The 71,513-nt window shown below is 38.6% G+C and overlaps 1 protein-coding gene and 1 long non-coding RNA gene across 2 annotated transcripts; both read right to left on the bottom strand.

Annotated features, from left to right (window-relative positions):
- Positions 1–21,958: 21,958 nt before the first annotated feature.
- LOC131256411 (uncharacterized) lies at positions 21,959–22,394 on the bottom strand. Its single transcript, XR_009176797.1, has 3 exons — positions 22,257–22,394; positions 22,085–22,128; positions 21,959–22,013 (listed from the first exon to the last, which is right to left on the bottom strand). It is a non-coding gene; the product is annotated as an uncharacterized LOC131256411 (long non-coding RNA).
- A 16,404-nt stretch (positions 22,395–38,798) lies between these two features.
- On the bottom strand, positions 38,799–39,486 carry LOC131255063 (protein FAR1-RELATED SEQUENCE 5-like). Its single transcript, XM_058255761.1, has 3 exons — positions 39,219–39,486; positions 38,913–39,050; positions 38,799–38,821 (listed from the first exon to the last, which is right to left on the bottom strand). Exons 1-3 carry the CDS (start codon positions 39,484–39,486, stop codon positions 38,799–38,801), a joined length of 429 nt encoding a protein of 142 aa, XP_058111744.1.
- Positions 39,487–71,513: the final 32,027 nt, after the last annotated feature.

Below are 71,513 nucleotides of genomic sequence, written 5' to 3'. Positions count from 1 at the left end.
ATTTACACATGTTTTTCATGGATTTTAATTTTAATTTAATTTAATTTAATTAATTAATTTATTTTTTGTGGTTATCTGCTACTTAACTTTTCTCTGTTTTCTTCTGGCAACAAATAAGCTTCCAATGGTAAAGAAACTCAAGCCAAGAGGGAGAAATCAAGGGAGAAGGTATTTAAATGCCTATCTTTCATTTTATTTATTTGCTTATGGGCAGAATACTTCAAATGTGTTTGTTGCCCAACAACAACAATTATGTTATTTATATTAAAAATTCTCAAACTTGATTGTTTTTATAGGGTCAGTTGACACTCTCCACTGCTGAACCTCCTAATCCTACAAGTGATCCTGAACATGAACAGAGAGCAGACTAGCATACAAGCATCTGCATCAAGTGTGACATCTAATAAAGATGAAGATGCCCCATCTGAAAATGCTGTTGTCGTGTCCTGTAATTCTACAGGTCAGAAAAGTATAGATGTTTTTGGCGAGTTGTGGAAATTGAAACCATTGTAAAGAGAAGGAAGTGCCATTATCAGTCGTCAAATTTGACGCCACTCGTGTAGGATTTTAATCAATTGTGCCTAAATTTAGGCCTACAAGCACTTCAGCCTTTTGACAGCACTCCTGTTAGGAGTAGACCAAATAGAGGATTTGTTATTTATTTATTTATATTCAGGACCATTTTCAATTTATTTTAATAAATATTATATAATTTTTTAATTGTGTAGTAATATAAATTTTGTTTAATATTAGTTTTAATTGTATTGCATCATTTTTATGTTTTAAATATTAAAAAAATACAGGTTTCAATTGAATTATATATAATAATTAAAAATTACTGGCCTGCACTGGTGTCACGCCCCAGACTCGGTAACCGGATTCACAAGGAACCCGATGGCCGGTTCTGGCCGCAACAGCCTCCGTAGTACCCCATTCTCGGCTCTTGAGGCAGGTTTCGATCCTGGGATCCTACAAGGAGGATTTTCATAACAGTATAACCATTTTCAATACGAGCATACCCAAGATTATAGTAAGTAAATCTGAGAATAACAAAGACACACATCACAAAATCTACTATGAATTTGAACTTTTACAAGCTTACATAAGGTCCAAAAGGACATACATAAGATAATAAAAGAAAGAAAAGAAGTCTGTAATACTGGGTCCTCAAGCTCAGCTCTAATCCAAACTCTGCCACTACGACGCCTGCCTAAGATCTCCTGCACGCATCAATTGTGCATAAGCTTATAGAAAGCTTAGAAGGTGGTGAAAGTGTGTGACAATGGTGCACAGAAGAATAGTAGAAAATGCAAGAAGGGAAACATGCTCAATGAGAATATCACTAGCCTTACCAACGCTTATCATGAATATGATGCAATGAGTATTGGACACCATACAAAGGCAATGCATGAAGGGGCTTACATAACCAATACTAATGCGATGCAAGTAATGCCAGTGCTCATAACCAAACCGTATGTCAAGTATATTTCTAATCATAAGGAAATCACCAGGGTCCATTACACTGCTGGATGACTGTCGCTCTACAGACCCTGCACAGTCAAACGAGCGTAAGAGACCTCATTACTCGCCTATGGACAACCAATCACTAGCAAGGCTTGATGGTAGTGGACCCATTCACGAGTTGGTTAGACTCAGCCTAGCAATGCCCTCTTACATCAGGCGAGTAAGGCCACACCCTTATCCAACCGACTACACGACAGTGGGAGTCGCGGCCTAATGGTATAAGGCCCCGTGCGCTTATATATTCCACTTGGTCATGGCGTTGGAGCAGATCCTTGGTACCATGGAAGTTTTAGAAATTTCACCCATGGGCATCCTATGCACCCGGTATGCTCGAGTAACATTTTCGATGTCCAAACATAGCCATCCACGATGTATCTGTAGAGGGTACAACCCTGATGAAGCAAGGGCGATAATGCTCATATGTTATGCAATGCTAGATGCATAAATCACACAATCAACCATGCGTCAATTCCAAGCATCCAACGTGCTCAAGAGGGAATACTATGTCCCTTAGAGAAGGTAACATGCAATGCCTAATAACACAATATGACCATACATACAGTGTCAACCAAGCATACAATCATGTACATAGCTATGAGGATGAATTTAATCATACTATAAGGCGATATACAACGTATATTACATTCCTCCTATCCAAGAAGGAACCAAGACTAGGTACTTAGACAACATCCTTAAGGAATCCAACTTCTAGTGGGGGCCCATTTACCTGGGGTAGCCCACAAGATTAAGTATATAAGTTAAGGGTCTAAGTAATGTAGAAATGAGTCTAGCAAGAGTCTAAGATAAGTATCCAATCACCCTTAAATACAATCGGACCTAGAGGGGTCCATAATGGGGACATTTAACCACCATTCCCCAAAAAGGCATATCAACCATGAACTATATGGATAAAAGGCGCAAGGCCTACATTTAAGATAAAAATAAAAGTAACCACATACATATATTCCTCATAATAGGCCATAAAAAGATATAATACCACTTTTAACAACATGGGCTCTAAGAGGGGAATTAAGGCCCAAGGCCTAATTCCTAATGGCCATAGAATCCTTGCATTAAGTTGGACTTGGTGGGCAGCCCGCGTACACAATATACGGCCCAAAAAAGTAGGTTTAAGTTTGGATGAAATGGGCCCCACTACATCAGCCCAATAACTAGCAATTTAAGTGGGCAACCGAGGGCCCAATACTATCCTTACCTCAGCCCACAAGTCCATCAACATGGTGGAAGTCGGCCTATTGTATGGTTGGACCAATCTGGGATGTCCCTGTCCAATCTGGGCTCACTGGTTATCCCAAAAATCTGATCTTAAGATAGGGTCCTCATAAGATCACTAAAAGTGACCCAAAAGAATGCACTGACTAAGCCCAAAGATTAAAAGAAAGCATAAGCATGTAACATGTACACAAGTTCTCAATATGGTGGGCCCCACAGCCAAATAAAGTTTTGACCATCAAATTGTACATCTAAGGCCATTTGATAAACTTTTGGCCCGTTTGACTTCCTGGGCCTGCTAAGGCCCAGAAATTAGTTGAGTATGTGGAAATAATCTCATGAAGGCCAACTATACTCACTGGGGGACCCCACCAGATGGAGAGTGTGTATATATCATGAAAAAATCAAGTGGGCCTGCTACTGGATTGTGAGTCCAGCAGCAACCCAAGGCAGAGAGTGCTTCTACAATCGGGCGATCCAAGGCTTGGACGGCCTGGACCAAACATGCGTTAAGGTAGGTTCCACATACATGCACATTGAGCCTTAAATAAATGGCCTAAGGTCTATGGTGGGCCTTTAACCACCCATAGAGAAACCTATGGGCTTACCTTAGGATCACCCAGGAGGACATCCAACCTCAACTGGTTTCCAAGAGGTAGCTCGCCACTACCCATATAATGAAAGATCTAAGGCCTAAGCAATGTGTGGACTAGTGGGCCATACACCAAGCCCAACTCATAGGCCATATAGTAGGCCCTCAAATAAGGTTTAGGCCCAACCACAAAGGTCATAATTCCACATATTGTGGTGGGCTTCATGGGCAGCCCAATAATTCATTTACATGGGCAAGTTTCACATTTAACACAAGTGAGTTGGGCCTGGTTAGTTTAGTGGGCAGCCAAGGGCCCGACTTCTTGTGTATTATTGCCCCTAAGCCCATCACAATAGATAGGAGAGTATAGGCCCAAGATCAATGGGCCTATCTAAAAGAACTGAGTCCACAAGGCCTACTTGCTAACACAAACATGCATATACTATATCACATAATGGGCCCTAAAGAAATGGCCCCAAACAAAAGCCATCCAATTCATACATTATGGTGGACTTGAGGGCAACCCATAAACCCAAGAATACACATAGGCAAGGCCTATACTGACAGTGTGGGCCTTGCCACATCAGCCCAAAGACTTAGTAAGGCCCTCCACAATATACATTTATGTGGGCCCCGCAAGTCAGCCCATAATTAAGCATTTCATGAGGGCATCACGGCTAATAAACACACACGGTCAGCCTGTAAACGGCCCGTTGGGCCCATGAAACAATAAGGTCAGGCCCTGCACGATCTTGGGCTCAAGAAATAGGTTTCCAGCCCATTGGGCCTATAAACTACCAAAAATCTGGTTAAGGCTAACCCCCAACACCACCACAAAGGTGGGCCTTAAGAGGAACTAATTATGCCCAAAAATGTCTAAGGAAATAAGGTAAGGAGTGTGTGCAATACTCTCTTAAATTTGGTGGGCCACAATAGCTCCAAAACAATCAACTATGGAGCAAATTTGGGCCCCTTGCTGGAATTCCAGCCCACCCACTTCCTGGGCCTGCTGGAATCCAAAAATTTATGTAATTCAGATGGGTTACTAGCCCATGGTGACCCACACATATCACAGTGGGTCCCACCGGATGAGAGGGGAATGCACAACACACATTAGAAGTGGGCCATGGCGCTGGAATACAGGCCAAGCAACAGCCCAAGGTAGGGGCGTCCAGTGGTGGTAGTCCTATGGTCCTGGGTATCTGGCCCAAAACTGACCCAAGTTTACAAGCCACACCACGGTCAGTAAAGGGGCCCGATGGCCATGAAAATTTACAAAATAGTCCTCCCACAGGTGGACCATGAATCCTCAAAATTTTGTGATTTTTGGCCGGTCAGAAGTATTTTAATTAATTTAAATAATACAGACTATCAAGAAAATCTTGTTAATCTGGACGTCTAAACGTGGTGAGCTAGTCCGGCCCTTACCACAGTGTTCATAGGGCTCCATTGGCTCCAAAAATTTTTAGGTGAGTCTCACCATGGGTGGACCACCTCTCTGTAAATTTTTATAATTTTAGGATACTCAAAAGTATTTAAATTAATTTAAAGAATACAATCTATCCAGGGTGAAATATTGCTGCAATATAACTGTCCTGAATTTGGGCCATCCAATGGGTGGGTTCTGGGCCTCCAAAATTTTTAAAATTTGGACCCAATGTCCCTCATCAAGCCTACAACAAGGTGAGATCTAGAAATATGGCCCACCTTCTTAAAAATTATTTTTTAAAATATTATTTTTATGGGACTATGCTGCTGGACTGCATAACAGAGATTTTTGGCAGTCTAGTATGTTGGCCCACCCTTTTGGATGCCCAAATAGGATTCCTTGGCCCTGAAATTGTGTGAATAGGTCCTACCATGGGTGGGACACCTCCCTACAAAAATTTAGGATTTTTGGGATAGTAAAAATATTTTATTTAACTCATGCAATTTATGGACAGCAAGGTCCAGATTTTTATTTTCTTGCTGCAGCAATGCTATTGTCCCTGACTTTAGCACCCCATTTGAGTGGGCCCATGTCTATGAAAATTTGGAAAAATGCAAGGCCAACCTTCCTATACAAGTATACAGTAAGTTGGGGTCCACAAAGGTGGTCCACTATTTCAAAATCAGGCTGATATTTATGATTTTCCAGCAAACAGTGTGGCTGGACAGTCCAGAAAAATCTGGACCGTCCACCCTCCTTGGCCCACCTTTTTGGGTGATCAAATAGGGACATTTGAAGGTGAGGTTTAGCATACTTTTAGGTGGGGTCCACACCTCAAAGGAAAGTCTAAGAAATCAAGGAAAAAGAGACCACAAATAAGGCCTACAACCCATACATTACAACATAAAAATAAATAAAATTCCAGCAATCTGGACAGCAACATGTTGCTGTCTAGATCAACCCAAAAAAGATTTAATAAATGGGAAATAAATCATAGATTCCACAAGGTGGAGTCCACCCTGATGTGTCACACAACTCTTAGGCCCAGCCCCTCCCCAAGAAAATTCATAAAATCAGGCCCAAAGGCCTTCCAAATCAAGTAGCAAATCTAGGCAGCACAGTTGGGCCTGAGTGTCCAGCAACTTAGGCCTGGATGTCCCAAAAATTTCAAAATCCTAGTTGCATGGCACATCAGGTGGGCCACATAATCATTACATCCAAACTACAGAAAGGAGAGAAGAGAAGAATAAAGGAAATCTCATCAAGATGGGGTCCATGGAGAATGGCCCCATCAAGATTGCATGCATGCAAGTGATGGCTAAAAACCTTATCCAAGGAGTGGTGGACCTTCACCATTGATGTGGTGAGTCCTACACTCTCCATATGAAGCAACAAAAGATTTATGAAAATAAGAACTATGCAATCTATCCTACATGCTCACCACTTATTGGATCTTCAAGATTCTTCAACCACCATGCTTCTCAAGCTTCAAGGAAGGAGGTTCAATGGTGATGATGGATCTTTGATGGTTGGATTTAGGGGGAAAGAAGAGGAAAGAGGGCTGGAAAAGTTTAGCAATGGAGGACATTGGAGGCCATTTGCAAAGAGGAGAAGAGAGAAATGAAGAAAGAGAGGGAGATGAGAGAGTTTCTAAAGTTGAAATGATTACTTTCTTAGAAAAAGATGAGTTTTTGAAAAGAGAAAACAATCATTGCTCACGGGATAGGGTGGCTCATCATTGCCTAGAGAAGTTAATCTCATCATGGTTTTCTTGAGAAAAGAAGCCATCATTCCCAGGCTAAAGGTGGCTTACATGGGAAATAGTGCACATGGGGAAATGTGCATTCAGGTGGGTCCCACCAAAAATGCAATCAATGGTCTAAATAATGCGTGGCCCATAACTTTTGATGGACACACCGGATTTACGCATGAGACGCGGTGCTGGAACCGTGGCGACGATGCGGTCGCAATGGCATAGGTCTTGGGTCAATCCGAGTCGGGTCTACGTGACCAAACTCAAGGGTGACCGCAATCACTATCCGAAGGTCGCAGGTCGTCGAAATTTGACCGGTAAGACCGCGGGGCCAAAATATATGAAATGCATACTCACACACACACATACACACATGCAAACTCGGGTCAGGTCTCACAACTGGGCCCTTTCAAATCTATACAAAGACTTTTACCGGCGCTTGTATAGACTTTTTTCCACGCTTTTTCGTAAGTAAAAGTGTCTGGAAACCATGCTTTTGCCGGCACTTGGATAGACTTTCGTTGGCACTTTTTTCACTTTTGCCAGCGCTTCTGTTAGAAATACAAGCAGCCAGCAAAAGCGTCGGGCCATGATTAGGCCAGAATTACAGGAATTGCTAGGCTTGACTTCTATAATTTAATGAATATACAAAAGGCTATATGCATGGCCGAAACTGCCTTCCATCAATATTAGTTTTTATGAAGGACAAAGCTAACATATTTTCTGGTGCTTTTTTCGGAAGTTAACAATTGTGAAAATGCTATTCGTGTGTGGCAATAAAATTCACAATGGAATTTATATAATATTAATGGAATTTATATAATATTATCCGTTAAATTTTAAATATGTAAAATAAAAAAAATGCAGGTTATAATCAAATATTATAAACATTGGCTTGCACATATACAGACCTTTTACCAGCACTTCCGCATGCCTTTACTGGCTGTTCCATTAGTGCCTTTACTGGCACTTATAAAAGTGGAGTCTAGATCCTTCGTTATTTAGTAAACAGGGATTCCCTAATTGCCTAGTCCTGATTGGTCCACGTCACCACTCAAAAAAAAAAACTAAAAGAAAACTACAGACTCCAAACCATTATAAAAAAAAAACAACCAGAAAAAGAAAACAGGAAGGGAGGGAAAAGAACAAGAAGAGGGTGAGAGTCTCATCCCCTCTCTCTCTCTCTCTCTCTTCTGTTGGGTCATTTTCCTTTCTATCTAAAAGGTGAGAGTTATAGAAATTGTAGAAGATTTACAAGGTTGGTATTTGAATTTTCATATATTTTAGTTGAGTTTTCCTTTAAACTTAGACTCCACATTCTTTAAAAAGATTCACTACTTTAGAGAAAAGCGACGACTACTTCCATTGGCAAGCTGTTGAATTCTTCTTTGTCCTTTCAACGCCCTACCATAAAGATCACATTGCACAAAAATCAGGCCCTGAGTCAAACCGTAGATCGTTCATTGACTCCATCAATGTCGCCCATCTTATTAGAGGGCCAGCCAGATTTTTGTGTAAACCGATTTTCATGCTGCGGCCTACCGTTTTTAATGTTACAAATTTCCTGCGGCCAGCAAAAAGCAACGTCCTTACGGCTCTAGCTCATCAGTTACTCTGTATGATGGTCCTACGGCCAAGGATTTGCATACTATTGCTAAGGATTTTTTGTGTAAATAAGGCCCACTGATTGAAATCCCTACCGTTGGAATGATGGGCCTCGCCATGGATGGTGGACAAGTTGAGTTATGCAAGTGATTGAAATCACATCACACTATTGTCTCAACCATGTCATGCGCTCAAGTGCAACCTAATCACATAGTCTATCAACCATATCATATCTTCAAGTATAACCACATCATATTATCATACAACCATATCATATCCTTAAGTGCAAACTCATCACACTATCCATCAATCGTATCACATTAGTAAGTGGATATATACCACATCCTTAAGTACAACTCCATCACGTTGTCCATCAACTGTATCACATTCTCAAGTTGACACATCACACTCACACAACCACGTATCATATCCTCAAGTGTAACCTCATTGTATAGTCCTTCAATTTCTTTCATTCGTAAGTGTAACATCATTACATTGTTGCACTATACTATCATATCCTCAAGTGTAACCTCATCACATAGTCCATCAATTATATCATATTTTCTAAGTGTAACATGATCACACTGTCATACAACTTTGGATTATCCAATATCATGACATAGTCCATCAACCATATCACATTCCCAAGTGGAGATCATTTATCACACTATAACACAATCATATCATATTTTCAAGCGCAAATAGTCAATCAACCATATCACATTCTTTAATTTGGAACCACTTCACGCTGTCACATATACAACCTATCACATAGTATATCAACTATATCATATTCTCAAATGTAACCACATTATACTATCACACAACCATATCATATCTTTCAGTGCAACCTCATCACATAGTATGATAACTATATCACATTCTTAAGTAGAACCATATCACACTGTCACACAACCATATCATATCCTTAAGCACAACCTCATCATATAGTTTATCAACCATATCATATCCTCAAGTAGAACCACTTCACACTATCACACAACTACATCATATCCGTAAGTATAATCTCATCACATAGTCCATCAACTGTATCACTTCCACATATGCATGTACCCATTCTGATATAGATTGTACTCTCTTACATAGTTTCTACTACTTCTTTCATTTATATTGGGACGCCCTTTAATAATCCAAGTCATCAATCTCAACTAGTTATTAGTTCCAGTACACATTTCATGGGTTGCCATGCAAATATCATACATCTTATTCCTACAAACACAAGACTAGGCCTTTCGGAAGTGAATTTCTTTTTCTTGCTATGGAGCATTCCCTTAGAATTATAATAGTAGTGCATGGGTAAGGGAGAGTGAGTTAAAAGTAGATCAGTTTAAATAGCCAAGAATATTGATAAATATGATAAAATTACTCACCCTATAATGCCCTCTACAAGTTAACTTGGAAAAATAGAAGTTTCTATGTACATTTCAAATCCATTTAGCATATTCAAAATTTCAATTTTAGCCCAATTCAGAAATCATTCACCAATTATTAAGGCACTCGGTAAAATGAGTCACTACAAGAAAACTGGCCTTTATCGATAGTTAAAATCGCCAGCAAAGGCCTAGAAACGGCGGGTAAAGCCTTTCCCGACGATCAGGCAAGCGCCGGTAAAAGTGTCATCGGTAAAAGCTTTATTGGCGATCAAAGACTTTTATCGACGGTTGTGGTGGACACCCCTAAAGTAAGACTTACCATCACTTTTATAAACGCCAGTAAAGGCGCTTATGGAACAGTCGGTAAAGGTATGTGAAAGTGCCGGTAAAAGGTCTATATATGTGTAGGCCAATGTTTATAATATTTGATTGTAACTTGTATTTTTTTTTTACATATTTAAAATTTAAAAGATAATATTATATAAATTACACATTTTCATGAGTGTGTAATGTGATGAGATTACACTTGAGAATGTGAAACAGTTGATAGTGTGATATGGTTACACTTGAGGATATGATGTGGTTGAGTGATAGTGTGATATGGTTACACTGAAGAATATGATATGGTTAATGGATTATGTGATGAGGTTGTACTTAAAGATATGATATGATTATGTAGAAGTGTGTAGTGGTTCCAAATTGAATAATATCATATGATTGAAGGACTATATGATGATGATGTTAAACTTGAGGATATGATAATGTGAAGTGGTTCCACTTGAGAATGTGATACGGTTGATGGACTATGTGATGAGATTGTACTTGAGGATTTATGATATGGTTGTGTGAGAGTGATGAGGCTCCACTTGAGAATGTAATACTGTTGGTGAACTATATGAAGAGGTTACACTTGAGGATATGATATGGTTGAGTGATAGTGTGATATGGTTGATGGATTATGTGATGGGGTTATACTTAAGGATATGATAGGGTTGTGTGGCAATGTGTAGTGCTTCCAAATTGAATAATGTCATATGATTGAAGGACTATATAATGATGATGTTAAACTTGAGGATATGATATGATTGTATGACAATGTGAAGTGGTTCCACTTGAGAATGTGATACGGTTGATGGACTACGTGATGAGATTGTACTTGAGGATTTATGATATGGTTGTATGAGAGTGATGTGGCTCCACTTGAGAATGTGATACGGTTGATGAACTATATGAAGAGGTTACACTTGAGGATATGATATGGTTGATGGATTATGTGATGAGGTTGTACTTAAGGATATGATATGGTTGTGTGGCAGTGTGTAGTGGTTCCAAATTGAATAATGTCATATAATTGAAGGACTATATGATGATGTTAAACTTGAGAATATGATATGATTGTATGAAAATGTGAAGTGGTTCCACTTGAGAATGTGATATGGTTGATGGATTATGTGATGAGATTGTACTTGAGGATTTTTGATATGGTTGTGTGAGAGTGATGTGGCTCCACTTGAGAATGTGATACAGTTGATGAACTATATGAAGATGTTACACTTGAGGATATGATATGGTTGAGTGATAGTGTGATATGGTTACACTTGAGAATATGATATGGTTGATGGATTATGTGATGAGGTTGTACTTAAAGATATGATATGGTTATGTGGCAGTGTGTAGTGGTTCCAAATTGAATAATGTCATATTATTGAAGGACTATATGATGATGTTAAACTTGAGAATATGATACGATTGTATGATAACGTGAAGTGGTTCCACTTGAAAATGTGATACGATTGATGGACTATGTGATGAGATTGTACCACTCAAAAATTTGTAATCGGATTGAACCAATTGATCATGTGGCCCACTTAACAATTTGTTGGGTAGCCCAATTGATAATTGGATTGAGCCAACGGACTAGTCTAATCTAGATTTCAAGCCCAGGCCCAGCCCCTCTGTTAATATAATGATTAAATTATCTGATTTTCAAGTGGATTGTACGATGTCACGTGTTCCAATTCTTCCAATTGAGCTTTCTAGTTTATCTCCTTTATCCGCATCCAAGACCTACCAAACAATGAAAATAAAAGGAATTGGACAGTAAGAATACAAGTATATATCCAGTGCAAGTTGGCAGGGAAATGAATTTGCAGGCACAGTAAGAATACACCAGACATTGCCTATTCAATCTCTCACACAAAGTCGCTACAAAGATTGAACTATGCCAAGTCAAAAGAAATGTGCATGTTTCTTTTTACATTATATTATTATTATTATTATTATTATTATTATTATTTTAGTTTTTGCTATTTTTTTAATGTAATTTCTTTTGAGGGTTTTAAATGAATGAAGATTGAAAACTGGAAATAGAAAAATAAATTATAATCTTCACCAAAATAAACAACCATCACATTTCTAAGTGAAATCACTTCACACTCACACAACCATATCATATCCTCAAGTGCAACCTCATCATATAGTCTATCAATCATATCACATTCTCAAGTGGATCCACCACACCAACTGTTAAACAACCATATCATATCCTTAAGTGCAACCTCATCACACAGTCTATAAAGTGTTTCACATTCTCAAGTGAAACCACATCACACTATCACACAATCATATCATATGCATCCTCAAGTGCAACCTCATCATATAGTTCATTAACTGTATCATATTCTCAAGTAGAATCACATCACACTATCGTCTCAACCATGTCATGCGCTCAAGTGCAACCTAATCACATAGTCCATCAACCATATCATATCCTTAAGTGTAACCACATCACATTATCATACAACCATATCATATCCTCAGGTGCAAACTCATCACGATGTCCATCAATCGTATCACATTCTCAAGTGGATATATACCTCATCACACTATCACACTACCATACCACATCCTCAAGTGCAACTCTATCACATTGTCCATCAACCATATCACATTCCTAAGTGGACACATCACACTCACACAACCACATATCAACCACATATTATATCCTCAAGTGTAACCTCATCACATAGTCCTTCTATTTCTTTCATTCTCAAGTGTAACCTCATCACTCTCTATCCAATCTGCTCATGAGGTCACAAAGACCTGAATGAAGAGGAAAAACAAATTTCATATTGATCCAAAACTTCTGTGACCCTAAAAAGGGTTTCAATGGTAGACGTTCAATCCCCCACTGCTTTTTGCAGTGTGATCCACTTGATAGTTAGATCTGTCTTACTTTTCATCTCAAGCCTTAAGACGAGCTCGCCAAATGGATGGACGGTTTGGATATAACATATACCTCATGATCAAACCCACAGAACTTGTTAGGTAGCTTTTTCATTGGGAAGTATATCTACTTGATACGATGGGTCATTTCTTATATGCCTGTGTCTGGGCTATATGATAGGTGAGGAACTTTTTGTTTGTAGTGCCCACCTGAATATTTGTACAGTTTTTTCCTTACATTTTTAGATTTTTATAGATGGTGTACTCCCACTTGACAAAAAAAAGGTACGATTTAACGTGTTTGTACATTGGAATGACCTAGATTATTAGAAGGCGTCCCAATGCAGGTAAGATAAATAATTTTTTTTTGTGTTTTTTTAGAGTTGAAAATTTTTCAAATATAAATGAAAGAAGTGGCAGACACCATGTAAGAGAGTACAATCTATATCAGAATAGGTACATGCATCTGTGGAAGTGATACGGTTGATGGACTATGTGATAAGATTATATTTAAGGCGTTGATATAATATTGTCCCAGTATAATGGGGTTACACTCGAGAATGTGATATAGTTGATGGACTAAGTGATGAGGTTACCCTTAAGGATATAATGTGGTTGTGTGATAGTGTGAAGTGGTTCTACTTGAGAATATGATATGGTTGATAGACTATATGATGAGGTTGTGCTTGAGGATATGATATGGTTATCGTACTATGTGATGAGGTTGCACTGGAGGATATGATATGGTTGTGTGATACTATGATTTGGTTACATTTGATAATATGATATAGTTGATATACCATGTGATTAGGTTGCACATATGCATATGATATGATTATGTGACAGTGTGAAGTGGTTCCAGATTGAAGAATGTGATACGGTTGATGGACTATTTGCGCTTGAGAATATAATATGATTGTCTAGTGTGATAAATGATCTCCACTTGGGAATGTGATATGGTTGATGAACTATGTCATGACGTTGGATAATCCAAAGTTGTGTGATAGTGTGATCATGTTACACTTGAAAATATGATATAATTAATGGACTATGTGATGATGTTGCGTTGAGGATATGATATTATAGTGCGACAATGTAATGAAGTTACACTTAAGAATAAAAAAAATTGAAGGACTATGCGATGGGGTTACACTTGAGGATATGATATGTGGTTATGTGAGTGTGATGTGTCCATTGAGAATATGATACAGTTGATGGACAACGTGATGGAGTTGTACTTAAGGATGTAGTATGGTAGTGTGATAGTGTGATGAGGTATATATCCACTTGAGAATGTGATATGATTGATGGACAACGTGATTAGTTTGCACCTGAGGATATGATATGGTTGTATGATAATGTGATGTGGTTACACTTGAGGATATGATATGGTTGATGGACTACGTAATTAGATTACACTTGAGCACATGATATGGTTGAGACGATAGTGTGATGTGATTCCACTTGGGATTATGATACAATTGATGGACTATATGATGAGGTTACACTTAAGGATGCATATCATATGGTTGTGTGATAGTGTGATGTGGTTCCACTTGAGAATGTGAAACACTTTATGGACTGTATGATGAGGTTGCACTTGAGGAAATGATATGATTGTTCAACAGTTGGTGTAGTGGATCCACTTGAAAATGTAATACAATTGATAGACTATATGATAAGTTTACACTTAAGGATATGATATGGTTGTGTGAGTGTGAAGTGATTTCACTTAGAAATGTGATATGGTTGTTTATTTTAGCGAAGATTATAGGATTTTGTTTATATTTTTAGTTTTCAATCTTCATTCGTTTAAAACTCTCAAAAGAAATAACAAAAAAATAATAATAGCGAAAAGTAAAAAAAAAAAAATAATAATAATAATCTTAGGTGTTAAAGTAAGAGGAATCACTACCAGAAAAGGGATAAAGGCTACGGATAAAAACCGTAGCTAAATAACTCTGGCTACGGTGTTTAGATCTAAGGCTACGGCTATTAGCCGTAGCTAATACTAAAAAGGGGCAAAGGCTACGGCCAAAATCCGTAGCTAAAGATATTTTGCTACGGATCTAGTCCGTAGCATGGCCGTCACTATTGGTGGGGTAGCTAAAGGTCAAAAACCAATTGCTACGGATAGAGAGCATTCGCTACATACAAAAGCCGTAGCTACAATTTCTGTAGCGAAATGTGCCTATCCCTACAGATTAAATCCGTAGCAATAGATATCACTAGCTACGAAAAAAGCAGTAGCTATAATTTCTGCAGCGAAATGTACCTACAGCTACGAATAATATCAGTAGCTAAAAGTGGAATGAAATCCGTAGCAATATGCTGATGTTAGAAGTTGCTACGATTTTCAGAATAAGAGCTACGGCCAAAATCCGTAGCTATTGTTAATTTTTTTTTATAATTAAAATAATGGTGCCTATTTCCATTGCAAGAACCTGCTGTGATTGATAACTCATCTGAGCTTAATGCTGATAGGAATAGTACATAAAATGCAATTAGGAAAAAAATAATACATTTATTACAAATAGCAATCAAATCATACAATGCATCCCACATTCACATTTCTAAATAAACAATACTTCACTTTGCTCAACCTATCATAAGAATTACAAAAAAAGAATATGTTCGAACTTTAGCTTCGACTCCATCTCCAAATACTTCCTACGAAGTTCTTCCATATTCCACTGCACATGAATGAGATGGGAAATAAGAATTATGACAAGAAATCATCTTTGGGAAAATTATAGAAAAATAGCAATCAAAGTAGTTTAAAATTGATCATATGCCATTACTTACTCCTGCAACCTCAAAAACATAGCTTCCATCACAGAGTTACAATCTGTGAAGCATTAAATTATAAACACATGCACGAGTGCGTGCACAAACACATGCATTGATTTGCCATCTGATGTGGTTCATATTTGGCAGCGAGCTGGACAAACTAAATATGTGCGCAGTAGGAGACAGCGAGAGATGAACAACGGAACTGCAGTTCCATCTCCAGCTTCTAACTCTGTTGGAGCAGGAGCCTCATAGGGGACGGAGATGTTTAGCATGCTTGCGGCTGCACCTCCTCACCACCAAAAGCAGATACTTGGAGAGCGTCTCTTCCCCCTTGTCAAGAAACACAAGGTTTTGTCATGTGGGTTTTTTTCTCAAGAAGATTTTGTATATGCACCTACAAATGCAATGCTGACAAGAATTAAGATTGACAAAGCTAGATTTTGAATGAAATTTTCATCACAATGTATATACACCTACAAATGCAATGCTGAAAATTTTCTGTATCAACAAGTTCTCGATCGTACTGTCTGGCGTATGAAGAGAAAATCTTGGGTACTCTTGCAGGGTGTGATAGTTGATATGCAGGGAATATGAAATTGATACGCATCTCAAACAGTCATTATATCATACTTGGACATAACAACAATTCGAATGTCATCACGCCCATGCTAAAATACTTCCCTTTACCTCACTTCCTACCAAAAAAAGACTAACAGAAAATCCACAAAAGTAAATACATGTATGAACTTTAATGCGGTATCTTTGGTATCGTTTGAGGTTCATCCATAGTCAAGCACTCAAGCTGATCTCTTTCATTACTGGTGTAGGCATTCCTTTCTGAAGTATCAGATGTCTCCTCAACAGAAGTATAAGTTGGCTACATGCATTCCTTTCTGAATGCCCTCTTTCTTTGTTCCGTTGATTGTTGAAGTTTGAATATTTAATGAATTCATGTATTTGTTTCATACTCCCAACTTTTATGGTTGAAGATACACTGCATTTTACATCCAGTGATTCAGGTACCTGAGAACAAATCTAAGAGGCCTGTAACTGATCTTGTAATACATTGTGGCTTTCAAGCACTTTGTTTGCAGGTTCTCCAAGTTCTAAAATAGAGCTGATGATGGCGACCAAATTTGTTACAAAATGCTCCTGGTAATGCTCTTTGCATTTGCTGAATAGCTGTTACATTGCTCTCAATCCAGTTCGACTGTCTGATACATTCTAATTTCTGGGTTTAAAAACCAAAGTTATGACCATCATTTTTTTCTTATAAATTTTTTACAAATTTAGCACATGGAAGAAGTCAACAAGCAAATCCATACAGAGCCTCTTAGTGCCCTTTAACAACTAGCACCATGGATTGGGTAGAGTTCCTAATTGGTGCACATACACATCAAAGCCAGTTGTTAAATGGAACCTTATGGCCGGTGAACAAAATCTTTATGTCTAACCGTGGACTTTGTCCATGCAATTGGCTTTCGAAATCTCATAGAAATCTCAAGAGAACAAACTCCTCATCATTTCAAGCCAATCCGAACAAGCATATATAATTTATTATTAAACCTGTGTCAGGACGATCCTAGCAAACAGATGATGCGTGAAGGGAAGGGAGTTAAAAATAAAAAAATAAAAATAAGAGAACCCAACTGACCTTCATAGTTTATGACAGAAGGAGAAGGTTTGCATTGGAGCTTTCCATCCATACCAAATCCAGCAAAGTTAGTTCCCAAAACAAGAAATCTCTCCTTTCCATCCTTTCTTCCACTCTGAAAATCTCTTACCCTCTTCTCACTGTCAAAGATAATATACCAAAACCACCATAACCCAAAAGCCAGTAATTTCCACATGAAGTTTCATACACAAAACCAATGCAAACACAAAAGTTAAAGCCAAATGAGAAACAATTTCAACACAATAAGAAAACCTCCCACCTAAAATTCTCACACCAGAACCACCATTTTCATGAGAAATAAAGCAAAAAAGAAGAGCTTTTCAGCTTCTTCATTTAAAAAACCACTCAGCAAAAACTCAGCTATGAAAAAAAAGGATTGAAATTCCACCCTAATCAGACCATTTCAGCACCAATTCAACGATTCAAAATTCCTATCCTTTTTTTTTTCCATACAAAATCTTCTTGAGAACAAAACCCACAAGCAGAAATTTCTATCATTTTTTTCCCCTGTTCCCTCTCTTATCATGTGCATGTGAGGCTGAATAGAACAAAACCCACAAGCAGATATTTTCTATCCTATTTTTTCCCTGTTCCCTCTTTTATCATGTGCATGTGAGGCTAAATAACTGTATGCATACCAAATCAATACATATTCTAATATAGGTTAAGAATAGCAGCATTCAAAATCATGATTCATTGAATTACTTATCGTGAATGTATCACTTATAAAGATTCATTAGTACAATACTAAAATTCTTATCACCATGGATTGAATGTATCACCTGTTGCACCATTAAAGTCAAATATCGGTTCATATTAACATGATATAGCTCATTGTTTTCCACCTTTGAATGTTAAGATAGAGTAATCTATAAATGGAAGAACCTATAATTTTGAAAAAGAAAAAATAAAATCAGAAATTTTGGAGAGATTGAAGAGGGATAAACACAAACCACAGAAATGAAAGAAGGAAAAATGAGTGGCTGTCGCTGGTAGAGGGTATATTTATATATATATATATATATATATATATATATATATATATATATATATATATATTATACACACACACACACACACCCCACATGAGCAGTCGAAGCCATGATTTCAATGTCTACCACTAAGCAACCTCCACATCATTCATCCATTTTGACATCTCATTTCAGGGCATGAACCTCAAATGAAGAAGAGCCAAATCTCTGGTTGACCATACAACAAAAAAACAGGTGATTGACCATTAAAAACTTCTCATGGGCCATGAAAGTTTTAGATCAAGCTAAAATCTGTATGGTCGCTTCATCTAGGTCTTTCTGACCTTATAAACAGGTGGATGTCAAATAAACATATCGGTGGCCGTCAGGAAGTTTTTTAACTGTGGGTATTCAATCGCCAATATTTACCGTGTAGTCTACCTAAAATTGGATCTTATTCACTTATAGGATCTCAAAATGGATGGACGGCGTAGACGTAAGGCACATATATCAAGGTTGGCCCCGGGATCCATCGAATTCGTCCGATCCAGGGATCCAAGGAAGCCGGGTACTATAATTTGGGCCATAGTTTCAGCCATCTGAAACGCTGAAATCACGCACACTAACATAATCTCGAAAGGAAATATCACATCCATCGAATGATTGGTCTTTTCATTTGAATGTGACCATTGCTATCATTTCTTACTAACCATCTATTTTATAGAAAGAAACAGGAGGTTAGAATTTTACCAAATATTATATTTTTAATTTGTGATCCACCATTGTGAGCCTTACTAAATCAACAGTTACGATTACTGAAAATATAATAAAAAATAAAAAAATTTTGAAAATTCAAGCGTAATGCAGACGTTTGCGGAGCCAGCATTGTAGAATATTTATCTTTATAACCTCTTTCTTTTCCCTAAAGAACTAAGCACACAAATGATTTGGGTCAACTGATCAGGTTAATGGATCCCATCCAATGATAAAGAAAACATGCAGTAAGGTGCTTAGCTGGAAATCTATATTAAGTGAGAAACCAGAAATTAGATAAAACCAACTTATACCAGTTTTGTATATAACTGAATCAGGTCTGATTTGAACTTGAACTTGACCTACATACACATTATTGTTAAAGAACTATGGTATGAAATCTTGTGGCCCCACATGTACCAATTGGCAAGACAGACTATATGGCAAAGTGGAAGATTAAGTTAAGACATTACAATGCTAAGAGTCTCAGGTTCGTGAGCTCCTTACTACAAAAGAACAATAGATGGAGAAATCAGGAATTAATTGCTGCTTTCAGCTTGTTTATGAAGAGAAAATGGATATTCTAAGTTTCTCAGCATTCCTCTAGTAATTGAATGGGCATTCAGAAGAAGACGATATGAAGAACGTGAAAAAACAAAGATAAAATAAATAGTTAAAAACTTTACCATTTCAATATTGAACCTTGTAGTGGCAACATTGATCTATGGGGCTAAAAATACATCAGCCTGCATAGAAAAATCTCAAGTTAGTTGGAGCTTTGAGGTCCTCAGATGATAGTAGAAGAAGCCGGAAAACTCTTGAAATTAACCATCAAGCATTTTCAAAATTCCACCTAATGTGCATTTAGAGGGACCGAATCAAATCTAATGTGCAAGTAGGCGCAAGCTCCTCCAAGCTTCAATCTATAACCGAGGCAAAATAAAATTCATTTGTAATGATGAAACAAGTTGTTGTTTCAGGGTGATATTACCATGGAGGAAAATTCACATCTAATGTGCAACCAGGTGCAAGCTCCTCCAAGGATTCAACTAGGTTGCTTTTTCAGCTTGTACTTGTGATATTGATTTGCTCCTAGTAGGACAGATCATTATGAATTTCCAATACTGAAATATGACAATCGGAGTATTTAATCACAAAAGTAGCAAATAATGGTGAAATTTCAGCAATTAATCTGAAATTCCAGCAAGTTTATTCAATTTCTATGATCAATAGTTGGACCATTTGGGTAAGACTACTAAAGCTAAAATGGACAATCCTGCAAGCGAACCTGTTAGAATTCTGCTCCATCATGTCCTAAATGCTTGAATCAATGAGTTGGTAAACCTATCACTAAAGATCAACTTCCCTATGAAAGAAGATACCTAGGAGGGCATGCACAAATAGATCTAAATTCTCTTAAATGCATTGATTGAATTGCAAGTCCTCTGGCACTGTAAATAAGGTCTGGAGAAAAACAGCAAAAAGAAACAAAAAGATCTGAATTTTAAGCATCACCATTACAAACAGATTAGATCTTTTATGTGTAGGATCAGATCTTTATATGTGATAAATCAGATATTTATTGAGTTGAATCATGCCATATCTGAATCCGATATGAATACAAATGGATCCTGATTTCAAGATTTGAATTTGATCCAATAGATCCCATTGATAATTCAAATTCAATACTTCAAACGCCGTCTCTTCCAGCATGAAAGCAAATACTAGCAGTCAAGGTACTTCAATCACAAGACTTAAGATAATAAAGCAAATACTAACTAAAATATAGCACTTGCTTTGAATCTGATGTATACTAGCAGTAGATAAAGAAACAGATGATCTGTTCCATTCATAGAACCATTCCAAACACACATGAAGAAGAGGAAAGAGGATCACTAATCAACAAAGAAAATGAAAAAGAATTCACCCACATCAATCATCAAACACTACCATGAACATCAACACTATAGCTAAAACCTCTGCAAAACCAATTCATAGAATGAAAAAAAAAAAACACTAAAAAAAAGCATCTACAAATCAAATCAATCAAAGTTCAATCTCATTGGCATATCAACTGATAAAATCAATGCTTGCTTGTTAAAAACAATACCTTTGAGAATGATCATATTGTCTTTATTCAGAAGGCAAACTTGAAATGATGAGTTAAACAGAATTGTCTGACTATTACAATATGTGGGCTATTGCCCATCCAAGTGGTAGGCCACCAGATGAAAAGACCCAATCAATCACCATGCATTTTAGAAATGTATATCATAGGTTCATAACAACATTTCTCAATGAAACTTTATGCAAATAAATATAAAGAGGACGAAAAAAAGGATACTTACAGCAATGAAACGATAAATGACAGACTCAACAGTAGGCTATCACCTTGTTACTACCAACATAGCTAACAAATCATGTTACTACCTCTACTCAGCTTTACAAATCATGTTTCACCAATCATCAAGGCTCAAAAAAGGAATTTGAAACAGGAATTCTCATCGATTTAGCAAAATCTTGTAAATTGTTTGTCAATCTACCTTTTGGGGTTTTTGAACCATCTTGAGAAGAGGAGTCCTTATCCCAAGTGGTGATGTCTCATCGCCAGCTTCATTCTCTATTTCTCTATTATTCTTTTCTTGATAAAATATTATCACCTTTGAATATGGTCCCTTCATGGCCATCTTTTTTAGCCCACGTTTTTGGAAAACGTTGAGATGGTGCATATTCGACAACAGTCATATATTGGGAACCTGAACAAAGAGTCAAACCTTGTTATATTTTTTAAAAAACAAGATAGAAACAATTAAAGAATTTATAAAATCTTAAAAACATAAAATACAATTTGACAAAATGATATGACAAGGTAAAAACATGGCCAAATGAGACATTAATTGAGAGATAACAGGGTCCTCATGATTTAGGACATGAATGGTGTCCCAACAAACCCATTTTGTTGAAATGGAGATGGTTCATTGATCTAGACTATTCAAGCATGACGGGAATGCACAAAATAATCATATCAACAACAAAACTAGATCATGAGAAGTAGTTTCCCTATATCTTCCACAGAATGCACATCTCACCTCTCAACGACATTAGTTTTATTCAAGATCTTCAAAAAAGGTAACAACATAGAGCAGGTTTAGACTGGTTTGCATAAGCAGCTTCCTAATTCCTGAAGAGATTTCAAAAGCAAAATTAGTTCTATTGCCTTGCATTGAAGATCCTACAATTCCTCTGCTCTAGACCAAGGTGATGTTTCAAGATTTACAAGCAAAGAAGCAAGTTAATACTATAAACTACTTGCCTAAGATAATTCAATGCTTGTCTTTGGAAACATCTTTCTCAGGGACCTGAGATTCCAACCTTGGGTTTCATTTTCTCTGCAGCCCTAAAAAAAAAAATAAGAACAATCACAATGCAATGATGAGTTCTTAAGAGATGTTTATGGTGAAATGATTAAGAAACTGATCACAACCACAAGTTCATGCACAGCAGTCGAGAGCCACACAAATACCAAAAATGAAAAATCTATCATCAGAATAAATTGTATAATCACTTCATGACATCAACCATGACCAACAGACTTGAGATCATGTCAAACCAAAATCCCTGAAAATTGTTCCATGGCTGGGCAACAAACAAGTATGACAAAAATCATCACCAAGAGTTCAAATCTTCACGGATATAAGAAATTTCACTTTTGGGATTTTGCAAAACATGAACCGTAGGGATGCCACAAATCTCCCAAAAAACTATGCATGAGTTGTATAGGTCAAAAATCAGGAATTGGATTTTGTTTTTGAATTTTTTTTTTCTTATCGAAGAAAACATCATCTTACCGAAAAAAAAAATAAATCATGATAATTCCTCTTAAATCATCCTCCATTAGGTGATATGGTTCTTTTCATTCATGGAGACCACTGGCCGTACAGTGTGCATTGGCAATCTTATCGCATCTCATGTGTTTTCCCATTCACTTCAATGAACCAATTATAACACTAGTGATTAAAAGCAAAACGAGAGGCTCCTATTTCCAAATCCAAGATTCTTTTCTTTAGTAAATATAAAAAATAGAATATATTTAAACATATATGGGGAATACTAATGTCCCTACCTTCATGGGGATGTTAGCAATATTCCCAAAGCTCTTGAATGACACATGGAACAGCCAAACATGGATCAGGACTGCAAAAGCAAACCAATACTACAATAACATCAACTTAGTTTTGTAAAATGGTGTTGTACATATACTAAATAATAAAAATGAAGACACAAGAATGTTTCAAATATCCTTTCAAATGCCATAAAACATCATTAGCTGTTGAAGACTAAACTCAAAACATGAAACAAGTAAGATGTGTTATACAAACAAAACCACATGACTGAGCATCTATAATCACAATAAATCCTCATAACCATCGCCACCATAAAAAGCACATCTACGTCAATAACAACTGCACTAAATCCTTCAATCTCTATAACAACTACAAATTACAGAAAAAAGAAGAAGATGAAGAAGAAGAAGAAGATCAAGAAATAAAAAAAGACCCATTGAAAACAATGTATCCAACAATCTTAAAACTACATGATAACAAATCAAATTTCAGCATAACAGGAACTGATTATCACAAACTCTTCTCGGACAAAACTAACTCAACAACGACATAAATTTGAATCTTTAAAGAAATTTCTACTCAATAAAAACACAAATGATGCATGCAATCCACCACAGAGTAGGAGGAACAACAGAATTCACAAACAGAATCAGTTCAATATATTGTAATTAATAATCTCAAAACTAGAAAAACAACTCGGTATCCTCTAAAGTTATCAATAAAAAGAATTACCTAGTAGCTCGAGAGAAGAAGATAGAGAGCCGGTGTTGTTGAAGGAGGTGTAAGGGCGCGGGAGCTCGAGAGGGAGAGGGAGAGGGAGAGGGAGAGTGCTGACGGAGGGAATAGAGATAGAGAGGGGATTAGGAACGGAGAGAGAGAGGGATGAAGATGAGAGGATGGGTTAGGGTATGGAGTGAGAGAGAGAGAAATGGGGTGACACTTGGGCGCGGCCCCGTTTTGAGTGCGCGCCCAATTTTGGGCGTAGGGCCGTGGACGGTCCTCTCAGGGGCTCCGTGGGGCCCACCATGATGTATTTGCATTATCCATTCCATCCATTAATTTTAATAAATTATTTTAGCTCATCATCCGGAACATAATGTAGATTAAAGGCCTAAGTGGACCACACCATAGGAAGCACATGCAATTTAATCTCCACGTTTCCTACTATGTGGTCCACTTTAGCCTTCGATCTAGCTAATTTTTGGTTTCATGCTTTATAATAACATTTCAAAATAGAGGGACGGATTAGATAGAAATCATATAATTTTTTAGGCTGTATAGAGCCCCTTACACTACTGTTGATTGTCAATGGTGTGACACCTTTTCAGCTACGGATTAAAATCGTAGTAATTATAGCTACGGTTTATATCCGTAGCAAAAAAGTAACGTAGTCTGAATCCTTTGCCCCTTTTTTTGGTAGTGTAGCTTCTATTTTTTTTAAAAAAATAATAAATAATGGCTTACCATTGCTAGTGCATGCCCTGATAGATCAACTCATCTAAAAATTTCGAATTCAACAATAAAAGAAACGTGCACAACAACATTCATCAATCAGATCATCCAAGTTATTCCCAACTGTATGAAATTCTTTACCCATTGTAAACACTTTACAAGCTAGCCAAAATAAATAATGACTCTCCCCCTTTTCTTCTTTTTCTTTTCCCTCCCTCTCGTTTTCTTTTTTTGGTTTTTTTTTTTGTTTGGAATCCATACTTTGCTTTTAGTTTTTTTTTTAGTGAGTGGTGACGTGGACCAATCAGGACTGGGTGTAACATCCCATGTTTTCAGAACCCAAGTACGAGACTTGTTCTGGAAACCCGAGAGTTAATAAATCAGAGATCTAGCGGAAGATTAAAATCAGAGTATGATAGCGTAAGCAAGCATGGATTAATATCATATATGCTCAATTATTTAGCCCACTCAGCTAGGGGCCTTATTACACTTTTTTTTTAAAAAATAAAAATTATCAATGTATCAAATTAAACATAAGAGCACTACTGCTATTAATTTAAATCGAAACAACCAGCCGCTTCTTGTTGTGGCTCGTCTTCGTAATATCCGTTTTCAGGCTCCACCATCGTACCGTCAGGGTCAGTACTATCGTTTCCTCCACCTATACCTGCATACTCTGTACGGTTGGATATTCGATGAATGAGTGGCCAGCTCAGTATGAATTTCCCTCAAGATTACACACCGTCGCCTTAGCTAAGCATAGTTAAAAACAACAAACATTCAAAATAGTACATGATGCAGTGTTTTTATATGCATGGATGCATGAATGCACATCGACCTGGGGATGTTTATCCAGTCGGACTTGGGCTCGTCACCCATGCAATCATCGACTTGGGGATGTATCCAGTCGGACAAATAGGTCGATAGTCGATGGTCTGGGAGCTAGCATAGTAATCCCTTAATGCTCCTAAGGGAACATGCTACAACATCCAGAATTAGCCACCCGTCATCGTCAATATGCTATGGATGCATGATCAGCCAACCCGTTATTATTCTAATTACAATAAGCCATTTTAAGTTACTCAATGGTCACTACGGGGGGCTCGTCACCCAGCGTAGGCCGACATCTCGGGCATAGTGTCCCATTACCACCATCCCTGGCTCATGAGATTTCTCTCACCTTAGGATGCTTAATGAAACCCATCGATCAGTGGTCAATCAAATTAATTGAGTAGGGAATCTCATGTCCTACATAACCTCCAATCGAGGGTTCATTCGATTCCACACTCCATCATGTTACATCCTAAGTATGGGTTCACATACACTAGAGGGTTTACCCACTAATAAGTGTAGTGAATATAGGTTCATAATGACTTACAACAATTCATATGAGAATATACTGCTATAGCATGACAGGCATATGTTAAGCATAATAATCAAAACAGGTCATGATGTGAACTATAAATTAAAATGAGAGCTATCATGTAGCAACTATCACATGCAATTATGTTTCACAATTATCAATCGAAAATCATATATAAATCATATAAGAGATCGCATGCTATGAATTAAAAATTTTAACATTTGATAAAGACTATAACTTAAACCAATTTGAAAATGGAAAGCTTAAGGGGAAAAATTATCATCTTATACTTTGAATCGCCTACCAGTGTTGCTAGGGAGTGCGTGTTTCCTTAGAATCAAACCCTATCATGAGTTATAAATTTATACAGTTATGTTCAAGCTTACAAACTATTTAGGGTTAAGGTCTCAACCTAAGGTTTAGATTACCTAGCCGGGTTGAACATTGATACAGGTAAGATCCAGGTAACGTTAACCACACTCCACATGGAATATATGTATAGTGATCAAACCAGAGATCATGTGGGCCCCTCAGATTACTAGAGAAGTAATACCCCATCCAAGTCGGTAGGTGGGATGGAAAACTTCGGCCAACTGGCGTGCACAATTAGGATTTATTTGGTAATAATACCAATAAGAGAGGGGTTTTATAGCAATGGATGAAAAGATAGATATTTATATATTAAAGTCAGGAAGTGAGAGCCAGACCTTTTAATGTGGCCGAAATGCAACCGGTTTCAAGAGATCCGCATTGGAACTGGAATTGAAATTTTAAATCAGAAAACTGCATGAGATGAACTAAAATATTGATCAAAATAGGAGAATTTAAATCCAACTGAACGGGAGAATGGCTAAATTCTAATAATGGTGGAAATTGGAGTTCAGATCTGGGGTTTTACCTGAATCTTTCAGCTTTCTCTTTCTCCCACGTTTCTTCTTTTCTTTCTGTTATGGCTTATACTGGTGGGATGGGAGGTCTTTTGTAAACATGAGGACTCGTGCGTATCCTTCACGTAACTGGATGATTGACTGAACTTACGCAGAACAATTGCCACTACCGGTTTCAATGGGAAACGGCTGCCCTTGTGTGGCTGGTGCGCACGCCACGAGTTGTATAGAGTCTTTCAATATTTTGAGGTTTTGAGTTTTGTCGCGTAACTAACTGAATGGATGGTTCAGATCATCCTTAGGGACGATCGTGGCGGGCCACGACTCATCCCAGTGGACGGTCATCCGTGAATGCGGAAGGAAGAAAGGATTTCCTTCGCGTGAAATCTGGGCTAGACTTAATTTTGGTGATCCTCGGAAGTGTACACATTATGTGTGCAAGCACCACCAATGTGTGAGGCCTTCAGTGAGGATTAGTGAGATCCATACCGTCTGTCATGTTTTATGGGTCATATTTAGGCCATCTGACTATGGGTGGTGCAAGATCAAAACTCAAGTGGCCCATGCTAATGGGGTACACCCCAAATCTAAACTACATATCAATACAATGACAATTTTTATGGGCATTGCTGTACCATGCGAGAGAGTTTCTTTTCCAAATCGGTCCTTAAGTTAGCAGGGTCCACTGAGGGTAGGGACATCCCATATGGAGTGGTGAGATCTATTGATGCTAATCCTAGTTGGAACGTGATTGTTTTAGGAGAAAGAAACGGAGGTAGTTCGTTTTGAATTTGAATATGTACTTATTTCAGAAGGATTTCTAGCCTAGTGTAAGACCCGTGTCCTAATCCGTACTATTCCGTTAGCTTCCGCGGTCCTTCCGGTCAAATTCCGGCAACCTTCGCACCGTATTCGGTGTTTGCGCACGATCCTAAGACAGGTCTCGCGCACCGACGTCTGCTTGATCCGAAAGTTGTATCATAGCGACCGCGTCGTCGCCGCGGTTCCAACGCCGTGACTTGCGCACTGAACCGATACCCACGCAAGAAGATGCCGATCAGCGTTTATTCCGAAGAAACACCGCGCGTTGCGGATTTTGAGGGAATCTCTACACAATTAGTCCCATCAATCAACCATTAATGTAAGCCTTACCTCAAGTACATCAACCCATTCCCTCTTTTTTCAAAAGTCCACCTTCTTTCCACCTCACCACTCCTCTTTTCCAAATTTCAACAACAACCATACACCTTTTACAATTTTTCAACCCAACCCATTACTCCATCACCTCACCTCACCCATCCATATCTTCTTTCTCTCCCTCATTTCTCAAAATCTCCAAGCAACCCCAAGCCTCAAACGTCCAAGCTTCCTCTCCCTCTCAAGTGTGGCCCACCTTCCATCCTCCATCTACACCCTCTCATCTCTCATCCCCACCATCAAAAGTCCATCAACCTCCATCAAAGTTGAAGCTAAGGAGCATTGGAGTCTAAGGGACCAAGAAGAAGGAAGATAAGGTGGGTGATTTTCCATTATTTTAAATTTTAGGGCCCACTTGTTGGTGGGATCCATTTGGATGTATGTGATTTAATCAAGAGGACCCATAGTGGCGGGGTCCCTCTATCTCACCGTATATCTCTCTCTATCTCTCTCTCTTCCTTTGTAATGGTGTGGATCCCACCAATATGTGTTACATCTACCCGTCCATCTACATCAGACGGTATGGCCTACTCTATTTCAGGTGATGATCCACACCATCCATTGTTTGGATGGCCCAATGCATTTTTAAAATATATATATATATATATATTTATATGTTATATTTTATATAATATATATATATATAATATAATATATATTATATGCATATATGATGGTGGGCCACATCTACGTGGGACCCACCATAGAAATGTGTTTAGGCATGTCGTCCAGCATCCAGGGGACGCTGGACGTTGGCAAGTGAAGTGTGTGCACTGGCAATGGGTGTGTACTTTAATAAAAAAAAAGAGAAGGGAGAGGTGGGCGATTCATGCAGGCCCCACCTTGATGTTTTTATGTAATCCAAGCCGACCATCCTATTTCCCAGATCATTTTAGGCGTTGAGCCGAAAAACGATCTCAATCTGAACTTTTGGTGGGCCATAGCATGGCGAACAAGTTTCCTACCTTTGATTTACTCCCTGATGCTCATGTATATCTGAAACAGCCCAATATTGGACTCTATGGGTTTGTATCAAGCCACAGAGACTAATGGCTGGTGTGGATCTTACTGAAGCGGGCCCCGCCTGGGAAAAACCATAGAAAAACCAATTTTCAAAAAAAAAAAAAAAGGAAAGCAGCAGCAGCCACTGCCACTGGCAGAATGCGCAGGCAGCGCCTGCGCTGGGCTGCCTGACGGACGGACGAGCTGGGCTCAAGGCCCCAGCTTTGGGCCCCACCTTGATGTGTTTAGACCATCAGCACCGTGCATTTGCTGGGTCCCCACGAACCAGCCGTCCATCCCAAAAATCAGCCATAAACGGGACTCAGGCGGGCCATACCATCTAAAATCATGTGAAGACATGCCTAAAAAAATATAAAATCGTTGGTGGGGCCTACCTGAGTTTTGGATGCAAATGAAACTTGATTTGGACCCTTGAAATTGTGGGACACACACAATGAATGGGCTGGATTTGTGAACCACATTTTGGTGGGCCCCAGTTTCCCAAGGTCCAGTGACCTTATCAACAGGTTGGACGTCAGAAGGGCGTCACGGTGGGCTCCCTGCCCACGTGACCTCGTCATCAGGTTAGATGAAAAATAAATATTTCAGTGGGCCCCATTCCAGTGGGCCCTACCCCAGGTCACGTGTGACCTTATCAAAAGGTCGGGTAGAAAATAAATATTACAGTGGGCCTTACCTGGCCCAAGTGACCTTATGAGCAATTGGATGGCAAATAAACATTACAATGGGCCCAGGTTGGGAAGAAAATAAACATTATATTGGGCCTTAAGTTGGGTGGAAAATAAACATTATATTGGGCCTTAAGCTGGGTGGAAAATGAGCATTTTGGTGGGCCCCACTTATGTAAGTATTGTAAACCACACCCTCTATTAGTGTGGGCTCCATCATAATGTATGTGTTTCATCCAACTGTCCAACTGTTTTGGAGATAATTTAAGGCCCATTATGGAGGCCCATCTTCATGCATTAGTGGCCCTTGTTGAGGCCCACCTTGATTTGTATTAGGCCCATATTATGAGGCCCATTGAGGCCCACCTTGATATAGATATGGGGCTCATGTTATATAGCCCATTTGATGTATTTGGGTCCTTGGGTCAAGGCCCAATTAGATGTACAAAAGGCCCATTACAATGTGTGATTCATGGAAGGCCATTCCTTGGGAGCAATGTTGGTTTGATGTCCACATTGAATAGATAATGTTGGTTAAATGTCCGCATTATAACTCTCCCTAAGGCCCACTGATAGGCCCATAATTATGGTAAGTAGGCCGTCTAGGGCCATCTCCATTATACCTAGAGCCCATCTCTTTATACATGTTTAGTATAGATCCATGATTCATGATCATTCACACCATATGTATGCCTGATGTGAGGAGTGACCGATCATAGCATATACCTTTAGATAGACTGTTTATGGGCTCCCTGATAAGCGGAGTTGCCTCATATAAGTGCATGGTATATACGGGGCCGTTGCATGACTGATAGTGTGATTCATGCACTTGCATTTGTGTGATTGTAGTTACTGTATGCCCTAGCCACATCAGGGCCATAGCCTCCACAGACACATCGTGGATGGCAGGATTGGAAATCGGAAATATTTGGTTCTAGCATACGGGTGTCATAAACGTCCCTGGGTGAAAATCCCTAAACCCGATGGTACTAGAGGATGACTCCAACATCGAGACCGAGTGGATATATGAGCGCATGAGAGCCGAATACCAGGAGGTCGCGTCTCCCACTGTATCGTGGTCGGTTGGAAAGGAGTGTGGCCTTACTCGCCCGAGGGTAGGGGGCAATACTAGGCTGAGTTTGACCAGCTCGCGAATGGGTCCACTATCGACGTGCCGGATAGGTATTGGCAGACTATTGGCTAGGCGGATAGTGAGGTTTCTTGCGCTCACTTGGACTGTGTGGCTAGGAGAGCGACAGTGCTATTTGGAGTGTATTGAACCCCGGTGATTATCCTGAATGACAACTGTACTGATACATGTTGAGGATTGGCATGCTTGAGTTGCATTTCACATCGCATGGCCGTGTTATGGCCGATGGCATTCATATCTTGCACCGCATAGCCTTGGTACGGTTGATTGCATTCATGTACTCATCACCATGATTCCGCATTACTCTGACCTTGCATTTTGAGCACGCTTATATTTCGCACATACTCACACCACCCTCTAAGCTTTCTATAAGCTTATGCACGATTGATGCGTGCAGGTGACACCAGGACACAGTCGCAGCCTTAGTCTCGCCGTATTGGAGCGTGCAGCCGAGCTTCTGGAGTCTTATTTCTTTCGTTGCATTGTACTTTTCCTTCCTGTCGCATTGTACTAAAAAGCTTTTGATCATAGTGGATTTTGTTGGTGGTGTTCTTGTGGTTATTGTTTGTGGGTTATGCTTTTTGTTATGCTCATTATGATTCAGACTGATGATTTGAAACCCTCCTTATAGTCTCCTAGGATCGGAACCTGGTGAATGGGTGCCGGGGTCCGAGAATGGGGTTCTACGGAGGCTGTCGGCGCCGGATTCGGCAATCGGGAATTTTGTGAGCCCGGTTTTCGAGTTCGGGGTGTGACACCTGGAGAGTTATGACTTACTGTAGCATTGAGTGAGGTCCACTTTAATGGCATTCCCATAGATCTAATCCGTTCATTAGTTTTGTAGGGTTGTTTTAGGCCAGGGGCCAAAATATGGTGGGAATCCATTGATCAGGTGACCCACACGCGGGGTAGGGAAGTGGGGTGAAACCCATCATTCCGCTCGGTTTAGTCGCTGTTGTTACAGCTAGCTTGTGCGAAAATTTGCCAATCTTGTTTGATTAGGTGGGGTTCACTTGTGATGATCTTTCGGAGAATCCATGCCATTCACCACTCTTTACATGTCGTTGTAGCTTACAGCCCCAAGTTTAAGTCAGATTCGCTTTCCAGGTGGGCCACACGATCTGTTAATGCATTAAATGGTATTTACCGTCAAACCCCATGCACGTAGAAATTTGAATGAATTGAGATATTCTGTGAGAAGTTCACTTTACTACTTATAGTTGTACGATTTGCTCTGTTCATTGTGTTCAACATATCCTGCTAGGATTAAGGTCAAAAAATGAGGCAGATTTGTTGATCGGGTGGGCCATACTATCCGATTCAAGCATCAATGGTGGCATGTAATGGCATTCACTATTTACGAACTCGCCATCCATTTCTCAACCGGCATCCGACGCCTGTTATGTTGAAATGTGTCATCCGAATGTCTTGAAATTTGACGAACTTACATCATTTTTCGTGCTCTTTCCTGTGATCCAGTTTAGGTCCCGATCTCCCGAAGATGAATAAAATGTTCTTTTAATGGCTAATATACATCAAAATTCTAAAATAATATTTGTACACCTCAAATCAACAAGTTACCGGGCAGTTTGGACTTAGAACCTAAGATCTTCATGATGATCGGTTTACCGTGATATTTTTGTGGCTCGTTTGGCAGATCCAAATATGACTGGGGGTCAGATGACTAGCTAAGAATAAGAGAACTTAATGGTTAACACTCTTACTATGTATGTAGGTGGGTATACGGTCGGTTTCGTAAACGGATAATATGTAAAGCGGGTTTCAGGAGGATTAGGGGTAAAGCATGTGTATCGTCGGATTAGGGTATCTTATTCACACGTGTAGGTTTCTCAGATTGTAATTCAAATGGTGGGTTAAGCATATTCATATGGTGTGAACAAGGTGAATGGATCAGAATTTTGATCTGATAAGTGTATGGACGGATGTAGGGATCAAGTAGCTAAATTAATGGGATCTAAGGGCTGAAATTTGATGTGTACGGTTGATTTATGATAATTAGGCCTGGTATAAAGTTTCACGCAAAACGGATCATGAGAACCTTGTGAGTTGGAATTCAAGGTATAGGTTGATGGCATTTTTGTAATTATTGTTGATCTAAGAGTTTTGTGAAATCTAACGGTTCTACTTAGTTCTATGTCTATTTCTAAACAATTCTTACAAAATAACTTGCATCTAAATTATTATGGTTAAAGAGTTATTCACCGATTTAGTCGAGGGAAGGTACATGTATCCGACCACATGATCAATGGTCGGATGACTTGATTTATGGATGAAGGTCATCCCCAGTGGTCAAATTCAAGTTTGAGGGTAGATGCAAGGTGAGAATAGTTAAACTGGTATCGTACCCATGTACATGTTACGATAAATCTCACGGTAACGCTCGAGTACTGAAAAGTACGGGGTGTTACACTGGGCAATTAGGGAATCCCTGTTTACCAAATAACAGAGGATCTGGACTCATTTATATAAAATTATCTTTTAAATTTTAAATATGTAAACAAAAAAAAAATGTACATTACAATCAAATATAATAAACATTGGCCTGCACATATACAGACTTTTTACTGGCATTTCCACATGCCTTTACTGTCGGTTACACAAGCATTTACTAGATTATTAGAAGGCGTCCCAATGCAGGTAAGATAAATTATTTTTTATATTTTTTTATAGGGTTGGAAAATTTTCAAATATAAATAAAAGAAGTGGCAGACACCATGTAAGAGAGTACAATCTATATCAGAATAGGTACATGAATCTGTGGAAGTGATACAGTTGATGGACTATTTGATGAGATTATACTTAAGGCATTGATATAATATTGTCCCAGTATGATGGGGCTATGCTTGAGAATGTGATACAGTTGACGGACTAAGTGATAAGGTTACCCTTAAGGATATGATATAGTTGTGTGATAGTGTGAAGTGGTTCTACTTGAGAATATGATATGGTTGATAGACTATATGATAAGGTTGTGCTTGAGGATATGATATGGTTGTGTGACGGTGTGATATGGTTCCACTTGAGAATGTGATATAGTTATCGTACTATGTAATGAGGTTGCATTGGAGGATATGATATGGTTGTGTGATAGTATGATGTGGTTACATTTGAGAATATGATATAGTTGATATACCATGTGATTAGGTTGCACATATGCATATGATATGATTATGTGACAATGTAAAGTGGTTCCAGATTGAAGAATGCGATATGGTTGATGGACTATTTGCACTTGAAAATATGATATGATTGTGTGATAGTGTGATAAATGATCTTCACTTGGCAATATGATATGGTTGATGAACTATGTCATGACATTGGATAATCCATGGTTATGTGACAGTGTGATCATGTTACACTTGAAAATATGATATAATTGATGGACTATGTGATGAGGTTATGCTTGAGGATATGATATTGTAGTGCGACTGTGTGATGAAGTTACACTTGAGAATGAAAGAAATTGAAGGACTATGTGATGAGGTTACACTTGAGGATATGATATGTGGTTGTATGAGTGTGATGTGTCCACTTGAGAATGTGATACAGTTGATGGACAACGTGATGGAGTTGTACTTAAGGATGTAGTATGGTAGTGTGATAGTGTGATGAGGTATGTATCCACTTGAGAATGTGATACGATTGATGGACAGCGTGATGAGTTTGCACCTGAGGATATGATATGATTGTATGATAATGTGATGTGGTTATACTTGAGGATATTATATGGTTGATGGACTATGTGATTAGGTTGCACTTGAGCGCATGACATGGTTGAGATAATAGTGTGATGTGATTCCACTTGAGAATATGATACAGTTGATGGACTGTGTGATGAGGTTGCACTTGAGGATATGATATGGTTGTTTAAAACTTGGTGTGGTGGATCCACTTAAAAATGTGATACAATTGATAGACTATGTGATGAGGTTGCACTTGAGGATATGATATGGTTGTGTGAGTGTGAAGTGATTTCACTTAGAAATGTGATATGGTTGTTTATTTTGGCGAAGATTATAATTTATTTTTCTATTTCCAGTTTTCAATCTTCATTCATTTAAAACCCTCAAAAGAAATTACATAAAAAAATAGCAAAAAAGTAAAAATAATAATAATAGTAATAATCGTAGGTGATAAAGCAAAAGTAATAGTTACCTATATAAATTCAAGTCACAAAATTTAGTTAAATAAGAGGTCATGTCAGTTGGTAAATAAAATGTCATGTTTGGATGTTGAATAGAGTTATATAGGATACTGTACATCCCAAAACAGCACCAGCCCCAACCTGTCGAATACTAATTAAGGTAAGAAGCATCAAAATCAAACCCAACAATTAAGATGACAAAAATTGCAATTCAACACCTAAGCTTGGAGATGTGATATTCGTTATACAAGTATGTTGTGTTTGTAAATCATCAAAAGTAAGCACCGACTCAATTGAAGAGCCTTAAGAGCCTCCAACAATCTCTAAACTTGTCACTTGCATGACTTCAACTTCCTTGATCGTTATTGCATCTCAAAGGTAAAAATTCAATATGTAAACAGCATTTCATTATATCCATAAGTAGAATTTCAATATGTAATTTCATCAATTTTCAAAATTGCTGTACATGAATTCTTGAAGACCCATAAAAAAGAAACATGCCTCACATATCGTATAATGCATTTCAACAACACAAAATGTACATTAATTCAAGTGGGCCCCACAAAAAAAAAGAAAAAGAAAAAAAAGAAAAAAAAAGAAATAGAGTTCACCTTCCTCGTGTATCGTATAATGGACCTATAGCTGCACAAAATGTACATGAACTAGGATAGGCCCCACAAAAAAAAGACCCCACCTATCGTATAAGGCATGTATATTATACAAAATGTACATTTGTTATAAACCAAAAAAGAATAAAAAAAAATATAGCCATTCTGAATTCTTAAAACATGCCAAAATCTGGGCATCCTTCGACTTGAACAATTATCCTTAGCACAACTGAATTACCCTCCTGCAGCATATAACGAAGGAGTTGTTGTTGCTTGAACTTCTTATCTGCATAAGCCCATCCATAACTGAATTGCCCTCCCGTAGCATATAATTCAAAATGAAGTTCACCCTCATGAAGATCCCATTAATAACAACACACCATTCCTAATTCAAAGCAATGCCTGAAAAAAATGAATGAAAGCAACATATAATTACACATTTAATCCACGTTTTGTATATTTGGGTTATACACTTGGAGATGTATATATTTACATTGTACATGAGAATGCAAAGAGATTTGAAGACAAAGATGATAGGGTTTTAACGATAGTGTGATTAGGTTGCACTTGATCATATGATGTGCATTTATGTAAATGTGATGCATTTACATTTAGGAGTGTAATGAAAATGAAGGTGTGTGTGAGTTGGTTACACTTAAGAATGTAATGTAGTTGTAGTATATATCTGAGTTAGAATATGTGATGGGATTACCATTGAGAGTGTGATGTGGTTGATTGGGAGTATAACTTGGTTCCACTTTAGGATGCGAAGGAATTTTCAGTTAGAGTGGTCCCATTACACTTGACAGTATCATATTGATGATGAAGTGTGTGTTGAGGTTCAACTTAAGGATGTGATATGGATGGTGGAGTGTGATTGGTATACATTAGACGATCTGCTGTGCGTTATAAGGAAGTGTGATGTGATTACATATAAAGGTGTGATGAGGATAGAATATGTGATTATACTTAGGGGCTAAGATATTTTAGAAAAAATCTGAAAATGATTTAAGAAAATATTAGATACGATAAACCTTACCATATTCTATTTCGATAAAGGTTGTTGTTCCTCTGTTCCAAATTTTGAATTACTGCCTCTTATCATGAACTGTTGGAATGCACCAGATGTAACAGGATACTACACAGTTAACATTCCATAAATTTCGAGTTAATTTCATTAAGATATAATTCAAATCAAAGTTCAAATTGAATAACAACTACTTTTTTAATTATTAAAATACCTAAGTTTACATATGCATACATTTTCATTTTACAAAACTAAACTATATCACCTTTCCTTAAATGCTATTCATTACCTGGAGTAATTGTATAAAGTTGAAATTATCAAGCATATGAAAATTTAAATCAACTTCATGCTGGATATATGGATATGGTTGATCCATGGAAGGAAACAGCTGTGGTTGACACCAAGAAGGAGAGAGTTGCGGTTGAATCTGTGCTTCCGGTATATAGTACGTGGTCATGGGGAGAGGCCCGACATTATTGTATCCCTAACATAATGTACAAGTAAATATTAAGTTCATTGGAAAATTTTAATTTCACTATAAAATAAATTTTCATTACTCTAAGGGTAATCAAAATGCTACCTGAGCAAATGGAGATTGAACATTAGAGCGTACTAATGTGGGCTATTGATTGGGATGGATTGGATTTGGTGTACCTCTCTGCTCTTTCTGTCGACATCCCTTCGATTTTCCTCTCTCTAAGCTATTCTTAATTCTACGTCTACCACGACAATTCTCTTTTCTTTTAATTTCATGAGCTTTTTCTCTTACTTCAATGATTTCAGCACTTTTTCTTTTGATATAATAACTTCTCATTGCTTTCTCATGAGCTTCTTTTTTAATTTTAATGATTTCACTTCTTTACTGCACATCACCATCTTCGAATTTTGCCCGATAAGCTTGAACGCCTTTTTCATTACTCAGGCTTTCAACATATGATGAGGGCTCTTTTTCATTTTCTTTTGCTTTCAAAATCTTTTTCAAATCTTGCAACATCCATTCTAAATACTTGGAAGCACATTCAAATGCTTCTTCACTTTCATAACTCATTGTTGCTAATTTTATAAAATTGCAAAGTAAACTATTGTAATGCCGGGATTGTGATTTCTTGCTTTTGTCAATGGAGTCACTTCCACTACTTAATGAGGAGAATGAAATTGAAGTAACTTCTCGAGTCTACCTTTTCAAGATATACTTAGCCGGGATATTTGTGAGGGTATGATTCGTAGCTTTTAATGCATGAGAACACAAAATACCCATGAATTTAAACTTTCTACAGCTACAAGTGATGGACTCGTCCATTGAGTCAACAGTAACAATGTGAAGACTTTGATTTCTTCTATTCAAAACTTGATATTTTCTAACTGTACCAGACTCATCTACTTATTCCACTATTTGATCAAGGCTATCACCAAATTCTGCTTGAAATAATTTGAAAATAGTTGGTGTATATACACTAGCTGCGTGCTTTAGGATGCTAATAGGAAAAGTTACAATTAGTGAACTTTGAGTCATTTTGAAATTGGCTTCTAATTCCACATTTCTTTTATCATCCACCAAGTGTTCGAAATGTTCAAAAAATCTGATTATATTTTGACCAGGATGCAAGTATTTCTTCAAATCCTTATTTAAACTTTCACAACGCTGCATGCTCTTCATATCTGCACAAAAACTATTCTTTCCATATACTAATGCCCACTTCTCCCTTTCATTGAATAACTGTTGTAACCATATATTATCTGTGAGATTATATTTCATGATCATTCTTTCCCACACATCAAGAAATTCATGCTCCTCATCAAAATCATATACACATCTACTAAAATCATTGCCAAACGACTTGGAAGAACAAAATAGATGACTTAGATGTTTACAAGCATTCTGAAACATATGCCATACACAAATACGGTGAATTGTTCCAGGTAACTCTATCTTGATGGCATTTGACATAGCCTTATCCTAATCTGTGAGAATGGTTTGGGGTTCTTTTATACATATTGCATCACAAAATGTTCTAAACAACCATCTGAAAGAATCAATTGTTTCATCGTAGAGGAGTGTAACCCCAAATATAACTGTCTGTCTATGATGATTAACACCAATAAATGGTACAAATGGCTGTCCAAACTCATTTGTTTTAGACGTTGTGTCAAAGCAAATCACATCTCCAAAATGTTCATAATCTAAAATCATTCTTCCATCTGCCCAAAAACTGTTGGTGATACAATCTTGAACATCAAATTGAATACAATAAAAGAACATTGGATCTTCAGCTTGCTTTCTTTTTAAAAATATCAAAAGACCTTTGTCATCAAATTTCTTCATTGCTTTCACCCTTTTCATCCGCAAATAATTCTTGTAATCGACCAAATTATATCCAACATTCTGTCGACCACCGACTTGTTTAGTCATGAAATCATATGTCGCTTTTAGCTTTATACCTGCATTATCACAATTATCGGCAACTACTTCTTGAGTAAATTTTCATTGTGATCTCAACAAATGAGCTTCTTTAGGAGATGCAAGAATATGATTATGATCAATCTTAATATCAGTAACATGATATTTTCCGTCAACTCCTAATCTAATTTTCATATGTGCCTCACAACCTGTTCTTGTTTCATCCCGATGATGCTTCACATTAACATCACATTTATCAAATGAACGTTTACCTTCTTTGGAACAAACAAAATCTCTCATTTTCAATACACCTGTCTTTTTGTCTTTTTTTACACTATGCTTTTGAATACTGAAACTGACTTTCCTTCCGAAACTATTGGAGAAATCATATGCATCTTTCTCTGTTTTAAACTTCATACCAATTTCTGGATTCGGTACCTTCTCATCCATGTCTGGATCATCCATACCAACTTTCATTGCTGAGTCGATGTCTATATCACGTCATGAATGTGGCATAGAATCCACTAGGCATGGCGTGCAAAAAAGCCATAAGAGCTCTATTTTCAATTGACCTATAATGTTAAGAGAAATTTAACATGAGGACTGATTAAAAAAAAAGTTGTATAATATATATAACCCGTCATCTAACATAAAACACTTCAAATAAATCTAAAAAATCTTTAAATAAATCTACGAGGTCACCATTAAGAGCAATCGACGAAAATTATCCCCAGATCCTATATAATCTGTGGGCCACTAGAGTTTTGAATGGCCTAATGAATGACTTATAATGATCAATCAAAGTGGTCTTGTGAACAGTTTAAGAGGAGACATCCTTCTTTTGCGGCATGGTTTAAGTTGCGAATGATTTACAGGTGCCTATTCTGTTTGGCTTTAAGCAATAAATGATTTACAGGTAAATGATTGTGTGCGTTTGGATAGCCTGTAAAGCATTTTAAGTCCTGTGAATGGAGAACCATTCGAGCCTGTAAATGAAATCCAAACTTTTTTCCTATAAATACTGCAAATCATTTACAGTCTATCAAATTATTTACAGGCAAAAAAGGCCATCCAAAAGCAAGAGGATTAGGCAATCAGGGAATCCCTGTTTACCAAATAATAGAGGATCCGGACTCGAGTTTTTTTAGACCAGCCTAGTTTTTGAGTTATATAATGAGCAGGACGTGGATCACCTGATGCATGGTTTGGATTCTTCACACATTAAAGTAGGCCCCACAAATTGAATTGAAATACGTCTGAGTATGTGATCATTCCCTATACTTATTATCCATACCATGATAAGTGCTTGGCTTTTTTGGTAATTTAACAAAACAATCAGGGCAATTAAGTTGGTTGGAAAAAACAATCTGGTTCCCTGTCCGTCACATGGTGGTACAGGTACAGCAATCCAGACCATTCAAATTGTTGCTTCCTTTTTAAATGAACCATCCACATTCTTTCTTTCGCATGGCCCAGATATCCTACACACATGACATGTTGGCAGGGAACACAGGGCTGGATAATGCATGTGATCATTCCTATCAGGTAAAAAATGTACTTGTTCAGCAGCACAACATCCACATGCTGCAACTGCTGCTTCACAACATCCATGCTTAAGATCTTGGGAAGTGATTCAGCATCCACCACAACAACAATCCAATTCAGATTTATGCCGACTTCCTCTAACTCCGCTACAAACTTCTCTGGCTTCTCAAGCCTGGATGTCTACGAAACACACCCTCTTTTAACTTTTTGTATGAAAATTTTGGAAATCCGAAAAGCATCGGACTAAAAATTCAAAAAATTGGACTTTGAATATATGCAAGTGAGGTAGGCAACGGAACCAACAAAGGAACAATACCTCTACGAGGAGGCAGTCGAAATTGTGCTTGTTATCGACAATCCGCTGCAAAGATTCTCTAAAAGGCCCGCTTACATCGCAACAACCGCAGCCTAATGGAAAATAGAAGGAAACATAAGGGCAATTTGGTAGTGAGAAAGGGAGGTGGTGAGGAATTTAGAAGAAGGAGAAGGGTATTTTGGGGATTTACTAACCGTGGTGAGGGAGACTGTGGAGAGATTGAAAGCAGCGTTGAGGTGGGTGGAGTCGAGGAGGAGCGAGTCGACGTCCGAGTCGGCGAACTCGTTGACGAGAAGGGCGAGTCGGAGGTCACGAAACAGACCCTCTTTTTCTTTTCCCTCCCTTCCCGTTTTCTTTTTCTGGTTTTTTTTCCTTTGTTTTTTTTTTTATAATGGTTTGGCGTCCGGAGCTTTCTTTTATATTTTTTATTTTTTAAGTGAGTGGTGACGTGGACCAATGAGGATCAGGGTAACAGGAATTCTTTGTTTACCTGGTAACAGAGGATCCAGACTCTTTCTCAAAACAGAGAGAATCTCTCTCTCCCTTTACTTCCACCAGCGGACAAATGTCCGTTTGTACTAATCTGTGGCCCACCATCATCATCGTCCCGGACAATCCAAACCGTCCATCAGCTTCAGGGAGTGAGGCTGACCAAAACCTGATTGCTACAGCAGGTTTTCCTGTATGTATGGACACACAAACCTCGCTGCAAAATGACCCTACAAACACATGTTTTCGAAAATGGAAACTGTCTCATTGCCAGCTTGGCAATCCGCGTGAGAGGAGGGATTCTCCATCCTAACCGTCCGTCTTGGAGTGATCCTAGCCCTCCAAAGCTAGGTTTTTAGAAATGAAAGAGAATGTGAGAGGGGGAACAGCAGCAGCCTTCAACGTTCGAACCCACCACTCGAACATTCTCCAAGATTCGATGGAGCTCATTGGCAAGCTCTCTAGGGTGATGGTGAGGACGCCATTAATGGCATCGTCTTTTTCCCCACCGATCACCCACGAACTAGCTGTTGTTGCAGTCACAGTTTCCACATCCTTGGCATCCATTCATCAAGCCTTAAGACCCCTGATTAGCCACGAAATGATTAAAGAAAGGGAAAGCAGAAGAGAAGCAGGGAGTTGGGGTGTTGAGTCGCATTTGACTCAGTCATGTAGCACCGCATCTGCTGGTGTTTCTAAGTGCATTTGGTCGAGTTGTCTGAGTCTAGAAACGGTGGGACTTTGCAACAGAGAAGCATGTATGGAAGAGGAAGAATAAAGAGAGGCAAGGTGCCAGTAGTGCAGTTGCACCATGATGCTACTCGACCCATTGAGTTGCTGACTCGGTCCAGTCAGGTTTGGGCCTGGTTCGGTCCAGTTCACCCCAGGTTAGAAGGAGAGAAAGAAGAAAAATCAAGGAAAATGAGGAGGAAAGGAGAAGAAAGAAAGAGAAGAGGAAAGAGAAGAAGAAGGAGAGAGTGAGTACGAGCGTGAGTTGCGCTGCACACATTGCCAAGTCAACTAGACTCGACTCAGCTAAGTTGTCGGGTCTGGTACAGTCCAGACTTCTGGAAAGTCTAGGGAGAAAAGAGAAGCAAGAAGAAAAGGGGAAGAAGGGGAAGAGAATAAGGTGGAGGGAGAGTCACTGAGTCAACTCGGTTTGAGATCGAGCTAATCTGTCAACTCGCTGACCAGTTAATCTAGACCTTGCTGGGCATTTTCCGTGGTGGAAACAGAAGAGAGGAAAGAAGAGAGAAGGAAAGGAAAGATAGAGAGGGAGAGTCTTCGGTCAATTGACTCAGGACCAAGTTAACTCGTCGAAGAATACGTGGGCCACACTCAACTACTGCTGAGGTATAAACTTGCTAACCCCCTTGTGTTGTAATTTAGATTTAATTATTTAATTAGGCATTATTACTACGAAACTTGTATTTCTCAAAACCTTAACTTTAAGTTAGAGCATGGGTTAAAGTCCACTAGGTGATATGATCAAAACCCTAACATTGATCCTAACTGTAGATAAATTTGTGAACCTTTGAGCTATCAAGATTATGGTGAGCCGACACGTTCTTCCCAAACTAAAAGTATTTCAATTTATAATTATCATTCTTATTACTACTATCATAGTAAATTTTAATATAGACATGATTAGCCATTAATGGACTATTTACGCTAATATTAGTTATTATAAACAAAGTTACAATTATTAGATATTTATATCCTATTCATTACTTAGAAATATTACCATTAATAGCAGGTCATACCATGTACAACCATCATAATGATTATTATTACAATGATGAGCTAATATTAATTATATCATTGATGTTAATAATTATGTTATAGTTATTAAATTAACATTTCAATTAATTATACCTTAGCTAGAGTTCAAATCCCAAGACCTAAGCCTAGACCTAGACTCTAGGGTGGAACCTTAAAAATAAGCAATCCAAACCGTAGGCTACATTGGTCTTGACCATAGATACTTGGAAGAACATTGATCTCACGTACAACTTCACAATTCATGGTATGATTCAATTCTAAAAGTGCACGCGCTTCCTAACAACGTCAGTTGGCGATTTGACACACGAGGTGATGATTTCTTCCCCTTAAGCTTTTCATTTCCAAATTAGTTTAAGTAATAATCTTTATTAGAATCACGGATGTTACCTCATAGCATGTGATCTTTTATCAATTTTTAAGGCATGGCCTATACTTGAATTATAGTTGAGAGCTATGAACCATGATTTCATACCATAACTGCTTACATGATGGTTTTCGTTTAAATTTAAATTGATCGTTCTCATCATGTCTTGTTACGATTATAATAAATTGACTTATGTCTGGCATGCCATAACTATATGTTTTATCATGGATTGTTGTGAGTCACCTTTGGATCTTTATTCACTACACTTATTAGTAGGTAATCTCTCTTGTATATGTGAACCCATACTTAAGATGTAACAAGATTGAGTGTGGTAGGGAATAGGCCCTTGAATGGAGGTTATGTGGGACATGTTAATGTGAGATTTACCATCCATGGGTCATATGCCTTAAGTGGCTTAGAAATGATTTCTTTAACCGCTTTGATTAATCTTGCTTGACCCTTTGCCGTTTCGATTTAATGTTCTAAGCTCTCTTTTACTGCTGCGATTTAACATCTATCCCATGTTTTGATGATTGCCTTGCGTGCCTTCAATGGTCTATAACCATGCGATGGTAATCCCTACTTATGGAATTTGATTGGCCATTGATTAACAGGCATCCATTAAACAACCTAAAATGGGAGAACCTCATGAGCCGGGGATGGTGGTTGTCACGCCCTAAACTCAAAAAACGGGCTCACAGAATTTCTAATCGCTGAATCCGGTGCCAACAGCCTCCGTGTACCCCATTCTCGGCTCCCAACGCTCATACACCAGGTTCCAATCTTGAGATCCTACAAGGAGGATTTTTCCAACGTACATATATCTCATAAGAAGCATAACCATAAGTATACCCAAATCACAAAGGAAACATCATCATCACATATCCACTAATATAAACAGTTGAATACAGTGCTGAAAGAGAAATACATATATAAAAAATCAAAGCTCTAAAAAACAGTTGCACGCTCCAAGCTTAACGCTGCTGTGACCTAATGCCACCTGCACGTATCTATCGTGTGTAAGCTTATAGAAAGCTTAGAGGGTAGTGTAAGTGTGTGTGATGCACGTGCTAAGCATATAAATATCAAAGTAAGCGAAAATACTGGTAATTTATAAATCATACAATATTAGAGTAATGCGAAAACATGCTGACAAGTTCATAAATACCATCAGGATCATCTAGGCCATATAAATGCAGAAACATAGCAACCCAAAATGCCATATGCCGCGGATGCAGTATGCGATATGCAGTGCGAATGAAATGACCAAGCTGGAGTGTGAAGTCGGGTTGATAGTACATAGTATCGCAGGCTATGAGATCCATTACAAGGGACTTCTATTCAAACCAGTCCTATACCTAAATTTGGATAACCAGGCTCAATGTGGTAGACTTCTGATCTCAGGTTAGTCGCGCACCTAACCGAAATCCTTGCCATTGCTAAAGTACACATATTAAATTAGTTACGCATCACCAGCCCGAGTGGATAGTGAATGAATGAATGAATGAGTAAGATGCTAAGTTATAATTCCCACTCAATAAGTTCACATACCAACACTGAACATCTCTTAGATCATCAGCGGAGTCTAGTACACTCTACATGCAATCGCCGCCCACTGGATGTGCAACCATACAAGTGGAAGAGACCTCACTATCCGTCTGGCCAGTAGTCAGCCAATATCTACCCGGCACGTTGATAGCGGACCCAATTACGAGCTGGTCAAATCAGCCTAGCTATGCCTACTACCCTTGGGCGGGTAAAGCCATAACCCCTTCCCAACCGACCATGATACAGTGGGAGACGCGGCCTACTGGTATTTGGCACTTGGGCGCTCATGTATCCACTCGGTCTAGACGTTGGGGCGTCTTCTAGCCACAGAGGTTTAGAGATTTTCACCCAGGGACATCTATAGCACCCCGATGCTAGTAACAGATTTCTGGTGTCCCATTAGGGCATCCACAACATGCCTGTGGAGGCTACGACCCTGATGTCATTAGGGCGTACAGTAATCACAACACACAATACAAGATGCATAAGTCATACAATCCAGTCATGCATCAATCCTACGCATACAGTGTTCTCATGTAAGACAATCTCGCCCTATCAGGGAGTCTTATAACAACCTACCCAATGACATATGTAATGGTCAACCACATCTCATAACAAACATGAAGATAATGCGTATGGGCATGTATCATGATGTCATGTTGTCACATACTCATAATCAGCCTCGACAATCGGAATCGACCTCAACAATCGGAATCGGCCTCAACAATCGGAATCAGCCTCAACAATCAGAATCAGCTTCGACCATCAGAATCGGCCTCGACAATCGAAATCGGCCTCAATAATCGATCTCGACAATCAGAATTGGCTTCAACAATCGGAATCGGCCTCAACAATCGTAATCGGCCTTGATAATCGGCCTCGACAATCAGAATCGCATCGATAATCAGAATCGGCCTTGACAATCAGAATCGGCCTTGACAATTGGAATCAGCCTCGACAATCAGAATCGGCCTTGGTAATCGAAATCGGCCTTGACAATCGGAATCGGCCTCGATAATTGGAATCGGCCTCGACAATCAGAATCGGCCTCGACAATCAGAATCAGCCTCGATAATCAGAATCAACCTAACAAAGGGCCTAAGGAAAGGTCATAATGTGGACATTTAATCATCATCGCCCATTATCATTGTTCCCAATGGGTGGCCCATATAAAGCCAAACGTATCATGGGACCATAGCCTCACACAAGGACCTAATACACATCACTATGGGCCTCACTCATGGGCCTCATATACATCACAATGGACCTCGGCACATGGGCCATAATTATATCACATCAGGCCTCACTTGTGGGTCGTATATACATCACAATGGGCCACATCTCAGGGCCTCATATACATCGCAATGAGCCATAACAATGGGCCTCATATACAACAAGTGAGCCTCTCACACAACAGTGGGCCCCGCATATACATCATATTGGGCCACATCTTATGGGATTCCAATACATCAGGTGGGCCCTGCATAGCCAACAGGTGAGGTGGGCCCTAGACCTAACCGATGGGTCCCTCCATATGGTCGGTATAGATGTAGAATACATACATCAAGTGGGTCACACGTCCCACGGACGGTGGATAAAACACATATTATGGTGGGTCACACGTCCCATGGACGATGGATAAAGCACATATCATGGTGGCCACACACGTGATAGATGGTGTGGATATCACACGTCATCATGGTGGGGCCCATGACCTGGACGGTATGGGCATACCACATACCCCACGTGGGACCATGGTCCTATGCTGATGCCTGTACGGTAGCTACGTAGCTAGGGTGAAGTACACCAGCCAATCCACTCCTACCGTCCAGAGATTGGACGGTGGGGATAAACAAACATCAAGGTGGGCTACACATACACTGTCTAAATGGACGATGCTTAGATAAAATCCAAACATTAAGGTGGGTCCCACCCCCACATGTGCCATACGTGTGGAGTGGGCCCACAATCAAAATGGATGAACGGTGTGTGTAAAACACCTATATCATGATAGAGTCCACGGAACTTGCTGACGCAATGCAGTCAGCTACATACTGCTGGGAACCACCATCGTGCCCAATGGATGGATGGTGCAGATCTTCATATCATCAAGGTGGGCTCTATAGGACTTAGACGGTCTGGATTTCAGATACATCACCCCAGGCCCCACACATGTGGTCCCCACATAGATGAACGGATGGATATAACACATGACTCGTGATCAGGGCCCACAATACTTCTAACATCAATACAACAGCAAATGGTGGGCCTTGGTAATTTACAGCCATCTGGCTGGGTTGCTGGCCCACCAGCAGATGGACAGTCCGGTTTTAACACATACCTCATGATTAGACCCTTTTGCTGACGTCTGTACAACAACTGGTGGACTGCTGGCCCACCGTCCAAGAGATGGATAGCTGAGATATTACATGTATATCAGGATGGTCTTGGGTGGTCCCCCACAACTGCTGGACATCAGTCCAGCACATCCTCTGATGGACGGTCGAGGATAGGACGCATACATCAGGTGGGCCCATGACTTGTATGGTGTGGATCAAGTAGGCCACACCCATCACAAGAGAGAGAGAGAGAGGGAAAGAGACAGTGAGATAGAGGGATAGTGTCACTATGGGCCCCTTTTCGCTTACAACACATACATGAAAATGGGTCCCATCAAGGGCCTTACATCAAAAATCAATATCTAATGCTATAATCACCCACCATTAGATCTTGAAATCCTCTTTCCACCGATGCGTTCTAGAGCTCCAAGGGATGAATTTCAATGGTTGAGATGATCTTTAGAGGGTGGGATTGGGTGGTAGGAAGGTGGGCCACACCTAGCTCTTTCATGGAGCTTGGACGGTCTCTCATGGTTGCTTGGGAGGAAATGAGAGAGAGATGAGAGAGAGAGGTTGTAAGAGAGAGAGGCATGAGTGAGTGAGTGATAGGTGTACTTGAAAAGGGATGGGTGGAGAGAGAGAGGGATGGGTGAGTGAGTGATGGGTGTACTTGAAAAGGGATGGGTGGAGAGAGAGAGGGATGGGTGAGTGAGTGATGGGTGTACTTAAAGGGATGGGTGGAGAGAGAATTGACTTTAGGGGTTGCTTGTACTTGGGGATGGGATATGTACTTGACATGATTGATGTGATTGATGGGACATGTTCTGTTGGGTTTACAAATGTGTGGTGTTTTCCTCGAACTAAATGCAGGCCCATATTTCCTGGCCTGTGTATTGTATTGACGTGTGAGACGCGGCGTCGGAACCATGGCGACGGTGCGGTCGCAAGGATACAAGTCTCGAATTGAGCCGACTATGGAATACGGGATACTACTCAGGGCTGCGCACAAATACCGATTATAGGTCGTGGATTACTGAAATTTGACCGGGAGGACTGCAGAAGCCTAAGGAACGGTACGGTCTAGGATAAGGGCCTTACAGTGGTCATGAGACACTATGCCAGAGCTGTTGACCTATGCTGGGTGACGAGCCCCGTAATGGCCATTGAGTTACTTAAATTAGTTGATTGTAATTGAAATAATAATGGTTCGGTTAATCATGCATTCATAGTATATTAACGATGATGGGTGGTTAATTCTGGATGCTGTAGTACGTGCCCTTTTTATTGGGGTATCATTTTGCTAGCTCTCAGATCACCAATTATTGACACTTGGTCACTATGTTGTACGAGTTATGTTATGCCAGTGACCTATGTATGAAATATGGACGATGACTTGGCATAATGTTGTACGAGATATGCTACACTGGCGACCAGTCTTATGCATAGCTGATGAGCTCAAGTCCGACTGAATGAGCATCCCCAGGTTGATGTGTATTCACGCATCCATGCATTTAAAAAGACTGCATCATGTATTGTTTTGAATGCCTTATTGTTTTTAACTATTCTTAGCTAAGGCGGCTGTGTGTAATCTTGAGAAAAATTCACACTGATTTGGCCGCTCATCCATCAAATATATAACCGTACAGGTAGCACAGGTGGCTTAAGTGATTTTCAGGTTCATACTGATGAGGAGCCAGGTACAAGTGCCAGAGATGTATGCCTGTATTGTCAAGAGAAGTTGCGCGATCTTGCGGCTTAATACATTTTAATATTTCTCATGTATTAAATTTTGTAATTCTTGTATTTGTTTTATTGAGACATTAGTTGGTAAAGTCATTATGGGCAGCTTCTTATATATTCTAAATGTAAATGTAAACTTTGTTTTATGTTGATTTGTCCATTCTACGCTAAACTGTTATCTCTTAAAGATTAAAAAAATATATGGAATTTGGTTCTCTATAGGTTAACACTCGAATTTTGGGAAACGAGCCATATACTCGGGTCCTAAAAACATGGGGCGTCACAAAAATCCAGCCCACCAGGGGCATGCATATTAGAAAAAGGGCCCTCAGAGCCATTTAGACAAAAAAACTGGACTATATAAAGCTTAAGTACACACTCCCTCACTCCCATATGAAATTTCAATTGTAAGAGAGAGAGAGAGAGAGAGAGAGAGTGTGTGTGTGTGTGTGTGTGTGTGTGTGAGAAGTGAGAGAGGGAGCTCATTGGGGAGCTGATTTGAGGGATTTCCCTATTGCTGCTACCCACGTCAGAGCCCTCAACCACGCCCCACCATAGAGAACGGCCTTGCGACAATAAAAAGGTAATCCCTTAGCCCCCTTTAGAATTTGAGCCTTGCGGGCTGCCGCATACACCCTTACAAGCTAACCTATTCAACGCGGGGTGTCAATCCATTAATTGCTTGGTCGGTATTTTAGGAGTGGCGCTAGAAAACTGCCAAACCACCCCTAGGTGGGGACCATTACCTTTAGGTTGCTAATTATCGAACCTATGTCACAAATAATGACTGTGTAGTGAAATTATGAATTGCATGTTAAACAATGAGTAATCCTTAAATGTATTATCCTCCATGAATTGTAAACTTTGCTTAGAGTAGTTGATCATTGATTGTATGCTAGAATAAGATGGAATTACTGAAATTCTGCACATGTTTTCTATTATTCCTTGACACATGTGCTTAAATTGTTTTATCTTTGTAAATACTACGATGATTTAGGGTAATACACCTGCATGTTCGATAGAATGTTCAAATTGAATAGAACATTCTGATTTTTTTGTCATGCATGTTTGCATGCTCGTGGATTAAGTAATGTATACGGCATGCTATAAAATTTCAACTATTTGGCCTTTTAGGTTGGCCAGTGAACCAAAAAATCACAAGGATAACCCTAATGGATCGGCTGCCCTAGGCTAATTTGATCGATCCAAGCCGAACGTTGACACCCGGCTGTAGTTGGACTATATGGGATGCTCGCACCCAGTGTCGGTTGCGCCGTAGTTCACCCGAGTCAGCCGAATTGGTACACTAGCTGGCCAACTGTGTGTGTTTACCATGTATGATCGCGCCTACCTGAACCTAGGGTACCCCACGTGTAATGCCCTGAATTTCAAGGGTCGAGTAAATGCTCAACTCCTGAGATTCCGAGCATCACTTATGCTTTGCGGAAGTTGGTTTCTCGGTTACTTCTACATTAGGCAATTAAGCATGTATAAGATTATACTAAACAGTGTATCATACTTCGGAATAAACACGATTAAAGTAAAAAATTAAATTAAAATGCATGCAATATGATTATCCAGAGTATGGGTCTAGTTGGGTCCAATATACAATTCTAAAATCAACAAAAATGTGAAAATGGCGTCTAATTAAGCCCGATCGCTCAACTCTCCCTATCGAGAAGTGTGCAGCCTACATCGGTCCATCAGAAAACTGGAAATAAGAGAACTCGTCCTCATCCATGTCCACTGATCCAATACATCATCCTCAGTGGTCCATGCATCTATATCAACGTCCAGTTGGTGTTTTAAAACACCGTCCCAGAGTAGGAGTGAGTGATCAACTCAGTGGTTACATAAAGCATGGGTTACACATGTTATCAAGTCTATCAGCACAAGAATGATAAAGCAATGTAAAACAATCACTTCCTAATTATTCTTATTAATGCAAATAATGAGGTTTATGAAATGATGTATGCCCTCACCATACAACACTCCCTCAACACACGACTCCGACCACTTGGTTCGCAAATGACAACAATTCCTCAACAGGCGACTCCAATGCCTGTTTCGTCACATTCTAAGCTAATGCAATGCAGTGACTGATTATGTTAGTCCAGTGATTAATTATACATATTCATTCAGCAGTTTGGAGATGCTAGAATACCTCCTTTTTAATCATTGGTCTCAACTAAATTACTAGATGTGGGATGACCACAAAGGTCATATGCATGTAATCCTTGATCTGTATGGGTTCGTCACTCCCAGTTGAATACATACGAAGGAAAGTTGTAAAAGTAATGCTCACGGTCACTCAGGGAGGCTCGTCACCCTAGCATAGGCTGACAACATGGACATGGTGTCCCATACCACCATGCTCGGCGCACGACTCTTGAGGATCACGATAGTAATGGTTAATAGTAGACCTTTCCAATTGGTAAGGAGGATGTCCCAGATTCAAACAGTTGTGATTATTCATGGTGAACATATACAGGGTTAGCCGGTTCTTTGGACAATTTTTGTTGATACGAGCGAACATTGACATAATCGGCATGGAGTGTGTAAGCACCCTGCGTAGCCCAGCCACTGTTGGTCATTTGTATTCGACCCGGATCAATTGAATGTGTCCGGGGTGGTCGACTTAATTTGGTCAACCCATATCCGAAAATTTACCGACTAACTAGACTACTCTTGTAGTCCTCCTTCTTAATATAATCAAATCAATGAAAATTAATGATGATTAAATTTTCATTCAATCATTAAAATCAATAATCTACTCATTTAGGCATTTCATCAAACACATAGATGTTGCTATAATACAAATTGTAATCCATTGAATATAAATTAAAACACATATAAATTATCATGTACATACTACATTAACAATCATAAATCATTAACTGGAGCAGTAGCATTGATAAATCGCAACTTAAGCACTTATGGTCCGTACGTTGTGACGTTTCGCCCAATTCATGGCACTCCTTGGGTTAGAGTTTCAAGAAAATCATTGAAATACCTAAGCGGCGCCATACAAGCTTGTGAGATTAGGGATAAACAAATATTGAAACCCTAAATTACAAGTGAAATTCAACATTTAGCTCCATTTATTGTCGGGAAAGCTCCGGCAACGACTCTTGTTACGGCGAGGCGGTTAAAGATGTGATGTGAGGGCGGAGGTGCACCAACACCTTCACCCCAAGCTCCCTCTTCTCCTTTCTCCTCTTTCTGTTCTCGCTTTCTCCTTTTTTTTTCTTGCTTTAGGGCATGAAATTCGTATGGGAGGAGGGGGTGCCCAAATGAAGGCTTTATATAGTGTCAGATTTGGTGTAAAATGACTCTAAGGGCTGAGTTTTTACTATATTAACCCTAGGGGAATGTTTTTCTGCCCTTTAGGGGCCACTAAGGGGCATAGGAGTCGACACCCATCGTTAGATAGTTGGCCTTATCGATAATCTACTCATAGACACAATCGGCCTGCCATTTGGATGCATCGATGGACAGGAATGATCAGAAGTCTATTCGACGGTCACTGAATATCGATTGGGCCCGCGACTATACGGATTTGTGTAGGACATTACTTTAGGTTATTGTCCTAAATTTGGTTGTGATCTAATGGTTCGAAAGCAACAACTTGGGCAAAGACCGAATACAGATAAGTGACTTAAGTTCTTGGTTCATTTCAAGAATATTCGCACAACTCATACACTGACCTTGTAAGTCCAAGTTGAGCAATTCAAGTCATGATCTCGACTGAATGTCTCATGATGGACATAAAGCCCAATAAGACGGACATTATTCTATACTTTCGAAACTAGTGGCCCACTAACGAGCGGTCTGGAGTTTGTTTGGAAAATCAAAGCATTTCTGGAATGAATTAGGTAACAAGATTTCCTGTACACAATGATTAGGGTTGGATTAACTATGTTTATAGTGTGGCTTATTTGCAATTAGTGAAAATGGTGATTCAGTCATATCACTCTAAATTGTTGATTCGTAGGCTATATGGATAATTGGGTCACTTCAGTTTGTTAATTACGATCCGACCTCTAGTTGTCTCGTCTTTGGTAGATTTTTGATTTAGTTGTGGTCGTCTTCATTAGTCAGTGATAGGTCAGCTAGATTTGGGCCCTATCAAACAAATCACGAGGTTATACTCGATGCTTAAGTGATCGGGTGAATTCGTTGGCTTTCTATGGTTGATTAATCAAAATTGTGCGGTTCTTTATTGGTACCACCTGCGTATAGGCTCACAAAGCATTAACGGTCGGTTAGTGACAATGCGAACTAATTATAGCGAAAAAATTTCAAGGGTCTTTGGAATTCCAAAATAGTGAAAATCCAGGACATTAGACCGCGTCCCCGGAATGCCTGTTGAGAGTCAAACATTGCATATTATCCCCCATTTATTACTTGGTTTTACGAACATGATAATGTTTAATGTTCTATTTTAATTATGTTTGTGTTGCAAGGTAACTTCAAGAGTTTGGATTGAAAAAAATGCTAAAAGTATGTATTTAACACTCAAGAATCACCAAAGCCAAGGATGGATCTTATGAGACCAAGAATGAAGAATTCACATGCAAAAAATCAAATAAAACCAAGTGAGAAATGAAGAGAATTGAAGACTTGAAGTAAAGAGAAAAAGCCCTAAAAATCTGCCTACTTCGACTAGTATAAGCTTTGCTTCGGCTAGTCTAAGCTCTTCCTCGACTAGTTGAAGGAACTTCGACTCGAACTCCAGTGATCAAAATCCTCTAAATTCCCATTATCCTCAATTAGTTGAAAGCAACCCTTGACCAGTCGAATGTGACCTTCAACCAATCTATGGTTACGCAAATTCTGTGCGGACTACGTAAATTTGAGGTGGTTTCCGGATTTTTCGAACTCGGTGCGAAAGTTGGAGTTATACAACTATAAATAGATGTTTCTAGGCATCTTCTAGGGTTTAAGGAGTGGAGCAAAAGGTTTGAGCTGTCATCTGGGAGTTTTTCTTCTTCTTCTTTAGTTGTTTTTATGCTTTTCTTAAGAGGTTTTAGTTCAATCATGTCGATGGTTGGCTGAACCTCTTAGCTAGGGATAAGAGGTGAAGCTTGTAGCGTGATTAGGATGTTTGCTTTGTTTTGATTCATATTTTGTTAAACTATCTTGGATTCTAGTTTGATTATAAGAAATATTTTTAGTTTTTAATGGTTTGTTGTGATAAATTACAATAAATCTGCGATACCTTTGAATATTTTCTTTTTCTCTTTGAGATTGTGGAATTGATTAATCCTGTTGTTCACCATCATCTCTTGGGCATGGTAGGGTGACAGAATGCCTCCCATAATTCTCTTCTATTGATGATTAGATCGATGAGAAGTTCAGAGATTCAATCATCTCTCTTTTTCCAATTAGATAGAATAAGACTTTAATTCCAATTATATTTCCTGAATCAAGCAAGGTAGCATCCTGATTGCTACAAGTGGATCCTTGGCACCCTAGTTCCCATCTTTAAATTCACAAGTTTCAATTATAAATTCACAATTACTCTTTTAAATAATTTCAAATTTAGTTTTAGATCTTCTTCTAGTTCTAGTTACTTTTAGAAACGTACGAGTTTAGTCCTTGTGGATTCGTCATCGGTCTTACTGAAATTATTACTACATCACGACCCTACACTTGGGGTTGTGAACAACGCCCACTTACAACTGTTAGTGACATGATTCACAAGTCTCGAGAGCCGAGCATGGTGGTATGGGACATTGTTTCTGCACTGTCAGCCTATGTTAGGGTGATGAGCCTCCCTGTAGTAACCGTGAGCAAGCTAATTTACAACCCCGCTTATCATATGAGTTTAGCTGGGAGTGAAGAACCTAAACAAGGATCGTAGGTGCATGGCCGCCTTCGGCCTCACGATCGGGTCAGGGCCTTGATTTCGTGGGAGTGTTTCAGTTTGCCCAATCTTGTTGGAGGAACAGACTTAACTAAATACTTGGCTAACATGATCACTGTGACATCGCATTAGTTAGGTGTGGCGACTCAGTAGTTAAGGTCACGTGATGAGGGAGTGTTGGTCATTTACGAATGTGAAGATGAAGTTATTTTAAGGGAGTGTTGGATAGTGAGGGCATGCATCATATCATAATAATATGCATGTACATTAACAAAAGTATTTAGGGTTTGTATGCTTAAATTGTTTTTCATTAATTACGCATGTAAATTTGATAGCTTACGTAGCTTGATATTAATAGAACCATTGAGTTGATCACTCACTCTCACTCTGGGACGGTATTTTAAAACACCAACTAGACCCTATCTTAGATGCAAATATCATAGATTCCGACATGCTGGATGAGTTGTCCATATACTCGGAGGAGGAGCTCTCGTATTTTCAGCTCCTGGGCGGGCCAGTGATGGGGCCATAGGGCAAAGACATTTTGTACATTTTTTTGGACTGTATATACTTTGCTAGGACGTGGTCCCATACACTACGCATATACGCATCATTTTGCTAGTCATGTTCTAATTTAGTTATGTTGATCTCAGGATACGGCGCATGATTCATTTAAATTTCTCAAATGCTCAACATCAATCAAATGAAACCCAAATTAATTATTTTTGCAAAGCATAAGTGACACCCGGGAATTTAGGAGTTGGACATTACTTGATCCCCGAAATTCAGGGCGTTACAATTAAAGACTGTTTGACCTTTCAAAAATGAACCCAAAGTTTGGCTCATGTTCGCTCTTGTTTCTAACATCGAGCAATCTAATAAAAACGATTATAACTCTTTCGTCATAAGTATGGTTGGGGCAATCTTAGGTTCTTTCGAAAAATAATTTGACAAACTTTTAAATAACTTTGGAATAATCTCATTTAGACACCATTTGATATTTCAAAAGTAGCTTATAGTTCAACTCTTAGAACAAGACCCATCTAAGTCCAATCTTTTAAAGAAAGAAGAACCAATCTTCTAAAAGTAAAGTAAAGTGTGTGTGTGTGTGTGTGTGTGTGTGTGTGTGTGTGTGTGTGTGTGTGTGTGTATCCTCTTTATTTATATGATTTTCTTTCCAAGTAGACCCATTTGAGTATAATCTTTTGAAGAAAAAAGAAGAATCCATTTTATAAATATATAATTTTTAAAAATCTCTTATCTCTTTATATTAATTTCTTCTCATGCAAGCCTTTTGAACATAATTTTTCTAGAAAGAATAATAAAATTTCTTCTCATGTAAGCCTTTTGAACATAATTTTTCTAGAAAGAATAATAACTCATCTTGTAAAAGTGGAGTTTTTGCTATATATTTTCTTTTCTTCTCTGTCTGTTTTTTGGCAAAAGACCCATCCAAATATGATCTTTTGAAGAAAGAAAAAGAACCCATCTTTTAAAAGTGTAATATTTATAATATTTTTTCATGTAGTTTTCTTTATTTTTTTCCTCAAACAAGCAAAGTTCAACATGACAAGTAAAAAAGAAGAATCCATTTTTTTGAGGTGGAAGTTTATGCTAGATGAAGTAGTTAAAAAAACGTGAAGGATTGTCAAAGTGCAGGAGTTTGTCAAAGAGTAGTGATAAAAGAAGGTAGTTGTATAGAAAATTGAAAGGTGTTTAGAACCATTTTCGTCCCAAAAAATTGATAGTGATGTTTTAGACAATGTTATCAATTGTGATTGCATATTTGCATATGTGCATGTGTATGAAAATCATATATGCCATAATGGCATATACAACCAATGTGCATATATAAAATCTCATATTCTAAACATGCAAATATTTGTGATCGTTTATATGATGTTTGCGATCGCATACAACATATGCTTTACAAATGTGCCAAGCACTTTAATTTTATTTTATTTTTGCAAAAAGAATCACCTTTTCCAGTAAAAAGTCACTCAAATCCTCCCAATGTACAACTTCCATTCCCTCCAATATTCTCTTTTACTGGTACTTTCAAATCTCTCTTATATTCACCTAGTTTCAAGTTTTCAAATTTCATCTTTCAACTCTCAAGTTTCGACTTCTAAGCTCCAACTTCCTACTTTCAACCTTTCAATCAAGATTTAAGAAGCAAGAATACATTGAAGATTCTACAAGAGTACTACAACTACATTTTTTTCTCATTCAAGTTTCAACTCTCATTCTGCATTTCTCTCTCTAGTTTGAGTTTCTACATTTACTCTTTAGTCCATTTAAATATACATTTTTATCTTTCTCTTACAATCATTCTCTAAATAGTTACATTTATTTTACATAGTTAAATGGTTACATTCATACATTTTTTCTCTCTTTCTCTACATTCTACATTCTCTAATCTCTAAATTCATTCTATTCAATAGTCTCATCTCTCTCTCTCTCTCTCTCTCTCTCTCTCTCTCTCTCTCTCTCTCTACATTCTACGTTCTAATCTTCATTCTATGCATTGCTATTATCTTTCTCCACATTCTACATTTTCTAGTCTACATTCATTCATTTCACATTCTACACTATAATCTTCATTCTATACATTTCTCTCTCTCTCTCTCTCTCTCTCTCTCTCTCTCTCTCTCTCTCTACATTCATTCTACATTCTAATCTTCATTCTGTACGTTTTTTTATCTCTATTTCTTTACATTCTACATTCTCTACATTCATTCATGTTACATTCTATGCTCATTCTACAACTACAAGATTTAAGACATTTTACAACTACAAGATTCAACTTTCAAGAGTCAAGAGTTTAAGACTGAACTTAAAGAATCTATATTTTACAAGACTACAACTATAAAATTTAAGACAAGATTGGAGAATTTAGATTCAAATTTCTTTCCTTTAAAAAAAAAAAAAAAAAATGTAATTTTGTATTTGTGTGACTCTCTCTCTCTGTCTCTCTCTCTCCCCTTTCTCTCCTACAATTATAAGTGTAACTCTAACTCCATCTCTCTCTTCTTTTTTTCTCTCCTTTTGTTCTCTTCCACTATTAGTGTATGTAACTCTCTCTCTCTCTCTCTCTCTCTCTCTCTCTCTCTCTCTCTCTCTCTCTCTCTCTCTCTCTCTCTCCTACAATTTTAACTGTAACTCTAAACCTCTGTCTTTCTATTTTTCTTATCTCCGTTTCTTCCCTTACCCAATCTTCACACCTGAGTTCTGAATCTAGTTGGCTTTTGACCTCATGGCCAAGCTTTGAGGGGCACGGAATTGGGAAGGAGAGGAAATCCTATAGAAAATATGGTAGCCAATAAATAATGTAAGATTCTGAATTTTTTTTAACGCTTATGTAGGTATATGAGTGCATAATCTAGTACACACAAATTGGACATGTGCTTTTAGAAGAAAGACACTTGGATTTGTATACATCTACACACACTTATACCCTCGTATATCTCATAACGGCCTTTAAGACTAAAAATAATCCAAAGTATACTCATTGGACATCAACCAATCATTATATTAGTTGTTCATCACTAAAGTAAGGTATCTACCATCCACTTCACTTTCGAACTGCTTATCATGATAAACCAACTTCAAAACCATTGCATCTACCCATGTACACATACATTTATAAATCAGACCCATTCATCTTATCCATACCCTTATTTAAGTTTATCTAACCGTCGAGATTTCTATCCAACGACTCCACTTTAAATACATGAATATCCACACTCTTCTACACGAGCCTTTATATCGTTATATACTTTATATATGATCAATCTAAACCATTAGCACTACTCTTCGTGAACCTGTTAAGATATCCAACCATTTAATTTCAATATGGATCATTGCATCATCATGAAAGAAACAGAGATTTAATCCAAACCATTTACATATGATCATCCCTAAATCTAAACTCCCCATCACGATCCTCATACATCGATGGACATTCTACATCATCAAAGTTCAAATCCAATCATCAATTTGCAAAACTGATCATTCATCTACACCCTTACATCATAAGCAACATGGTGGACCCTGATTCGTGATTTTAAAGTAATCCAACCATTGATTTCAAACCTAATCGCTTATAAACATCTAACCAAAGACAATTTATAGGAACCAACTTTTTTATAATCCAAAAAACATGTTAGGCTGACAATTAAAGACCTTGATCTTGATCCCTATTCAGCCCAACCCTAGCTGTTTCCATGTGCAAATCAAACCCAACGTGCATGGCATGTGTTTCCCCTTCAACCTGGACTTTCTCAACAACACGAATTCATCTCATGCACCGATCCCTGTGCATCTTAACCCATCACCAATCCAAACCATTCATCAATGAACCCCACAGAGATCTCAATGGTCAGCACCCTCCAATTCAGCTCACGTGCATATGTTTTATTCTACAATTATGTTATTCTAATTTTAGATTAGACAATATGTAACTGTTTTATTTTTGTATCTGATTCTTTGCACATATGTGACCCACTTGATCAAGGGATGGATTAAGAACATTAATGTAGTAAATATGAATTTTTAATTAATTTTGGTGAGGTGGGTCAGCACCCAAGCCCAACTAACTTTTTGGGCTTGGGCTCCAGCTTTGCTGCTGTAGAGTTGGACAGGGCTGAGCCTAGCCTAATCCGGCCCAGACCCAGTTGAATATTACCCTCAGGTGGAGTGTTTTGTACGGACGCGGATTAGCTGCTGACAGCTTCAGTAGATATCTCCCTACTGAAGTGGCGTCACCAAGTTCCGTGGGCCTTGCCGTGATGTATGTGTTGTATCCACACCGTTGATCCATTTGGCGAGATCATTTTAGAGCATTAGCCCAAAAATCAAGCAGATCTAAAGCTCAAGTGGACCCATTATAGAAATAGTGGGGACATTGATGGTACCATTGAAACTTTCCTAGGGCCCACCATAATGTTTATTTGAGATCCAACCTGTTCGAAAGTTCACACAGACATGAACTTAAGAAAAACACAAATATCAACTTGATTGAAAACTTGTATGGATCCAAGAAGTTTTCAAAAGTAGGCATTCAATCCAATTATTTTATGTGATGGATCCACTTGAACTTTGGATCTGTCTCATTCTTTATCTCGCGCCCTAAAATGATCTCTCCAAATGGATGGACGGCATGAATACAACACATACATCAGTGTAGCAGCCACGAAACTTGGTGATATCACTTCAGTTGCAAGATGGCTACTGAAGGCGTCAGTAGCTAATCCGCCTTCAGCTTTGCATATGAAGGAATTATACGATGGGTGACCATAATTTTTGCTGAAGTGTAGCCCATGGTCCAGTCATCCAGATCATTGGTCTATTCGTGATAGGGTATTTTTCAACCGTTCAATTTGTGTCTTGCAGTTGGATGGTCAAGAAGAGAGACACAAGAATGGGCCACTTTCAACTGAAAAAAGATGTAATATTTGTCCAATCTAAGAGATCTTTTAGTGCATACTCCATCCTTTAATGTGACCCAGATGATCATTGGTCTGGATTACCCTATACCATTGTCAGAATTTTAAGCCCAATGTCATATAGTTCCTCGCACCAATGTTCATTTAAAATATATTGGGATTCACCAAAGAAGTATACAGAAGGAGATATGATGGAGTACCAAATTTCATATCACACAGCTTGTACTGGGGTTGTGGACACGGTGTGGCTATTGACGCTGGCAGTAGGTGGTTTTTGGGCCCCATCATGATGTATTTGTTTTATCCGTACCGTCCATAAATTTTTCCTGATCATTTTAGTGGTTGATCCCAAAATTTAGGTAGATATAAAAATCAAGTGGACCACACCACAGGAAAAAGCTAGCGATTGAATATCCACCGTAAAAAACCTCATGAGGCCTACTGTAATGTTTATTTGACATTCAACCTGTATGATTAGGTCAAGCAAACCTGGATGAAGGATAAAATACAAATATCAGCTTGATCTAAAGCTTTTGTGCCCCCATAAGTTTTTAATGGTAGGCATTCAATCAAACACTGTTTCCTGTGATGTGGTCCCCTTCGATTTTGATCCACCTCATTTTTAGGATCATGTCATAAAATGATATGGAAAAATGGATGAAAGGTGTAGATGAACAGCTTGGGTGGAAAGTAAACATCACGGTGGGCGTAGGAAGGTTTGAGCAATGGGTGTCATTATCCCCATTTATTCCTGTAGTGTGGCCCACTTGAGCGTTGGATTTTCCCCAATTTTAGAATCATGCCATAAAATGATATGGAAAAATGAATGGACGGCGTGGATAAGACAAATAAAACATAGTAGGGTCCACATATCTTTTCTACGTATACACACTACCATCGGTATGGAATCCGAGTCCTGGATGCACACCAATGTAGTACAACACGTCGTACCGTATCTATTTCCCTATTTTGAAATTTCAAAACACGCAACCTAGCTCACTGATTGAATGGAGGAGGTTTGATATAAGCACGCGTGTGGACGCTATCTATCAACATTGAAGAACACGTGCCACTACGGTACACATGTGGGAGATCTGAACCGTCCATCAGTGTGTCCTCTGGCATTAAAAGTAGACTGTTAGGCTGGTGAATGTGCCGTCCGGTACACAACAAAGATGGCTAGATGACTATTTTAGCCGTCCAATTATTTCACCTGAATGAAACAGCCTAAATTTAGTTAGATGATCTGACAGTGTATACCACCTAATGGAAAGCTGAGATGCTTCACACATGCTCATATTTGCACGTGTGCTTGCGTGTGATGGCAGAGTCCCGCGCGCGTGTGCTTAGCTAAATGCCGAACGAAGAGTGAAACAAGATAATCACGTACACCAAAATTTCAGCGTCAGCTATTATTAAAAGCCGTTTGATCATGTGGGTCCCACTCCAAAACCATATGTACGCTCAAAGTTCTGCCAAAGGGAATGATGCCAGATAATTCAAGAGGACTCGTCCGAGTAGTAAGTGGACCAGATACACCCGTTGGAAGCTGCGGGTAAAACACGGAGGCGGATCAGCTATTACAGGTTGAGCAGAAGACTCCTACTGAATTGACGTCACCAAGTTCTGTGGGCCTCATCATGATGTATGTTTTGTATCTACACCGTTCATTCATTTGGAAATATCATATTAAGGGGTGATCCAAAGAATGAGTTAGATCCAAGAAAAGAGAGGATGGCACCACAGAAAACAGTGGGGAGAGTGACGACCCATTAAAAAGTTTTAAGGGCTAAGAAAGTTTTCAATCAAGCTAATATTTGTGTTTTTCCTTCTTTCACATGAACAGGTTGGATCTCAGATAAACATCATGGTGGAGCTTGAGAAAGGTTTCAACGGTGGGCGTCACTCTCCCCACTTTTTTCTGTGGTGGGTTCCACCTCAGCCTCTTATCTGCCTCATTCTCTGAAACATACGTTAAAATGATCTCTCCAAATGTATGGACGGTGTAAGTACAACACATACATCATGGTTGGGCCACGGAACTTGACGACGTCACTTCAGAGTCTCCCTACTCTGTCAGCATCCAATCCGCATCCGTAAAACACGCTAGCTCCAGTGGACGGGGATTGCGTACTAACCCCGCCCGCCCCTAGCTCCGAACGGTCCGTTCTGTCGGCGGGCCTACCGTGATTTATCTGTACATTCAAACCGTCAGTCTCTTTTCTCAGATTATTTTACGGCATGAACCGAGGCATTTACAACGTTCAAGTAGACCACACTATATAATAAGCTTGATTAATACACAAAGCATTAAATGTCAGTTGCATTAAATGCAAGAATCATCTGTGATATGGTCCATTTGATAGTTGAATCTGTCTTATTTTCATTTGGATGCCTTAAAATAATTTGAGAAAAGGGATAAACAGTTTAGATCTACATATACATCACTGTAGGCCCGCTCACATATCTGCCCGTTCGGAGCTAGGGAAGGGGTAGTACGCAATCCGCGTCCAGCTCCATGGGGCGGAAGCCGAATGCGCCCTACCCCCGGGCCCCATTAGGAAAGGCTAGGAGCTTTGAGTGGTTACCGTGATGTATGCGTTTTATCCAAACTGTCCATATATTTTAACTTATCATTTTATGATACAGTATCAAAATTGAGGCAGATAGAAAACATGTAGAGTACATAATGGGGATTAAACTCGATTAAACTCTTACCGTTGAAAACTTTTTGAGAGCACGGAAGTTTCGGATCTGAGCTGATAATTGTGTTTTATCTTTCATCCAAGACCATATAACTTTACGAATAGATTTGATGGGAAATAAATACCACGGTGGCCCTAGAAAAGCTTCATTGGTGAGAATCATTATCAATGATGCTTCCTGTCGTATGGTCCACTTGAGGCTTGTATATGCCTAAATTTTGGTTTTATCACATAGAATGATACAGAAAAACGGATGGATGGTGTAGATTAAACCAATACAGAAAGGTTGCCACTCAAAAAGATGCTGCCCGTACCCAGCTGGAGACGGCAGGGTAGGGCGCAATCCGCGTTCGGCGCCAAAAGGGGAATCGGATTGGCTACTCTACTGCCACCAGCCAATGGCTGGTGGCCGGTGCTCCGTGGGCCTCACCATGATGTGTGTGTTTCATCCATAATGTCCCTTTATATTTTTAAATCATTTTATAGTATGAGACTAAAAATGAGATGTATAAAAATCTCAAGTGGACCACATTACGGAAACAGTGTTGAATAATGAGCATCGACCATTAAAAACTTTTTAGGGGCCATAAAAGTTTTGGATCAAGCTGATATTTGTTTTTTCCCTTCAACTAGATCTGTATGACCTAATCAACAGATTGGATGTCAAATAAACAATACAGTGGGCCTTAGGATGATTTTAATGGTGGATATTGAATCACTATTGGTTTCCTGTAGTGTGGTCCACCTTAGATTTATATCCTTTTCATTTTTTAGATACACCCTAAAATGATCTGTAAAAATGCCTGAATGGCATGGATGAAACACATACATAGGGTGGTACATGAACCTCGCTTGACTTGACTCGAAAAAGTTCCATTTGAAGCTGAGATCGAGCCGAGTCGAGCTGATTTTTTGAGCTTGAAAATGAGTTCGAGTAGGCCCCAGCTCAACTCGACTCGGATCGAATCCAGCTCGAATCGAACTAGAGTCAAACCAGTTTGGTGACTCGATTACTTTGCCATTGATGTTGCTCACCAACTGTTTGATAAAATGACTCAACAAAATGTGGCTGGTATGTCCACTGACATGCACACTCTCAGTGTCATGAAGAATTTCCGGGATTTTAATCTTGGTCTGGCACCGCCATGAAGTGTTTGTATCTGTACATGCACATTCTCACAGTAATTTGTGAATGTATATTTACAGCGATTTTGCGGAATGAGATTGGGTTCTTTAACGACATGAGGAACAACAGCTCGATGTTGGCATCACGTCTGGAAGCCAATGCAATGCTTCTGAAGAAAATAGTTGTCGATCGCTCAACCATCCTTTTGCAGAACATAGCTCTGGTCGTAACTTCATTCATTATTGCCTTCATCTTGAACTGGAGAATCACGCTCGTGGTACTGGCTTCGTCAGCGGACATATCAGCGAGGTGTTTGATAAAACACCTGTAAAACCATAGCCTTTGTTTGTAAAACAGTGAGATTTTGAAGTTGCAGTTCAGGTGTTTGTGGAAATGCCACAATGGTGAACTCGGCTTAATCTCGGCTCGAACTCGGCTCGAGCTAGCCCGAGCTACTTACTGAATTGAGTCAAGCTGGCCAATCAGGCTTAAGGGCCGAGCCGAGCCGAGTTTGAGCTAAAGTCAACCAGTGACCAAGCCGAGTTGAGCTAAGGCCAGCTCGACTCGGTGTACACCCCTACACATACATCATGGTGAGCCCACAGAGTACCAACTACCAGCCACCGGGATGGTGGCAGGGGGAGTAGCCAATCCGTTTTCGCCAAAAGGAAGGCGGATTGGTTGCGACAGGTTGTTGCAGGAAGTTCCTACACTTGGAAGATAGGTGGGGCCCACTGTGATGTTTTTCAGAAATCTATCCTGTCCGTTCGTTTCCCAAGCTCATTTGAGACATGAGAACGAAAATTAGGCTATCAAAAACTCAAATAGGCCACACAATAGGAAAAAGTGGAGAGAGATATGCCATCCAAACCATTCAGAAGGCCATTACTACTGGGATGCACTTAAAATACAAAAAACTTAGCCTGATATAAAACTTCTGTAGCCCTATCAATGTTTCAACGATGATCGTTCAGTCCCCACTGTTTCCTCTCATCTGGCCCACTTGAGTTTTGGATCCACCTAATTTTTGGTCTCATGATCTCAAATGAGCTGGCAAAACGGGTGGACGGGGTAAATTTCTCATAAACTTCATGCTGGGCCCCACCTGCCTTCCAAGCGGCGGGAACTTCCTGTAATAAGGTGTCGCAGGCAATCAGCGTACAGCCAAAAGTAAACCCGTTCCACAACTCAGATGGGTAAGGACGCGAATCATAGATTACTGTGTGGGGCGTACCATGGTGTTTATATATCATCCAAGCCGTTCATCAGGTGAAACTCATCAGTATGTATGTAGATTTCAAAAATTAGTGGTTCCCCACCTGAGGTTTGACATAACAAGTCTCGGGTGATAGAAAGAGTGTATGAAGTACGCAACACACTATGGGGTAGTATGTATTTGTATATCCACTCAGCCCATCAGCTGATAACCGTTGTTTGAATCTTGCATGCAAAACCTAACTTCTTAAGAATTACATTGATTGGCCATACTAACTAATGCAGTCGGTGGGTGGATAAAGAGATATTTATCATCTTCTCAATAACAACCCTTCAATCTACAAGAGAGAAATTAAAAGAATCATAGGAACATAAACTTGAAAGATTAGTTAAAAGATTAAATATAACATTACCATATTACTTTAATATTACTTATATAAGCCCTAAATCGTAAATATTATTGTACCTCAAACCCTAAAACACCCTAAAAAGCAACAAAATGTGTGGCTAAAAATAGTAATTAATTGACTTAAAAGTTTAACACTAAAATGAATTATTATTATTATTATTATTATTATTTAAATCTATCAGGGGTTAATCCTTTGGCATTTGTTAGTATGTAAAGCTCGTTGATAGCTTTCTAATGATGTCTTGTTTGTGCAAAATGGTCATCACACCCCCTTCACCCTTTTTAGTTTCATCTAGAGCCTAATTTCTCTTAATCTTGGCTACTTATATCATTTCCATTAACTTTGTCTTACATTAAATACCTCAAAATTAAACTCACCATCGAGTTTATTATAATTGTAACACAATGAAATAATCCACCCTTGTAATGCTTCTTTGGCCTACGACATTAACGGATAGTGAAGGCCTACATGCTGACTGAATTATTAATAAAGTCAACTTTACAAAACGCTTCTTACCTTTCATTACTTTGCAAGTTTTTATGCATGTGGTGTAGACTTCACCTCTTTTGCAAGAGCAATTTTTATTATCATGATATATTAAATATGTTGATTGTGGTTTCATTAGATACTCTCATTTGGAATACTTTGGCCATTGTATTGTCATAGTCACTGTTAGCTTTTAATAAGTGTACCATTGTGTGTGATGTTGAAATTGGGTGCCTTTAATCTATACTGACTAGGGGTGCTTGATCGATCGACCACCCTGGTTAATTGATCAAAATTCCTTGATTTTTCTAGTTTGCTTGCTGGATACTTTTGATCAAACATAGAAAGCTTGATCAATCGATCGATGATTAGATTAACGACGCGCAAGGTTTTGCATAATTACACGATTTGTTTTCTATTCCAAGTGTAGCATTATATCTATGAGTGTAGTGCGAGATTAGGGTATAATGCGGTAGATCAAGGGAGAGCTAATTGTTTCTATGGTTTAGAAGGGAGAAAACATGAGTTTTCACATTTGTGAGTTGATCTATCTCTTGTACCTTTATTTCTATAGTAAGTTGTTCATCGCTTTGTGCCGTTGTTTTTTCTTGAAAAGTTTTTTCATATAAAATCTTGTGTTCTTTGATTTGCTTTATTTGTGTTTATTTTTGATTTGCATGATTCTACTCAAGGTTTTTTCTTTCCTATATTTGCATATATGCCTAAACTCTCTCAATATTTGGCTAGCTATGCAATTTTCCTTGACTTTACCCACACGCTTGAGGAAAAAAAATGTAAATGTGCTTTTAAAGTTCATGCAACATGGTGTGCCTGGGTTTTGGATTAAGCTTATTTTTATACCTTACCTTTATCATAATGAGTTACATGCGGTTAACAGGTTTGATGAAAGATACAAACCATGACCACATGCACAAACTTATGGTCGGCGTCCCATCCTTACTATTCCCTATAATGTGGGCCAACTTAACTGGTGGATCTAACTAAGTTTTATCTCAAGGCATAGAATCGACAATAGAAATCCATGAACGAAGTGGATTCACATGTATGATATGGTGGGTCCCAAAGAGTTAAGTGTCTTATACAAGTTATTCAACAACAGTAATGGTGGCGGCTAGTCTTAAAAGCGTTTTTATATATATATATATATATATATATATATATATATATATATATATATATATATATTAAGTATGGGCGTTGAAGGGGGGCCGTAAAACAGGCTAGTGAAGGTGCCAGCCAGGTGGCTATGGTTGGTGCTATGTGGACCCCACCATGATGTATGTGTTTTATCCACGCCGTCCATCCATTTTGAAATATAATTTTAGGGCTTGATCCCAAAAATGAGCTAGATATAAATCTCAGGTGGACCACACCATGGGAAAACAGTTGTGATTGAATGCCACCGTTAAAAACTACCTAGGGTCCACTGTAATGTTTATTTGACATCTAACCTGTTGATTAGGTCATACAGACTTGGATGAAGGGAAAAATTATATATCAGCTTGATCCAAAACTTTTGTGGCCCCAACAAGTTTTTAACGGTGGGCGTTCAATCAACACTGTGTGATCCACTTGAGATTTGGATCAACCTCATTTTTGAGCTCATACCATAAAATGATCTGAAAGAATGGGTGGACGGCATGGATGAAACACACACATCACGGTGGGGCCCACAGAGCACCAACCACTAGCCATTGGCTACTGGCAGGGTGAGTAGCCGATCCGTTTCCGTAAAACAGGCCCTGTAGAGATTCCAGTCCGTAAATAGTGTCCATCACCTGATGAACGGCTCTAACATTTCACACGTTTGCCTCGTTTCTACACGTGTGGAGGGTGCAGTTGCCATTTCTTTCCCTGTTTGATTGGACGAACAACTGATTAATGACACGTATTTGGCACATTCTAAAACTAACAACGACACCCATAAACCGACAAAATCCCACCAATAATTTTGTAAGCGTGAGAGGTATGTGGAAGGGTTCAAGTTCGATTAAAGGATTATACTACAAAGATAGTTCACCACCATTTACAAAATCATGGAAACTCATCCACCGTACACATGACTTACATTTAAAGAAATCCAGACCGTCTAACTGTTAGGCCATGTTGTCAATAGAGCATAGCCCAAAAATTACACAGATTAGGCAATCTTAACCTCTGATTTTATCGTTGAATTTTAAACTTTCACAGTTTTATTTTAACCGTTCAAGGTTAGGATCATTGGACTTCTTTAATTTTCAGGCCATGTTGGTGCACGCATGATACGTGTGCAGCAATCACGACCGTTTAATAAACGGTGTTGAACTATGCTGATATTTGACCTAGAAAGAAACACTAGGGAATGCTTATTTCAGCACTTTTGAGGTGTGGGTTTTGTTTTTAAGCTATTGGATGTACGTCACATGGGTATTAATTGGGCTAACCAACTTAGTATAATGTAATTAATAATATTAATGGGAGAAATGGTCAGGTACTGGCCATCAGTATCATGAGCTTACTGTATTCTACACTTTTTCTGTCCCATGCATCAACATGGGGAAATCTGATCCGTTGAAAAGGCCAGACAACCATGGTGAGATCAACTGATGTGAAATTGGAGCTGTTTCATCTATCCAACAGGTCACATCATAGAAATCATGGATGGACGGTGATCTGAACTAACATTCATTTTTGGCCCAATTGATGACTGGATTTGCCCCAGTTTCAAGTACGGTGATAGTGTTGATGGGATAGACAATTTTCATGGCTGAGATTTCCCACACATATGATAGGTTGGCAGGAAAATGGTGCAGTACGGAAAGGTTATGGTACAGACGGCTGTACATGATCATTTCTGAATAATGATAGTTTTAATCAGAATGTGAGAGCTCTTTTCTTTGGAGGGTACTCCACTCACTAATCTACTCTATATTACAACATCCAAGATCAAAATGACCAAAATGCCCACCAGTTTTTGAGTTATTGGAGTTTGGCGCGAAGATGGGTTGAGGGCTCTTTGGTCGTTTTCTGGAAGGTTGTTTTTACTTAGGTGATTATGGGTGGGGCCCCCCTTTTGTCCTTTGTTATTCTAGAACAGGATATTTCGATTTGGCTAAATCATAAATTAGAAAAAGGCACGTGCGGGCATGATGGATGGGAAAGAGATCCAGTCCACTCGGGTGTATGAAAGTTATGTGCTCCCACTTTATATACTGTACACGTGGTGTACGTGTATGATGATCTGACCATTGATCCATCGCTAACAAGATCAATGGTTTAAAGGATGGGACACTAGCTCAAATGGGGTTGTTACCAGAAATTGGACTCACCAATTTAATCTAATGCTTTTACTCTCTAATTAACATATGCATCCATCCCTTACGGGGTCCATGATTCAAACGGTCTAAAATGATTTTCATATTTCTATGGTGTGGATTTGACGGGTTCCACAGCTGAAAACTTGATACTCTGGTGTGATGGTTGATACACAGGTTGGACAGCGTGATTCATGGATCCAGATCATTGACACAAGGAAGGGAATGAAACAGCAGGTGGAATCTCTTCCTCGAATTGGCGAAACTTGAATCTACATAATAATCTAGAATCCATGAGATAAAAAAGAGAATCTTGAAATTATATTATTTAATTATAATTGATTGCACCTCTTACATGAAGGATTCAAACCTAACAAAAGCCCTAATTCAATTAGAACATAAATTATTTGAAATAGTAAATTTTATTAAAAATAGAAACATCTGAATTTACTTTACTGGAGGACTCTTTAACTGAAGTAATTTCTAAAAAAATCAGTAACATTAAATTAAAAAAATATATAATAAATTTTAAAATTATTAAAAATAGTAATTTTATTTTAAAAAATTATAATTTTGAATTGAAAGAATGCATTTTCTCATGAAACAGACCGATTCAATCTACTACCAGGTTGGTCGACCTATAAGGCCTGCTAGTAAATCTTCAAACCCTAACAAAAACCCGATTAGAACATTAATTACTTGAAATAATAAATTTTGCTAAAAATAGAAATGTCTAAACTTACTTTACTAGAGGACTCTTAACATAATTAGAAATAATTTTTAAAAAAAGACAATAAAAATCTAAAAATAAAAAGATATGATTAAATTTAAAATTGCTAAAAATAGTAATTTTCTTCTTTTAAATTAAAATTTTAAATTGAAAGGATGCATTTTCTTCCGAAATGGACCAATTTAATCCATTGGTTGACCTTAGAAGGCCTACTATGTAAGGATCGATAGGTCGTCCATTCCGTGATAGCAATCAGATCAAAAGTCACACCTATTTTATTCGAATGACAATTTCTCTATACTTGGAGGCAATTTTTTCAATTTGAATATATCTAGGTCTAATTATGTCATGCCCTAAAATTACGCTTGGATTTTATGGATTAGTTTGGCTTTTGTTTGGATTTCTTTTGGTCCAATATATTAAGAATACGTTTTCATCTGCTTTATATTATAGACTGTTCATTAGGTCTAAAACATTTTCTACAAGCTACCATACAAACATTAGACAATTTAACCAATACTAACCATGTCATGCTACCATACAAACATTATACAATTTGACCAAAACCAACCATTTCATCAATGACCTCTCATATGAACACTCAATATCATTCGCACCAAAGTAGGCCCAATCAGCAATTGATTCATCAATTTGTTAGGAATCATCTTATGATTCTAAACATAGCTTCTGTTTGGAAATAGAATGGCTATAGAAAATAGGGCCAAAGAAAGGATGGATTGGATCATGCGAAGATCGGGGCTATCTATGAACTTAATGAACTGTTCAGATTGATCCATTCTACTGTACAAGTGAACCGTTGAAACTAGTAGACGGGTGACATTTACTGAACAGTTGATAAGACAAATAGCCAACTCTATAAATTCATCAAACAAGTACAAACATATAATAGTTTAAGATGGCCCAAAAAATCTGATATTGGGATGGTAACCTACCCATAGAGTGTTCAACAATTTGGAATCTTTAATTTAAGTTAACATAGGCTATGTGTACTATTTTTCAATGCTGGCATATTGACTATCATAGACTGCAAGAGTATCATTACAGTGTCAATTTCGTAA

This window comes from Magnolia sinica, chromosome 9, assembly GCF_029962835.1.
Source record: "Magnolia sinica isolate HGM2019 chromosome 9, MsV1, whole genome shotgun sequence".
Taxonomy (NCBI): domain Eukaryota; kingdom Viridiplantae; phylum Streptophyta; class Magnoliopsida; order Magnoliales; family Magnoliaceae; genus Magnolia; species Magnolia sinica.
Note: the sequence above shows the minus strand (reverse complement) of the source record. Positions and strands in the feature narration are given on the sequence as shown.

Coding starts and splice junctions, on each gene's coding strand:
- LOC131255063 (XM_058255761.1), bottom strand. CDS start 39,486: ATGAAAGTTGGTATGGATGATCCAGACATGGATGAGAAGGTACCGAAT. Junction 39,051..39,218: donor TCGGGATGAAACAAGAACAG/GTTGTGAGGCAC, acceptor GTGATAATGCAG/GTATAAAGCTAAAAGCGACA. Junction 38,822..38,912: donor GAAGAAATTTGATGACAAAG/GTCTTTTGATAT, acceptor TATCACCAACAG/TTTTTGGGCAGATGGAAGAA.